The sequence below is a fragment of the Pseudophryne corroboree genome, chromosome 8, assembly GCF_028390025.1.
Source record: "Pseudophryne corroboree isolate aPseCor3 chromosome 8, aPseCor3.hap2, whole genome shotgun sequence".
NCBI lineage: Eukaryota > Metazoa > Chordata > Amphibia > Anura > Myobatrachidae > Pseudophryne > Pseudophryne corroboree.
The window spans coordinates 179,052,907-179,124,995 of record NC_086451.1 but is presented as its reverse complement, the minus strand read 5'-3'; the positions used below and the strand labels follow the sequence as shown (position 1 = coordinate 179,124,995).

The 72,089-nt window shown below is 46.9% G+C and overlaps 9 non-coding genes and 2 pseudogenes across 9 annotated transcripts; all 11 read right to left on the bottom strand.

Moving 5' to 3' along the window:
• Positions 1 to 41,054: 41,054 nt before the first annotated feature.
• LOC134950910 (U1 spliceosomal RNA) lies at positions 41,055 to 41,218 on the bottom strand. Its single transcript, XR_010183745.1, has one exon. It is a non-coding gene; the product is annotated as a U1 spliceosomal RNA (small nuclear RNA).
• A 673-nt stretch (positions 41,219 to 41,891) lies between these two features.
• LOC134952123 (U1 spliceosomal RNA) lies at positions 41,892 to 42,052 on the bottom strand. Its single transcript, XR_010184727.1, has one exon. It is a non-coding gene; the product is annotated as a U1 spliceosomal RNA (small nuclear RNA).
• A 152-nt stretch (positions 42,053 to 42,204) lies between these two features.
• On the bottom strand, positions 42,205 to 42,368 carry LOC134951417 (U1 spliceosomal RNA). The gene has a single exon (XR_010184162.1). It is a non-coding gene; the product is annotated as a U1 spliceosomal RNA (small nuclear RNA).
• Positions 42,369 to 43,063: 695 nt separating this feature from the next.
• On the bottom strand, positions 43,064 to 43,205 carry LOC134953351 (U1 spliceosomal RNA; annotated as a pseudogene).
• Positions 43,206 to 43,350: 145 nt separating this feature from the next.
• On the bottom strand, positions 43,351 to 43,505 carry LOC134953155 (U1 spliceosomal RNA; annotated as a pseudogene).
• Positions 43,506 to 44,176: 671 nt separating this feature from the next.
• On the bottom strand, positions 44,177 to 44,339 carry LOC134952625 (U1 spliceosomal RNA). The gene has a single exon (XR_010185110.1). It is a non-coding gene; the product is annotated as a U1 spliceosomal RNA (small nuclear RNA).
• A 152-nt stretch (positions 44,340 to 44,491) lies between these two features.
• LOC134951111 (U1 spliceosomal RNA) lies at positions 44,492 to 44,655 on the bottom strand. The gene has a single exon (XR_010183910.1). It is a non-coding gene; the product is annotated as a U1 spliceosomal RNA (small nuclear RNA).
• Positions 44,656 to 45,326: 671 nt separating this feature from the next.
• LOC134952302 (U1 spliceosomal RNA) lies at positions 45,327 to 45,489 on the bottom strand. The gene has a single exon (XR_010184858.1). It is a non-coding gene; the product is annotated as a U1 spliceosomal RNA (small nuclear RNA).
• Positions 45,490 to 45,641: 152 nt separating this feature from the next.
• Positions 45,642 to 45,805, bottom strand: LOC134951905 (U1 spliceosomal RNA). Its single transcript, XR_010184558.1, has one exon. It is a non-coding gene; the product is annotated as a U1 spliceosomal RNA (small nuclear RNA).
• Positions 45,806 to 46,479: 674 nt separating this feature from the next.
• On the bottom strand, positions 46,480 to 46,642 carry LOC134952251 (U1 spliceosomal RNA). The gene has a single exon (XR_010184816.1). It is a non-coding gene; the product is annotated as a U1 spliceosomal RNA (small nuclear RNA).
• A 152-nt stretch (positions 46,643 to 46,794) lies between these two features.
• Positions 46,795 to 46,958, bottom strand: LOC134950583 (U1 spliceosomal RNA). Its single transcript, XR_010183478.1, has one exon. It is a non-coding gene; the product is annotated as a U1 spliceosomal RNA (small nuclear RNA).
• Between the last annotated feature and the right edge of the window lie 25,131 nt (positions 46,959 to 72,089).

The window sequence follows — 72,089 nt, the reverse complement described above, 5'->3', positions numbered from 1 at the left end:
GCTGTAATTCAATATAGTCTCAATGTATGCTCGGTATGCGTAAAGATTGTTGGATTGTGATATGAGTCTATCACCCAAAGTTACATCCACTTGGTTGAATAAAGTCGCTATGGGGTAATTAATAAGTGCGACCCGCGCACCTTGCGGTATCGGTGTGTTATCAGTTCGTACAATCTTGCACGTCACGTACAGCATTGTGTTGTTCAGATCATAGTAGTGCTCACCGCTGGCCGCTATATAAAACTCTAGCGGTGCTGTGTCTGATAAAGCCGCTAAAGGTTGAACTTCAACGTATAGACTTTTCTCTATGCTAGTTTGTGTTGGGGGTACGTCAAAAAGATCCAGCTCAGTTTTTGCACATTCAACGGACTCGTGGTGTATGAAAGACATGTTTAAAAAATATCACCAACGGTGCACTTCGGCTTTCTCTTCTTCTTTGAGTTGCGTCGTCTCTGGTTTTTATTTAAAAAGGGTATGTCCCAAGGCGGAAGTGATGTTACATGTTTCCGTTTTCTTTTAGACACACCTTTTCTTGTATATATTAGGCCAGCTCCATCTTGTTTTGCTTGGTTCGACTCGTGTATTTTACTAATTACAGCCGATGTGGCTTGTCCGATAACATCTTTCGCTATATTACGTGCCGCGGTCTTCATATGCGGTTTAGCTAACTCTAAACCTCTCCGGAAAAGAGGAACAGCTTTTCTGAAAAGACTTCGAAAAATACCGCCTAAACCGCAGCCGTACATGTACGCACTGCCGTGAAAACCAGGTAATCCATTACCAGCTTGTGTATTATAATATTGTGCGTAGAGTTCCGGATCACCATAATTTTTAACAGCGACCATTCTGTTTAGTTAATAAATATCGTTTTTGCGACGTCTGAAATGTAGTTTCACGATCACTTTACCAAACTTAAATGATATGTTCTTGTTCTGGTCATCCTTTATCTCTATGGCGACTGTGTCAAAATGCGCTTTGCACAAAGGTACGTAATCGGGCTTCTCATAACGTATTGTGATCACTTCATTGTTATATCCCTTAATTTCAACTGTGCGTAGTAGCGGTACGTAGCTATCACCTACCCTCTGATGTTCGATAATGTCAGTATACACATACAGCGTATATTGGCCCCCCTTGATATCTGCGCACGGTTTAGAAATCTTAGTTTTAGGCTGTAAACCAAGTATACTCGTCAGTTTATCACCCGCTGAAAGATGATACAACCGCTTACTGTCGCATGTTACAATACGTTCAAGCGGATTGTACACTAGCCTTAAACCGCCATCCAGTTTATGATGTTCAATTTCTGCATTGATTACAATCAGCAACTCATCAATTGTTTTATAAAATCCGGGTTTAACGCACACTGTTGTGAATTCCACAACTGAATTGGTTAGCATAACGTCCTGTGTTATTTGTAACCTACAATCCTGTATATCCAGAGTATTCCATGTGTGCGGGTATTGTATCTCTGTAAGAGCGACTTCCCACTCACCGCTTAAGTGTATCGACTTTGCAAGCTTTGTTGTATAGTTAGATATCTTATTCTGCGGGAAAGTGTAGGCCGAAGCATTGCTGGGTAAAGTTATGTAAAACGATTTGTCATCCATAGCTCGTCTTGTTTAGAGGGTAATGCGCTTTATATATCTTTTAACTCAGCTGTCGCTACCCAACTGTTAAATTTTGCAGGGTATCCGCGCCACTTGACTAACGCGTATTTTCGACCTCTAACTGTCTTATTTTTTAAAATCTTTTCCACTTTGTAAATTCTATTATGGTTTTTGGGAATGCATTGTAGTTCTTCAGAGTAAAAACTGCCTGTAATGGTTTCGCCGTAGAGATCCGCCAACTTATAAAGCGGCTTAACACCTTTAGTGTTCACATCCTGTATGACAAATATTTCCTCAGAAAAATTCTGTTCATACCCTTTCTGAAATATATCCTTATATTTGGATATGCGCACGTGTTCACCGATGTTAAAACGTGGCGCTTGTTTACCGTATTTAAAGTAATCGCCGTACACAGTCTTGAAAATCCTCAAAGCGTTAGAGGGCTTCACTTCAAACGGTGCGCACTTAATCGTTCTGTGGTACGTGTTATTGTAGCTGCATATAAAGGCCTGTAAAACATCTATATACCTGTAAGTGTTATGCGCTGTGAAATAACGCCACATCCGTGTTTTTAAAGTTCTATTAAAGCGTTCTATGACAGCCGCCTTTACATCGTTATTAGTCGTAAAATGGTGTATATCGTATTTTTCTAACACTTTTTTTAAGGTTTTGTTTAGAAACTCTTTACCGCGGTCGGTTTGTAGATTCTTTGGTACGTAACTCTGTTGAAATATTTTTTCAAAAGCAATAGCGACAGATGTAGCATTCTTAGTCATTAAGCTTTCAGCCCACGCCCTCTTACTGAAAATATCGATGATTGTTAGTATGTACTTAAATCCATCATTGTACTTTGCAAGGTCTATGAGCGAAACCAAGTCGCATTGCCATTGTTGATTTATACCCGATACGCAGATCATATTCCTTTTATAGTTTTTCCTGACCGGCTTATGTAATGTATAAGTATCTTGTTTTTGCAGCCATTCTTTAATATCGCTCCTTTTAAACACTTCTTTATTCGATGCATAAAACTTATCAATGCCGCTATAACTCCCCGGTTTTAATACAGTGTAATACGCATTCTTCATATGATTTTTTCGGTTAGCAGTCTGTTGTAACACACCGGATATTTTGTTCACAGACATAGCAGTATACACTTTTATAGATATCACGCTAGAGACCAATAAACAGCATTCCTAGCTCGCCCGTTTGTTTTATAAATCATCTGGAAATAATATACAACATTGCATCATCGGTGTTAATACACAAAGCACTTATAACTGATTTGTAGGATTATTTCATATAAAATACCAGCAGAAGGGAATGAAAAGTGGGCGTATCAGGAGGATTGGTTAGGGGAGTGGTTAAGGGTGGATCTGGGCGGGGTTAGGGGAGGATCTGGGCGGGGTTAGGGGAGGATCTGGGCGTGGTTTGCATAATTAGAGGCGTTCCCACCTGTCAAAAATGAGTTTGACGGAAAGTGGTTCCCTTTACTACTTATACGCCTTCCTCCCGCATATGAAATATGCATCATCGGGGAGAACATATGGGACGGAGTAGGACATAACCATATTACACATCTTCCATGTGAAATCTCCTAACCCTAATTCTCCCATCTGTCTAGTACACGTATCAGCTTGTACGATATGTGCACAGTATCCTGGTGATACCTCTCCAACTCTCGTAATCCTATTTCCTAGGGTATACCTATATCGGAAAGATTTTCCTCTACTGGCTATGTGGCGTATAAGCTCTGTATCTGTCGGCATTCTATCTGCTCTATATGAAAAGGTCATGGTTTGGTTACTCCATGACACTTCCCAATTTCCCGGCTTTCGGGGATTGGAAATGTTAAAACATATTAGGGATCTATCCACATGATATTGGTGGAGCTTCAAACTAGGAGGACTGGAGATATTAAACCTCCTGTCCACCGGCCTCCCACCACTTTGCTCAAGTACCTCCCCTATCGTTAAAGGAAATGGTACTAGTCCTGATTTGCTATGACCTTGAGGTACTTGAGAGCATACCCAACAATCTGTTTGATTTAACACACTACCCACTAAGGAGTGATAGTCACTCAAGGGATGCCGGTCCATGTGGATATTAAAACTGGATTGGCATTTCTTGATGCACCCATCCTCAACTACATTGTCACAGAGCCTACAGATACAGTTTTCTTCAGCTAACAATCCTTCACAATTCCTTCTATGGTCAATGCTATCGGATCGTTTTCTGATACTCGCCTTTGCTTGTTGATTATGTTGTTCTTGGGAAACTACGCCTCCATCTCTGCCATCAGAACCCATTCCAGAACCTCTCTCGACCTCCATGGTACTCTCGCCGGAACAGACTGCTCTGGTCAACATCATGGTTAACAGGAAAATCCGGATCACAGTCTCTTGGGGCAAGTCCATCTTATAGGAGGAAACGAAGAAGAATGAGAAGGGGGAAAAATAATTTGAGGGAGAGGGGATGGGAAGTGGAGGAAAACAATAAAAGGGAACAGGGAATCGACAACTGCTTTTGATCTTGTGATTCTCGATGCTCAGGTGCCGCCTCAGTCCTCCTGGAACAGACACTCCAGTGATACAACTTCCTCTACCGTCTGTTCCTTATCACGGGACCTCTCTGGATCAGCAACCTTCTTACAATGGGACGAATGAACCCAAGTCTCTCTCTCGGCAACTTTCAATGCTGTAGTGCTAGTCAATAAGACTTGGTATGGTCCTTCCCATCTGTCAATAAGGCAACCTGAGCGTAGAAAATTCCGTATCATTACATAATCCCCAGGTCCAATGTCATGACAATTACTATCTGGTAAATCAGGAATCACTAGCTTCAGATTGTCATTTTGATTCCTTAGCTGTTTACTCATATTAACCAGGTACTTTACAGTCACTTCATTGTTACACTTCAAATCATCCTGAGGGTTAATCATAACATGCGGTTGTCGGCCAAACAAGATTTCAAAGGGAGACAGATTAAGAGGGGACCTGGGAGTGGTTCTGATGCTGTATAGTACAATGGGTAAAGCTTCTGGCCATGTCAATCCTGTTTCTGCCATGACTTTGCTCAGTTTATTTTTAATAGTGCTGTTCACTCTTTCCACCTTCGCACTCGCCTGTGGACGGTATGGAGTGTGCAGCTTGCTATCAATTCCCATCAACTTACACATTCCTTGAAAGACATCACCTGTAAAATGGGTACCCCTATCACTTTCAATTATTCTAGGGATACCATATCTACATACAAATTCCTGCACAATTTTCTTAGCAGTGAACATAGCGGTATTTGTGGCCGCAGGAAATGCTTCGACCCAATTTGAGAACACATCTATACAAACAAGTACATATTTCAAATTTCGACAAGGGGGTAATTGAATAAAGTCAATCTGTATTACCTGAAAAGGACCGCCTGTAGGTGGGATATGAGATGGTTCTGTTGGTATTGCCTTTCCGATATTCTTTCTCAAGCATGTAAGGCATGACATTGCTCTCTTACTTGCATGAGATGAAAATCCTGGGGCGCACCAATATGCTCTTACCAACTTGCACATTCCTTCCTTGCCCAGATGAGTCAGCCCGTGAGCGGCCTCAGCTAAACATGGGAGATATGCTCTGGGGGCCACTGGTTTACCTTGTCCATCCGTCCAGAGTCCTGAGGACTCCTGGCCATATCCCTTTGCCTTCCAGACTGCCTTTTCCTGTGTGGAACACAAATTTTGCATTTCACACAGCTTCTGTGTGTTGATGGTATTAAATACCATCAGTTGTGTGGTGTCTGTCTGTCTGGGGGTACCAGCTGCTAACTTAGCAGCTTCGTCTGCTCGGCTGTTACCAAGTGATACTGGGTCCTGGCTATATGTGTGTGCTTTACACTTGATAACAGCCACTCTGTCGGGTTCCTGTATCGCTGTTAGAAGCCTTTTGATGTGAGCTGCATGCGCTACCGGTGTACCAGCTGCCGTCATGAAATTTCTGAGGCGCCATAGGGCTCCGAAATCATGGACTACCCCGAATGCGTATCTAGAGTCGGTGCAGATATTGGCTGATTTGCCCTTAGCCAATTCACATGCTCTGGTTAGGGCGACCAGTTCAGCAACCTGGGCTGAGTGAGGTGGGCCTAGCGGTTCCGCTTCTATGGTGCCTTGGTCATCTACGACTGCGTATCCAGTACACAAGTCTCCCGAGTCTGACTGTCTGTGACAACTACCGTCCGTGTAGAAAGTTAGATCTACATCTTCCAGTGGGTTGTCACTGATGTCAGGCCTTGCGGTAAAATTTTGGGTCAAATATTCCATACAATCATGTGTGTCATCCTTTGTATTAAATCCTCCTTCCCCACCACTCTCATCCTCCACCCTTTGTGCCTGTCCAGGCACACCTGGGAGATATGTTGCAGGATTTAATGCACTGCATCTCCTTATGGTGATGTTTACGGGGGCCATTAGTGCCAATTCCCATCTTGTAAACCGCGCTGATGAGACGTGTCTGGTTTGGGCAGAATTTAGCAAGGCTGACACTGCATGTGGTGTATGAATTGTGAGGTTGTGACCTAGCACTACATCTTCGCTTTTCGTTACTAGCAATGCTATCGCAGCAACGCTTCGCAAGCATGTGGGGAGGGATCGCGCTACCGTATCTAGTTGAGCGCTATAGTATGCTACTGGCCTGCTGGCATCACCGTGTTTTTGGGTTAGGACGCCTGCCGCGCAACCAGCACTTTCTGTTCCGTACAGCTCAAAGGGTTTCCCATAGTCTGGCATACCTAATGCTGGTGCCTGCGTTAGGCACTGTTTAAGTCTCTCAAATGCCATCTCGGACTCGTCTGTGTGCGAAATCCGATCAGGCTTGTTTGAGGAAACCATCTCCTGCAAAGGTAATGCTAGAATGGAAAATCCTGGGATCCAGTTACGGCAATACCCACACATTTCTAAAAACGTTCTGATCTGTTGCTGGGTTTGTGGCAGAGTCATGTCTCTAATTGCTTGAATTCTATCAGCGGTCAGGTGTCTCAGTCCTTGTGTTAGACAGTGTCCCAAATATTTTACCTTAGTTTGGCATAATTGCAACTTGTCTTTGGAAACCTTGTGTCCAGTGTCTGAAAGATGAAACAGGAGCTGTTTCGTATCCTTCAGGGATGCTTCCAATGAATCAGAACACAGTAGTAGATCATCCACGTACTGTATTAATACTGATCCACTCTCTGGTTGGAAAGACTGTAAACAATCATGCAAAGCCTGGGAAAATATACTTGGACTGTCTATATAACCTGGTGGTAATCGAGTCCATGTGTATTGGACTCCTCTGTATGTAAATGCAAACAAATATTGGCTGTCAGGGTGCAGAGGTACCGAAAAGAAAGCGGAGCAGAGGTCAATAACAGTGAAAAATTTCGCAGTGGGAGGGATTTGCATAAGGATGACAGCTGGATTTGGCACTACGGGGAACTGACTCTCAACTATTTTGTTAATCCCCCTTAGATCCTGCACTAGCCTGTAACCCCTCCCCCCACTCTTTTTAACAGGGAAGATGGGACTATTGGCAGTGCTGGATGTTCTTACCAGTATGCCCTGTTGTAGCAAGCGCTCTATTACTGGGTAAACTCCTAACTCCACCTCTGGCTTCAGAGGGTACTGTGGGATTTTTGGAGCTATCCTACCATCTTTTACTTGCACAACTACTGGAGCTACGTTTGCCATCAATCCAGTGTCTTGTCCATCTTTAGTCCACAGTGACTCTGGTATCTGGGATGTCATTTCTTCTACTTGGGATGGAGTCCTATTTGTCATAATGGTATGTGACATTAATTTTGATGGGGAGTCTAACATGTCTTGCACTTCCTGAGCGTGATTCTCAGGTATGTCCAAGAATACACCTTCAGGAGTACAATAAATGACGCACCCCATTTTACACAATAAGTCTCTTCCCAGGAGATTAGTCGGTGCCGATGCAGCCAGCAAAAAGGAATGCTTGGTATGTAAAGGCCCTACTGTAATCTCGGCTGGTTTGCTAACAGGGTAGTGCTGGACTACTCCCGTTACTCCCATGGCTGGAATTGTCTTACCAGTGGTTCTCATGCCCACTGTCGAATTTATCACTGATTTGGCCGCCCCCGTATCTACAAGAAAGTTTAATGATTTACCAGCTACATTTATTGCAATTTCGGGTTCACTCCCAAGACTTGCAATCAATTTTACTGGCTGCAGATTACAGGTATGGCCACACCCCTATTGGGTATGGTGACCTCCCTGAATCCCGCTGGCAGCAACTACTTGTGAAGGGGTTAAATGGGAACTGCCAGAGGCTTGCCAGTCTCTGTTCGGGGGGTATCTTTTTGTTTCCCCTGCATGTGGCTCATAACTCCGTTTCTGCGGACCCTGCTCCCAATGTCGTGTGTCGTGTCGTTGTCTAGGGGGTTGATATGAGTTTTGTGAATTTTCACTCTACAGTCTCGTGCCATGTGTCCCTGTCTATGACAAGAAAAACAAGTTACCACATTTGACTTACCCACAGGGTTTGGTGATTTATACAAAGGCTGCCTTGTGGTCAGGGCCTGTATAATTACGGCCATTAACTTATCACCTTGTGACTCCCTGTGTCGGGTGATATTCCGGTCGTGATCAATAGCAGCCTCTCTCAAAGTAGCCACCGACAGACCTCGCCAACATGGTTGCGTGGTCTGTACCCTTGTCTTTAATGTCTCTTGTAAACCATCCATTAGTACAGATACTGCTACTTCTCGATGGTTTATGTTTGTTTTAATGTCCTCTATACCTGTGTATTTTGCCATTTCTAGTAATGCCCTGTGAAAATATTCTGCAGCAGTTTCTGACTCTTTCTGTTTAATGGAGAAAATCTTGTTCCATTTAACTACCGCTGGAAAATACTCCTTTAACTGTAAACTTATTCTTTTTACGTTATCTTTGTTGTACACATCTGTAAGAGGTACATCCTGATCCAATCCACAGTCAGCTAAAAATTGAGCTGCGTCGACATTGGAGGGTAAACATGCCCTCAGCAATATCTGCCAGTTTTTGTTATTGGGCTCTAAAGTGTTTCCTAGGTCTCTGATGTATTTCTGGCTAGCAACTAAGTCTTTCCTAGGGTCAGGGAATTCTGACACTATGGTTCTTAATTCCATTCGGGAAAATGGGCTGTACATGGCAATGTTCCTAACAGGTGTGATTCCTGTCGTGTCAGTTTTCCCATTTGGCACTGCTATTACCCTAACAGGATTAAGTCTACTAACATCATTCTGTGTAGGTTCTACAGCCTGTGGTGAAATGGTTTCAGCATAGTGTATGGTGCCGTACTTACCTGTAGATACGACCTCACCTATCCCTCCGCTAGGGGCTTTTGTTACTAATCTCGTGGGTGGAGCCGTGCCTACTGTTGTCTCTGCTATGGTGGCTGCTAGAGAGAGCGCCGATATTGTTGCCGATTCGTCCTCTTGATCACACTCCTGGGGAAAGTTCAAAACAGGGTACAACTTGCACGGGTTAATACTTGCATTTGTTAACTTATTAACATTTACACAGTTGCTAAGTGTTTGTTTGTTACACCCTAATGCGTCATTCTCCGCAACCAATTTCTCTCCTGATATGTATGGTGGCGGCGGGGCCGTGGCTACCAATTTCTTGATAGGATTAGATCCCGCCGCCAGAGCCAATCCTCTCTGTATTTCACCCTCCTGTTGCCATAACTGCAAATAATCATAATGTTGGATTCGTCTCTTTGTTGATTTAATGAGACATATCCTCCTCCTTAAATTTTGCAACACTTCTGGGCTAAAGCTACCTACTCTTGGGAATTTCTCCCCGTCATGCACTGTCATTCCCTCCCATTCATCACATAAAACCTCTGTGTGTGAACCATATTTTTCACACATTACGTACCTTGCCGACCCGACTGGTCGGTTTACTGAATCAACCCGAACCGAGGTTGATCGCCCCTTTCCTGAACAATTGGCCCCCATAACTTGCAGGCGTTGCTTTCACCACCTCTGACCTTCAATCAGGGTCTTCAGCGAACCCTTACAAAAACCAAAATGTTCACGATAGGCTGACGGTGGCGGTTTACCGAGTACCCCACTCACTCGCCCACGCCGACCAATACGACCTACACACTGCCTTAGCGCTGGCGTACTCGACCCAGGGCCCCTATGAACCTCTATTTACTGGAACATGCGAGGGATATCCGCAGAACACTTACTCTTTCCAGTAACTATTGGTTGTTGGACAATTCCTGAGTGACCAGCGAACTTCCCTTCAGAAAATAAAAAATTACACAAATCACGTCAGAATGTACAAATAGTTTTATGACCGGGTTCGTACACAAATGGTACTGGTCAGACTAACTAATGCACACAATTACGTGCGGTACAATCGTTCAGCACATAAGCAACTAATCTTATGTACTGAGCGACCAGTGGAATCGAAAATTTCGGCTGCGAATTCCTTCAGCCAGAGCTTTATTGGCCTATATGGGTTTTGCACCAACCCCCTGGGTTGTGCCCTTTTCTCTTATTTATGGCAGACTTCTTAGTCTGCTGTACCTGGACCTCCTGGTCTGTAGTATGACCTCCTGGTCTACTATACTCTACTGCTCAAATTTTATATTTAACAAAGGATGCCTCCCTCGCCACCATGTACGACACTTACATGCATGTACCTCTGCGAGAACTCGACTTCTTGTGGTTCAACCTGGAAATTGTATAAACTTATATATACAAAACACTCACTCACCACATATATACTTTTGTTTCTATTTCTATTTCTGCGCAGAAATTTTCTTTAAACCAGATGTGTTGTGAATTTGGAGAAGGATCTGTTAGTCTAAATTTCGGACACTAAAATAAACTTGCGCTATTTATCGCGTTGCCACCTTTTCGCCTGTTACGATAATACTACCGTGTGATTTGAGTTACGTGGGCGTACCCGGACGCTCCGTTGCGTAATTTACGCTGCGTGCGTCGGCCTTTGAGTTGCGTACGCGAGTCTCACCCTTTGTTAGAGACACGTGTACGCAAAGCAAATATCCACCGTAACACAACTAACACATTTATCAATGTAGATGATCCTCGATCGTCTACCGCGCAACACACCAATCTCTCCTTATACCTTAGGTAGAGTTGCGTGTGGGCTTTACACTTTATCCCTTTATATATTACTTTTACACTTTAACTATGAAATAGCGACAAATCTCTCTTAGCACGTTTTATCAATTATAAAATGGCAAACAGGAGAGTGATATGAAAATACACGAATGAAAAAGAAATGCAGATATGTGCGTGCGTGCGTACGCAAGACAGAAATAAACAGTTTTAAAAGACACTAGCGTTTTGTTCTTACCTCCGGTTCCGGATTCCTTCAGCACCCTTTACTAAGCTAAGCAGACGCTTATCCAAACAGCACTACGAGGAATATGACCTCCCGCCCTTTGCTGCTGGATAATGTCTGCTGAAATTACCTAGCAGAGATATGTGAAGGACGGACGAGCCGCCAATTGATAAAGCTAAATATTTATCTTATTTAAAACCATTTAAGAGGCCTAAGAACACTGTACGCTATTGACGTATGGAGTACCGTAAGGGTACGCACGTTGCGTAGCAATCGCTTAGCCGAGGTCGAGACGCTCAAGCGTCACGTTCGCTCACGGCCAAGAGATCACAGGCAGGCACGCTATTGGCTGCTGACTAACGTAATGGTTCGCTATAGCGTAGCGGACGCTCGGGACCACGAGGAGATCACCAGCGGCGCAGACGCTCACAATGTTAAACCTTTATCTCTAAACCATAAACAATGTAATATGCAGTAAAACCTTAGTGTAGAGATAGGGTGTAGATGCAACACAGTGTAACCTTATTAACTTAAAAGCTGTTTGAGCGTCACCGACGCTCTGTGAATACTTAACACTATAATAAATACACAACTACCGGGCTTAGGGTCTAACGCCTTATATGAATGTTTATACTTGCAAAAAGAATAATACAGTACAAGTCATACACTACAATATAACACAGACTAACTAACCAGGTAACTACACAGGAAATACAATACAATACTATTACGTTTAAGAGAATACGAGAGAAAGAGGAGAAGAGAGAGAGAGATATGGCTCACAATAACAAGAAAGACAATATGATTGCAGAGAAAACTTACGCACAAAGGGGAACGATCGCATGCGCCTCTGGACATCCAGCTCCCGATTATCAGCAATGAGAACCGTTGAAGAGTGAGCTGGATGTGATCGGCTTGTCTATTTATGCCCCAAACACAATACAATTCAATGGTCCCTACAATCTCATTGTTCATTGGACACAGGAATTCCTCTTCGCATTATAACAAAAGGTCATAGGTTGATTCATACAGGTGGGCTGTGACGATTTCCAACTGCTCAGGTGGGTGGGAAACTAGGTTTCCCGCCGCATGGATAAGTAAGTGCAAATAATAGTAAATGGACATAAACTTCTTATGTCCATAACTATTCGCACGAGCGATTAATCTGTTTCAAACCAACACCGGAATATTGCTAATTAAATACTCTTCCGATGGATACTAAACACCACTGTATTACTCCTGTCTGACCCTTCGTATCAAACAAAGAGGGATTTCTCTGTCCATGAACATGCTACATTAACCAAACTTTCAGAATCTATCAAAGGGACCATAATCTACAAAATACATTATATAGTTAAAATATGTTATGAACGAGTCGCCCGCTAGACGCATACAATCTCTACCGTAAATGCGCACACCGTGCGCCTGCGGGTGCCCGCAACAGCGAGTATGCGCACGCACGGGAGAGCGCACGCATGCGCAGCAGGGACACATATGAGGTGCAAATATGGCAGTGTGCATCGTGATATTTTTCTGACTTTGACAACCTATTTACCTACTTAACACTATGTCAAGGTTTTCTTATACTCCCCACATCACTCAGTGTCTACCTAATAATGTATCTTTAGCCTTCCCCCCTAGTCTCCTCCACCTCCTCCTCTCTCCCCTCCTCTGTCTCCCCTCCATCCCACTGTTTCCTTCCCCCACCTTTCCTGTTACCCCACTTTCATTCACCTCTGCCCCATGGTCCTGCTACCCCACAACTCAGCCCTGCTCCCTCTCTCCCTTCCCTGTCACCTCCCCACACCCCCATCCACATCACACTGACCTCCCTCCCTGCCCACCTCCTGCAGTTTCCCCTCCTAGCTCAGGCACCCGTACCATCACTACTCTCTCATCATCCCTGCCCTCAAACTTAATCCCACCTCATCGCTACAGCAACCCTGAAAATCTAATTCACATCTCTCCCACAAACTCATACCCCCTATCCTGTGCCCTCTGGAATGCCAGATCTGTTTATAACAAACTGGTCCCCACTCATGACCTTTTCATTTCCAACTCCCTACACCTACTAGCCATTACTGAAACTTGGATTACGCCCTCTGACACTACTTCTGCTGCTGCTCTCTCTGCTGGAGGCCTTACATTCACACACACACCCCGACCTGGGGGTCGCCATGGGGGTGGTGTTGGGGTCCTTTTACCTTCTAGTTACTCCTACCAACTCATACCACCAGAACCATCCCTTATATTCTCTACATTTGAGGTCCACGCCATATGCCTCTTCCAACCAGTCCATCTTAGAGTAGCTGTCATTTACCGCCCCCCTGGCACTGCTTCCAAATTCAACGACAACTTTGCTTCCTTGCTTCCTCACTTCCTCTCTTCTGACATTCCCACCATTATCCTAGGCGATTTCAACATCCCTATTGACATCCCCACACAATCCCCTGCCTCTAAACTCCTTAACCTCACCTCTTCACTTGGTCTCTCCCAGTGGACCTCCTCACCCTCCCATGTGAATGGGAGCTCACTGGATCTGGTCTTCACTCACCGCTGTGATATTTCTGATTTTCCAACTCCCCATTTCCCCTCTCTGACCACCACCTGCTCTCCTTCAACCTATCTCTCTCGACTTCCCCATCTCTACCTCCTAAGGCTACCATCACTAAGCGTAACATTGAAGCTATTGACACCACATTCCTTTCCTCCCTGTTTGACTCACTTCTCTCTCCTATTCTCTCTCTCTCATGCCCTGAACAAGCCACTTCCACATACAATGCTTCCCTTACTTCTGCTCTTGACTCTGTTGCTCCACCAACCACTATTCACCCTCACAAATTAACACCTCAACCCTGGCACACCAAATGCACCAGATATCTGCAAAAATGCTTACGTACGGCTAAGCGACACTGGAGGAAATCACGCTCTAAGGCAGACTTCCTCCATTTCAAACTTATGCTCTCATCCTTCAGTGCTGCCCTTTCTCTTGCTAAACAGTCATACTTCAAGAACCTCATCTCCTCCCAGTCTTCCAACCCCCGGCGCCTCTTTGCCACTCTCAACTCACTCCTCTGCCCACCTCCACCTCGTCTCCCTTCCTCACTCTCTGCTCTTGACTTTGCCACTTACTTCACATCCAAAATTGACTCCATACGTCAGGACATCACATCACACCAGACTATCAGTAACCAGCCTTCTCCCAACCCTTACGAACCCTCCCCATCCCTCGCACCAACTCTGTCATCTTTCTCCCATGCATCTGGAGAGGAAGTCATGGCCCTCATTCGTTCCTGTCCCCTCACCACCTCCCCACTTGACCCAATCCCCTCCCGCCTCCTTTGCCACCTCTCTTCTTCTGCTTTTTCCCATCTTTCCCACCTTCTCAATCTCTCCCTCTCATCAGGCACTGTCCCCTCTGCCTTCAAGCACGCTCTCATCTCTCCTATTCTTAAAAAACCTACCCTTGATCCAAACACTCTCTCCAACTACCGACCCATCTCTCTCCTCCCTTTTGCCTCTAAACTCCTTGAGCGTATTGTCTACAACCGCCTTACTTCCTTTCTTTCCTCACACTCACTGCTTGACCCATTCCAGTCTGGCTTCCGTCCTCTCCACTCCACTGAAACTGCCCTTACAAAAGTATGCAATGACCTCCATGCTGCTAAATCTAAGGGACACTACTCTCTACTTATTCTACTTGATCTCTCTGCTGCTTTTGACACTGTGGACCATCCTCTCCTACTGCAAATCCTTCACTCCATTGGTCTGCGTAACACAGCCCTCTCTTGGTTGTCGTCCTACCTTTCTGACCGTTCATTCTCTGTCTCCTCTCATGACTCCACCTCCCCCTCACTTCCACTAACTGTAGGGGTACCCCAAGGTTCTGTCCTTGGTCCTCTTCTCTTCTCTCTCTATACGTCCTCACTAAGTAAGCTCATTAGTTCTTTTGGTTTCCAATATCATCTCTATGCTGATGACACTCAAATCTATCTTTCCTCTCCAGACCTCTCCCCTACTCTCCTCACTCGTATCTCCAACTGTCTCTCTGCTATCTCTTCCTGGATGTCCCAGCTCTTTCTTAAACTTAACATGTCTAAGACCGAGCTGATCATCTTCCCTCCCTCCCGCATAACCTCACCTCCTACAATCTCATTATCTATTGATGGCACTACTATCTCCTCTACCCCCCAAGTGCGCTGTCTTGGAGTAATCCTTGACTCCTCCCTCTCCTTCAAACCACACATTCAGCACCTCTCACAAACCTGCCGTTTTCATCTAAAAAATATTTCCAGGATCAGACCCTTTCTGACCCAGGATGCTACTAAGACTCTTATCCACTCACTGGTCATCTCCAGACTGGACTGCTGTAATCTCTTCCTGACTGGCATTCCTGACAAATACCTCTCTCCACTCCAATCTATCTTCAATGCTGCTTCCCGGCTCATTTTCCTCACCAAACGCACTACGTCCACCTCTCCTCTCTTACTAGTCCTTCACTGGCTCCCCTTCCCTTTCAGAATCCATTTCAAGCTTCTCACACTTGCTTACAAAGCCCTCACCCACTCCTCTCCCATCTACATCTCTGATCTTATCTCGCTTTACACTCCCACCCGTCCTCTTCGCTCTGCTAATGCACACCGACTCCTGCCTACGAATTACTTCCTCCCACTCCTACCTCCAAGATTTTTCACGTGCTGCACCACTTCTCTGGAATTCCCTACCTCTCCCCCGCAGACTCTCCACCTCTCTACAAAACTTCAAACGGGCTCTCAAGACCCACTTCTTCACCAAACCCAGCCAAATCTCATCCTAAACCTCTGTTCCACGCTCTCTATGTACCCCATCTGTCTCACCCCTGTCTGTCTACCCCTCCCTTTTAGAATGTAAAGCTCTCACGAGCAGGGCCCTCTTCCCTCATGTGCTTACTCTTTTCTTACTTTAATAATCTTCAGCTGCACCAAATCCAGCAGTCTTCTGCCACCTTATACTTATTCCAGTGTCATCTGCTGATGTAGCTATGTTTATTTACCCTGTACTTGTCCTATATTGTCGTCAACTGTAAGTTGCTGTTTTCCTGTTTGATTATTTGTTTATGTACTCTGTAATTGGGCACTGCGGAACCCTTGTGGCGCCATATAAATAAAGGATAATAATAATAATAAATAATATAATATATAGCAGTACGGTACAGTAGGCCACTGCTCTACCTACCTCTGTGTCGTCAAGTATACTATCCATCCATACCTGTGGTGCATTTTAGAAAAAAACATGTCTCGGCAGAGCAATCTATAAATCCATAATTTTTCAGACAGCAACAGTGGGTATTGTAATAGTCACCCAATCCATCACTTTTATAGGGTTACATGCACCCACATGCTACAGCCTGTCTCAATAATTTTACTGTCACGCTGTGTGTGTTTGTGTTTTTATTTGGGTATTTTTTGTTGTTGTAGAACTACAGGTACCAGCAAGCCCGTTATTTCCCCCCGCCTGCTGGTACTTGAGGTTCTCCAAGTACCATCAAGCGGGGGAGGCTTGCTGGGCCTTGTAGTTCCACAACAAAAAAAACAATATTCTTTTTTTACACACATGGCTATCAGCCCGGCACCCACCACCCAGGGGTGCTGGGGACAGCCTCGGGCTTCACCTCTGGCCCTTGGGTGCCTCGAGGGGAGGAACCTCTTGATTTAAGGGGTCCCCACTCCTCCAGGGAACCCCGGCCAGGGGTGACTAGTTGGAGGGGTAATGCCAGGGCCGCAGAGACCTACATAAAAGTGTCCCCCGGCTGTGGCATTATCTCTCTGGCTAGTGGAGCCCGGTGCTGGTTTTAAAAATATGGGGGACCCCTACATCTTTTGTCCCACGTATTTTTGGAACCTGGACCGTTCTAAGAGCCCGGTGCTGGTTGTCTAAATACGGGGAACCCCTGTCCAATTTTCCCCCCAGTATTTAAATAACCAGGACCGGCTCAAAGAGCCCGAGGCTGGTTATACTAAGGAGGGGGGACCTCACGCATTTTTTTTTAACCCATCCAGACCCTTCTCCTTTAAGTTAATGGAAGCCCTGGACAACAAAATTGCATTCATGTCCTCCTCCCTCACCCTTCCCAGTCCCAAACACTCATTTTTTTTTTCTTTAAAAATGTATAATACATAACAAGAACAATGAGCAGGCAGGCAGCGGGCATTGGCGGCATCGGACTGAGATAGAAATTAGTGGTGGAGGGCTGGGTCAGTTGATTGTGGGAGAGTTTGTAAGCCATTGGCGGTGGCAGCGGGTATCGGCTCAGAAGAGAAAAAACCGAAGACTGCTTCTACAGCGCCTCAATTGCAGGAGGCTAATAATCAAATTACCCTGATACATGCGCGGCTGAAAAACACTATGTGGGTGTTTGGTTGGAGAATATAGAAACAGACAAAATCAGCTGCGCAAAGTATCAGGGAAAGGACAGTACAATTTTAGGAGAACGGATGTATGTATATAAATTCAGGGCCGGATTAAGGCTCCACGGGGCCCGGGGTACTTAATACCATGGGGCCCCCTAAGTGCTATATATAGTGTATATAGGGGTGGGGGTTTATATATATATATATATATATATATATATATCTCACACATATAAACAGGGAGCTGTTAGAGGCAGTACAGTAAATATTACTGAACAATAATATAGAAATCACATTTATCCAATGTAGAAAAACAAAAATAATATTACACTGTCACATGGTAGGTGGTATAGTATGATGCTGGGGAATGCTTCTTCTAGCATCTAAGGACATGCAAGCTGCTGGTTACAATAGTACAGGTCTGTATAACCTACCTCAAGACGAAAACCTAATACACGCACAGCATACCTACAAACACACACATAGCATACATACACTCAACATACATACACCATACATACTGTACATACACACCACACACACAGCATGGCTACAAATACATTCACACACACACACACACACCATACATACTGTACATATACACAACACATACACATAGCATACATACACATATTACAAACAGCATACTGTACATACATACATACATACATACATACAAACACACATATATACTGTAGCATACTTAAATACAACACACACAGCATGCATACATACATACAAAGTAAACAAACACACACACCATTAAGCACTAACCATACCAAGAGAGAAGAGGAGCTGGAGGAGATTGTCACTGCACGAGTCCATGTGAGCGGTGCTCCTGCTGCAAATACTCAATAGCTCCCTCTGCTGCCTGCAATGTATCCAGCGCTGCAGAGAGCTCTGCTGATCAGAGCTCTCTGTGAGGAGCAGCCGTGCGTGTTTGCCCGGCGGCTCTGATTATGACTGCAGGTGTGACCGGCCAGTGCAGAGATGGAGACAGGACTGTCTCCATCTCTGGAAAACAAGTTTGATCTGTGCGGGTAAGGGTTGGGGGGGGAGAGGTTCTGCACCACTGCCACCAACGGCAGACCTTTATAAAACAAAAATAAAAAAAATCATGTAAACGTCCAGTGCTTGATGGCACGCAGGGGGCCCCCAATATAAGGGGGGCCTGGGGTACTGTGTCCCCTTGGCACCCCCCTTAATCCGGCTCTGTATAAATTGATTTATTAATGAAAAAGCATAAAATAGCAGTAAAAGATGACATTAAATTGTTGGATATAAAAGGCACACCTTGACTCAGTTTATCCGTTTAAACAGACACCAAATTGTGTCAGTTCTCTATATAGAAGTCCACAAAAGGAAATAAAGTCCAGCTGTTTGTTGGAAAGCAATAGATGGTAGTAGCCGTAAGGTTAATATTGGAAGTGAATGATCAGTGCAGTAGACATCCCATAATAAATTGAGGGAGTGATCCAGTGTTATTTCTTGTTCAATTACCTCTCCTTAGGTGGGCTGGTCCAAAGCCGAGCGTCCTCGGCGATGTGTCCTGCAATGCCCACTGTGCGAATGCCGCAGGGGAGAGGGAGCCGTGGATTCACTGTAAAGTATAAGCCGTGTCCTGGTTTATCCGGCTGACGGGGAGCCGTATGTTGATACGGGCGGCTCAAGAATTCAGATCCGCGGCTATTCTGGGATCTCTGTGGAGATGAAGGACGGCTTGCGGGGAGAACAAACCCGCTGATGCTTTCAAATCGGATACCTCGGCAGGTGTGCAGACACGGCTTATACTTTACAGTGAATCCACGGCTCCCTCTCCCCTGCGGCATTCGCACAGTGGGCATTGCAGGACACATCGCCGAGGACGCTCGGCTTTGGACCAGCCCACCTAAGGAGAGGTAATTGAACAATAAATAACACTGGATCACTCCCTCAATTTATTATGGGATGTCTACTGCACTGATCATTCACTTCCAATATTAACCTTACGGCTACTACCATCTATTGCTTTCCAACAAACAGCTGGACTTTATTTCCTTTTGTGGACTTCTATATAGAGAACTGACACAATTTGGTGTCTGTTTAAACGGATAAACTGAGTCAAGGTGTGCCTTTTATATCCAACAATTTAATGTCATCTTTTACTGCTATTTTATGCTTTTTCATTAATAAATCAATTTATATACATACATCGGTTCTCCTAAAATTGTACTGTCCTTTCCCTGATACTTTGCGCAGCTGATTTTGTCTGTTTCGGTATCGGCTCAGAGGCAGTAGCGGGCATTGGCTAAGGGTCATCGGCAGGATTCGGCGGAAATTATGGCTGTAGTGCCTCACTAGCCACTGACCTCACCGCACGCCACTGTGGGACAGATGTAACATGCAGAGAGAGGTAGATTTTGGGAGAAGGAATGTCCTAGCATAACTGTTAATTGCAGTGTAATACTGTAATTCAGCTGTGCAGCATTTGTGGCTAAATGTCAAAGAAGCCAGTATTTACCCTGCATGCAAAACAATAAATGTATTTGAACATACCTCCCAACTATACCAATTTTTGCAGGACACTTTTTTTGGGAATGTCCAGCTAACCCAAACAACCCCCCCCCCCCTATGGGGGCCGCAGTGTCCCATAGTCATGGGGAAGGGGGGGGGGGGGGGGTGGAAGGCTCCCTGTAGCTTGTTGCTCTGCAAATATGCACATTGCGGGTAATTCAGACCTGATCGCTAGGGTGTGTTTTTTGCATCCCTGTAATCAGGTAGTTGCCGCCTACAGCGGAAGGGAAAATTTGCTGTGCAGGTGTGTGATCACATGTGCACAAGAGCTGCACAGCTCAGCACTTACTCAGCCATTGAGGTGACGTCACAAATCCTCCCACAAAACGCCGGGTCCCTCCAGTGTTTTTCCGGACACTCCCTAGAAACATTCAGTTGCCACCCACACAAACACCCTCTTCTTGTCAATCTTCTTGTGATCTCCGGACCGTCGCACTTACGCATTGTGGCGCATACGCATGTGCAGTGCAGACCTGATTGCCCGCTGGGTGAAAATAAATTGAAGCGATCTGGTCTGAATAAGCCTCAATGTCTATTCACGGGAGACAGAGGGGCTGGGGCATGGCCAGCAGCTCACAGAGCACCTATAATGACAAAAATGGGAGACATGGCTCATGATCGCGATATACCTGCGAAGGTACGCCCTCTACTGATTGACAGGCAGAGGCATTCGCATTTTCTGCGGGGCACCCGGAGAAAATGTAGGCACACGCACAGGATGGACCCTGCGTATATGCCCCCATCCTCTTCATAGTTTTTGCGGTTGGAACGCGTGTTACGATCCAAACTATGTCTTATATACACGAGCAGTGTGAAAATGGGGGTAATTCAATGGGGGTAATTCCAAGTTGATCGCAGCAGGAATTTTGTTAGCAGTTGGGCAAAACCATGTGTACTGCAGGGGAGGCAGATATAACATGTGCAGAAAGAGTTAGATTTGGGTGAGTTATTTTGTTTCTGTGCAGGGTAAATACTGACTGCTTTATTTTTACACTGCAAATTAGATTGCAGATTGAACACACCACACCCAAATCTAACTCTCTCTGCACATGTTAAATCTGCCTTCCCTGCAGTGCACATAGGTGGTCATTCCGAGTTGTTCGCTCGGTAATTTTCTTCGCATCGCATCGATTTTCCGCTTAATGCGCATGCGCAATGTTCGCACTGCGACTGCGCCAAGTAAATTTGCTATGCAGTTAGGAATATTACTCACGGTTTTTTCATCGTTCTGGTGATCGTATTGTGATTGACAGGAAGTGGGTGTTTCTGGGCGGAAACAGACCGTTTTAGGGGCGTGTGGGAAAAAATGCTACCGTTTCTGGGAAAAACGCGGTAATGGCTGGAGAAACGGAGGAGTGTCTGGGCGAACGCTGGGTGTGTTTGTGACGTCAAACCAGGAACGACAAGCACTGAACTGATCGCACTGGCAGAGTAAGTCTCGAGCTACTCAGAAACTGCACAGAGATGTCTTATCGCAATATTGCAAATCTTTCGTTCGCAATTTTAAGATGCTAAGATTCACTCCCAGTAGGCGGCGGCTTAGCGTGTGCAATGCTGCTAAAAGCAGCTTGCGAGCGAACAACTCGGAATGAGGGCCATGGGGGGTAATTCTGAGTTGATCGCAGCAGGATTTTTGTTAGCAGTTGGGCAAAACCATGTGCACTGCATTTACGAACAGATGATTTTTTATACAAATTTTAAAATGTTAGTAAATGTGTGTTTTTTTTTCAACCTGGAAGCCCAACATCGATTAAGGCGCCCATAATTTTATTGCGATTGACATAAACCAGGCTTTTTCAACCAGTGTGCCGTGGCACACTAGTGTGCCGCGACCAGTTGCAAGGTGTGCCGCAGAGCCAGAGCAGCTTCCTGCACCTTCAGAGTGAACTGTTGGCCCGGGCTCTTCTTAGAGGATCAGTCATGCTCTGGCCGTGACCAGTGCCTTGATGACGCGGCTGTGTGATATCATAGGTCACGGCCGCAGCGTCTCACCACCCAGCCAGCCCACCCGCCTGTATACACATCTTACAGTTCCCGCTTGCATCCACAGCTTTTCTTGCCCACCCACATCCACACCTGCCCGACCACACGCTGCTCAGTATTCGCAGCACTCCACTATGAATAATCCCCGCCACTGAGGGACAGGGAGGATTACAGCTAATCGGTAGGGGCTAATATTTGTTATGTTATTTCTCCTGTGGGGAGCAATAGGATTTATGGGGGGAACAATGTGAATAATTCATGTGGGGAGCAATAGGATTTATGTGGGGAGAAATGTTATTGATTTATGTGTAAGCAACATGATTTATGTGGGGAGCAATGTGATTGATTTATGTGGGGAGCAATGCGATTTATGTAGGGAGTAACATGATTTATGTGGGGAATAATGTGATTGTTTTTCCTGTGTAGGCCAATGTATGTGTGGATTCTTTGTTTACTGTGATGGCAATGTGTGTTTTTAGTTTTTTTCTGTGGGGAACTGATGGTGTGCCTTGGCAAATTGAAAATATTGTTCGGTGTGCCGCAAGTAAAAAAAGGTTGAAAATCACTGACATAAACACTTCTTTAAGCTAGCTTATCACTAAAATAACGACACACTAAAATAACGACACGGACACGGTTAGCTGTAGTTAAAGGCCAGACGATATTTATTGATCGCTGACCTGTTCTTTAAACTATAATTGTAATTGAATTGATTTTATATTGGAGGATGGCAAAAGGACCAGTCGCTACCAGACACCAGCTCCGGTCCGTTGGATGAAATCCAACCACCAAGGAGGGGAGTACACCAAACCCCGCCTCCTACCTGCATAACCCGCATTGTGCAGGCCTCACCCCTCTTTTCTCTGGCAAACGTTCGGTTCCCGCAGGGGAACGTCTAAATGTCCAACCGCAAGAGAAGGACACACCTGCCGTCCTTCTAAAGAGGGTGCCCCACAATGACCACTTATGCCCATCTGACCGCTGGTTGGTAGCGACTTCCCGCCACAGAGGTTTAACAAACCGCCCCGCCATCCAAACCAATAGAAACCAGGAAAGGAGAAAGCTAACTAAAAGGACCAGAACCCCAGGTAAGACAAAACCTGCAAAATTTCAGCCGGAGAAGACGAAACGCCTTCCCCCCTTGCCAAAACTGCGGCTGACGCAGTACCAGCAGAGGATGCCTGACCACCTAAAAGCCGTAACCCAAAACATCAGCTGTCCTATGCGCCAAGTAATGCCCTGCCGCCCAAAATGTAAGAGTGGCCAAACCAGCCATTCCCATTCAACCTTTGACGGCTGCAAAAGAAAAACACCCTGAAATCATCAATGACCGACATCACATAGAAAACCAAGTGACAGATAGCAGAACTAACCCAAGTGAAGGAGAAAACTCAAAAAACCTCCCGTGGACCTGTGTTGAGCCAATTGTAATTAGGCCCCCTCGGAGGAAAATTAAAAAATTCACTTCACACCCTCGATTCCTGAACGCTACTTGTTCAAAAACCGACGGGTAAACAAGTTTTTGGGTTAGCACAACAGGCACAACTAAACATTATCCACATGCAGAAGGCTTATAGTAAGCCTCCCTCCACGGAGCACCTCCTGAATAGCTGCCGTGGAGGACCCTGTGGCTGCCGCACGGTAGCCACCCCCATCCGCAAGGAATAGGACCCAAAAGTATACCTCCAACGGACCACGTCCTGCATCGCTGCCATGGAGGAACCTGTGGCTTCCGCATGGTAGCCACCCCCATCCCTATGGAATAGGACCTAAGAAGTATATCCCCAATGAAACACCCCTTGAATAGCTCCCGAGGGGGACCCTATGTCTGCCGCACGGCAGTCACCCCCCCTCCACAAGGAATGGATCTAAAAAACAAATATACCTCCAGCAGACCCCTGAATAGCTGCCGCGGTGGACCCCATGGCTGCCGCATGGTCGCCACCCCCATCCGCAAGGAATAGGCCTAAGAAGTACACCCCCAACGCCCCAGATCCTGGACCGCTGCCGCGGGAGACCCTGTGACTGCCGCCCAGCAGCCACCCCAATCCAACGGAACAGGACCTATAAGGAGTAAACCTCCAACTCCCTAGTTCCTGAACAACCGCCGGGGAGGACCCTGTGGTTGCCGCCTGGCAGACTCCTTCCTCTGCAAGGAACAGGACCTAAAAAGTATACCTCCAAACATCCCAACACTGGAACCGCTGCCGAGGGGGACCCCGCGGCCGCTGCATAGCAGCCACCCCAATCGGCCAGGAAATAGGACCTGCGACAAGCATCCCCCCAGCGACCCTGCTCCTGAAACCACTGTCGTGGAGAACCCTGTGGCTGCGCGTGGTCCGCCTCCCCAGCTCGCCGGGGATAGGACCTAATATAAGCACACCCCCAAAAGCTCTGCTCCTCAACAGTTGCCGAGGATGACCCTGAGGCTGCCGCAAGGTAGCCACCCCAAACCGCAAGGAATAGGATCTAAGAAGTATACCCCCAATGGCTCAGCTCCTGAATAGCTGCTGTGGAGGCCCCTGTGGCTGCCAAACTGCAGCCTCCCCCATCCGTAAGGAATAGGACCCAAGCAGTATACCGCCAACGGGCCAGCACCTGAACAGCAGCCCAAAACACCGCAGCAACCCTGTACCTTAGTGAGATAACCAGCGAGCGCCTGTATCAGCAACTGGTCGCCCCTTCGGAGGCCCATCCATACTCCTGCGCCAGGCGCAGCGGGCCGACACTCACAACCTCCTGGGCCTCCAAGGACACCCAGCGACCCCCAGCTGCTTGATCCGATGTGGATCACACCATCCTGCCGCGCAACCGACCACCCTGCAACCCGCGTTACAGATAAAGGTCCCGGCATTCCGAAACTGCCTGCTGCTCGCCACCCTTCGCTCACCCGCAAAACCAGAATGAAGCCAAAGCAAAGGCTAATCTAAACCGGGGCCGCCTCCCACACCAACTTGGCGACAGGAGGCAGCACACCCAGCACTCTGCCAAAATTTGCCACGTAACAGGCCTACGTGTGTCCGCAGGCGCGGGGCGCACCCTAGCCCCCACCCCAAAGTGCTAACGACAGACCAGGAGGGGTCCACCAGCCTGCGCAGTCTAGAACGGAAGGAAATGCCCGCAAAGGCAGGATACCTGGCCGCCTAGGCCCTCCCTCCCAAATAACGCTCGAACAGGAAAACCAGCAAACCGTCTACCAGGGACACACCCGCTGTATTCAACCTACTGAAAAAACACCGGGACGTAGCAGACGCCCCAAACTAGGAAAGAGCCAACGCATGACCAGTCCGAGTAGCCAACCCACCCGGACAATCCACCCGCCAGAAGACGGGCATGAGGAAACCTTATGACGCTACCCCGGAACACACTCGCGGCACTCATCAAACTGCAAAGAGACAAAGCATCCGCCAAACCAATCCGACTCCGGAGCGGGATGGCAAAAAATGCACCGCCAGCAGCCACGCAGCTGTCGCAACAGCCGCAAAGCCTAGGGGGACCATAGGGGACCAGGAGGAGGAGACCACAACCACCTCCCCGTAAAAAAAAACTATAGGAATGAAGACCAATTCCACCCAAACATCTCTGATCCCACGGGAAGGGAAACCGCGGTATGCTACCTGGTCGACCCCGCAGGGGCCCGTAGTATCCTTGAAACCTATGCCACCCATGAGGATAAACCTGCTCGCCAACGGGGAGGAGCTAACAACCGCACCCGCTTAAACCGACTTCACGTCGACCCCAGCCGTCGTTAATAAAAACCCCAACAGAGTCGGTACCTTGTCAGCGGGGAGGCGACAGCAACCCGCATTTGTGCCCAGCGCAAACCCCTGAAACCTCAGGCAACCGGTAAGGCCCTAGCCGTATACAGGGGCAACGGGATATTCCAGGATCCTGACAAAAACCTGGCAACCTACTGCAGGATACCTGCAAACCAAAATGCCTCCCAGACCCATGAAGAGAAAATAGTCCCTGTAGCGAGAAACCCCGAAAGGGCCGGATCCGGACCGTGTGCCTCAACGCAAGAAAGTGCAGAATTCCTCCAAAAAAGGCACATGAGCCAGAAAAAATTCGGGGGCACCAACCTGTCAGCATAACAGGCCCCTATCCGAGGCCCGAAAAATTAGAGGTGATAGGGACGCAGGGGAAGCAGCGCAAACACTACCCAACGTATAAGTTACCAAAATTGAGGTACCCGGCCCATATTCCTGGAACAAAAACGCAGAGTCGCTGAAAGACTAATCTCACCCCGCGCGAGGTATCGGAAATAGACCTGTCAGCATAGCGTGCAAAGAAAAAACCCCTCGAGGATACGACAAATGTAGGCTAAGGCGGCCCCCGCCCGGGGTCCCTGGCCATAACCCCCCAGGGAAGAAGCACAAGCCGGGAAGAGATGAAAAAACAAAAACGTCATAGGGCTCGCACGAGCCCTAAGCCGGGTCGGCGACCACCCTCCGCCGGACCTGATGCAGGAAAGCGTGCGCGGACCTCCAAACACCCGTTCCCGGCTGGGGCACCGTCATTATACGGGAGACAGGCCTAGCAAATTCGCAGGAGTGACGAACACGGGAGTGGACCTATGGTGTACTAGCCCCTGCCATAAGCGACACCCCCCTTTTCTACCAAGGAGCGCAAAAAACAGCAACGCCAAACTGCAAGGCACCTGCGGTCTGGGACCCCACTGTGCGGTCCGGCCCGCCGCGCGACCCCCAAACATAAACCCAAGAAATTGACGTCACACCCCCGAACCCGATGGACTTCACGTCGTAATCACCCCGAGAAAATCGTAACCACAACTGAAAATTATGGAAAGCCGTCTACCCAATCTCCCCCCACCGTCCGCTTTCTCCGCGAACCGAAGGGGCGGGGAAAACGGTAACCGCCGACGCCTTGCCTTTCCGAGAAGCCTAACGCCACGTGCAGCGCCATGAGCCTAGCCAACTAACGCGGGCGCCCAGGATAACCAGAGTAAAACGCTACAAGAAAGTACAAGAACTGCAAAGTAATAATAAACAACAGCATGCTCACCGTGTCTGGATGACGTGGCATATCATCAGCCGGCTCCAACGCCACCGACCCTGTCGTTGCATCATCCACTGTCGTTGCAGCCGCATCCCTACTTTGTCAACGATCCCTCCACGATGAATCCACAGGCTCCCTGGACTCGCAGGCACCTGTGCGGACAAAACAGAGGGGACAACAAGCGCCGGCAGGGCCCGCGCATAAAGACAGCAAACAGGAGGCATAAGCAGGGGCAAAGTAACGCTGCGACCCATGGACAGTGGGCTGAGGAGGGGGGAAAACACCTAGATGGGAGGAAGGAACACCCGGCAGGAGGGGAAGCCCGGCTAACGGGATGACCAATGGTGTAGCCCGGTAGCCAGGAGGCCAAAAACCGTGCACGTGGGTACGCGGCCGCTGAGGATTAACGAACTATGATCCGTAAAGGCCGGGGGGAGGAGGGGTGGCTGACCCGAGGCCCCTTGAAGCAACCCCCGGGTAAATGCTCCGGACCCGGAACCGCCGCACATGGCGCAAATTGTGAAAGGGGCAACAGGCAGGCCCGTGAACCGTGTCACATGGTGGGAGGGGGAAACGAACCACGCAGCCCCAGGGAGCAGGGGCCCCCAGGTGGGACCGCGGCAGGTGACCCCGACACGAAGTCGCCAACACCCCGCGGGCCCGGGAGGAAAAAACGTGGACACCCGTCCACCAAACCCAGAGCGTCTGGCCCCCCTTACCCGCCCTCGGCCATCATAGCATGCCCCCCCCCCCCCGCATAGGGGAGCTGTAAACCCCAACCCATGCACCGTCCACCATGAGGGCAGGGAGCGGCTGCTTCCCACGCGCCGCTCCAGCCCGCACAAGCCAATGCCCGTCACCCCCCCGCATACAACCCAGAGCCGCCAGGCCCACGTGGGCGCCGGAGCCGCCGGCGGTGAGGGGAAAGCGACGCGCCCGGAAAGGGGACCCCGCAGCATCGCGGGCGCTGGGAAAACCACCCCCGCCCGTACCACACCCGCAGCCGCAGGGGCGCCCGTCCTCCACTAGACCGGCACGACTGAGGAGAGGCGCGGACCGCAGCATAGCAAACCCCCAGGGACCCGCCGTCCAGAGCGGGATCCAGGGGCAGGGGAGACCCCAGCCAGGAGCGCGGCCAAACCAAACATCCTCGACCGCTGCAGTAGGGGTACCGTGTCCCTCGCACGGACGAGCAGCAGGGGGAGAAGCGTGGCCGCAGCGGTCCGATACAGCCGCGCTCCGTGAGGCGCAGCAGGCCATGGACGCTTTCAGGCTGAAGCTAAGGGATGCCGGACGCTGCAGCCGTGACGGAGGAATCGGCCACCATCAGCGATAAAAGGCAGCAGTCCGGCGGGCGGCGCAGGCAGGGCGCCAGCAGCAGGGACCAACCGAACCCGAGGCCAGCGATAATCCGCTGAGGTAAGCGGGCCCGCGGCCTCGGCTAGGTGGCGGGGGGGAGCAGATCTACGTGGGCGGGATGTAACCTAACGCTGGGAATAATCTAAAGCACAGCCCGGGATGGGGGGAGAGCAGGAAAAAAGGGGAGGGGGGGAATAGCAAGTGCAATACAACTACAGTGGGAATAAACAAGTACCAATAAAATACCAACAGTGTGCAGAAAGTAATACATACAGCAACCCAGACTTAACACACACCTGCACCTCAGTACATTCCAAAATGGCAAGAGGAAGCTGAGTCATATGACCATGGCTTATATATTATTCCAAGACCAACCCCTACCCTCTTGATGGACAGCCCTATAATCCTATAGGAAAAATACCCAAGAACACACTGATCTGCCTAGCAACTGCTTAGTCACCAACAACCAATCACAAAAAATAGGACTCTTATATTGCTTCAGGCTTATGCAGCCTTCAGCTTATTTAAGATCGATCTTAAATAGACCCCTGGGTTTTAAGGATAACCATGGCTGAGTCCAATGGTTAATTCACATTGACCGAAGTTCTAATTAAGTCACCTGTGCTCAAGCATGATATCCTTAAAATCTGGATTGCAATGACAGCATTTGGGAACTATGCCTAAGGGTTTAATTTTTACATTTATCCACTGACAATAAATCTACCTACAATTAGAGATGAGCGCCTGAAATTTTTCGGGTTTTGTGTTTTGGTTTTGGGTTCGGTTCCGCGGCCGTGTTTTGGGTTCGAACGCGTTTTGGCAAAACCTCACCGAATTTTTTTGGTCGGATTCGGGTGTGTTTTGGATTCGGGTGTTTTTTTCAAAAAACACTAAAAAACAGCTTAAATCATAGAATTTGGGGGTCATTTTGATCCCAAAGTATTATTAACCTCAAAAACCATAATTTACACTCATTTTCAGTCTATTCTGAATACCTCACACCTCACAATATTATTTTTAGTCCTAAAATTTGCACCGAGGTCGCTGTGTTAGTAAGATAAGCGACCCTAGTGGCCGACACAAACACCGGGCCCATCTAGGAGTGGCACTGCAGTGTCACGCAGGATGTCCCTTCCAAAAAACCCTCCCCAAACAGCACATGACGCAAAGAAAAAAAGAGGCGCAATGAGGTAGCTGTGTGAGTAAGATTAGCGACCCTAGTGGCCGACACAAACACCGGGCCCATCTAGGAGTGGCACTGCAGTGTCACGCAGGATGGCCCTTCCAAAAAACCCTCCCCAAACAGCACATGACGCAAAGAAAAAAAGAGGCGCAATGAGGTAGCTGTGTGAGTAAGATTAGCGACCCTAGTGGCCGACACAAACACCGGGCCCATCTAGGAGTGGCACTGCAGTGTCACGCAGGATGTCCCTTCCAAAAAACCCTCCCCAAACAGCACATGACGCAAAGAAAAAAAGAGGCGCAATGAGGTAGCTGTGTGAGTAAGATTAGCGACCCTAGTGGCCGACACAAACACCGGGCCCATCTAGGAGTGGCACTGCAGTGTCACGCAGGATGTCCCTTCCAAAAAACCCTCCCCAAACAGCACATGACGCAAAGAAAAAAAGAGGCGCAATGAGGTAGCTGACTGTGTGAGTAAGATTAGCGACCCTAGTGGCCGACACAAACACCGGGCCCATCTAGGAGTGGCACTGCAGTGTCACGCAGGATGTCCCTTCCAAAAAACCCTCCCCAATCAGCACATGATGCAAAGAAAAAGAAAAGAAAAAAGAGGTGCAAGATGGAATTGTCCTTGGGCCCTCCCACCCACCCTTATGTTGTATAAACAAAACAGGACATGCACACTTTAACCAACCCATCATTTCAGTGACAGGGTCTGCCACACGACTGTGACTGATATGACGGGTTGGTTTGGACCCCCCCCAAAAAAGAAGCAATTAATCTCTCCTTGCACAAACTGGCTCTACAGAGGCAAGATGTCCACCTCATCTTCACCCTCCGATATATCACCGTGTACATCCCCCTCCTCACAGATTATCAATTCGTCCCCACTGGAATCCACCATCTCAGCTCCCTGTGTACTTTGTGGAGGCAATTGCTGCTGGTCAATGTCTCCGCGGAGGAATTGATTATAATTCATTTTAATGAACATCATCTTCTCCACATTTTCTGGATGTAACCTCGTACGCCGATTGCTGACAAGGTGAGCGGCGGCACTAAACACTCTTTCGGAGTACACACTTGTGGGAGGGCAACTTAGGTAGAATAAAGCCAGTTTGTGCAAGGGCCTCCAAATTGCCTCTTTTTCCTGCCAGTATAAGTACGGACTGTGTGACGTGCCTACTTGGATGCGGTCACTCATATAATCCTCCACCATTCTATCAATGTTGAGAGAATCATATGCAGTGACAGTAGACGACATGTCCGTAATCGTTGTCAGGTCCTTCAGTCCGGACCAGATGTCAGCATCAGCAGTCGCTCCAGACTGCCCTGCATCACCGCCAGCGGGTGGGCTCGGAATTCTGAGCCTTTTCCTCGCACCCCCAGTTGCGGGAGAATGTGAAGGAGGAGATGTTGACAGGTCGCGTTCCGCTTGACTTGACAATTTTGTCACCAGCAGGTCTTTGCACCCCAGCAGACTTGTGTCTGCCGGAAAGAGAGATCCAAGGTAGGCTTTAAATCTAGGATCGAGCACGGTGGCCAAAATGTAGTGCTCTGATTTCAACAGATTGACCACCCGTGAATCCTTGTTAAGCGAATTAAGGGCTGCATCCACAAGTCCCACATGCCTAGCGGAATCGCTCCCTTTTAGCTCCTTCTTCAATGCCTCCAGCTTCTTCTGCAAAAGCCTGATGAGGGGAATGACCTGACTCAGGCTGGCAGTGTCTGAACTGACTTCACGTGTGGCAAGTTCAAAGGGCATCAGAACCTTGCACAACGTTGAAATCATTCTCCACTGCACTTGAGACAGGTGCATTCCACCTCCTATATCGTGCTCAATTGTATAGGCTTGAATGGCCTTTTGCTGCTCCTCCAACCTCTGAAGCATATAGAGGGTTGAATTCCACCTCGTTACCACTTCTTGCTTCAGATGATGGCAGGGCAGGTTCAGTAGTTTTTGGTGGTGCTCCAGTCTTCTGTACGTGGTGCCTGTACGCCGAAAGTGTCCCGCAATTTTTCTGGCCACCGACAGCATCTCTTGCACGCCCCTGTCGTTTTTTTAAAAATTCTGCACCACCAAATTCAAGGTATGTGCAAAACATGGGACGTGCTGGAATTTGCCCATATTTAATGCACACACAATATTGCTGGCGTTGTCCGATGCCACAAATCCACAGGAGAGTCCAATTGGGGTAAGCCATTCCGCGATGATCTTCCTCAGTTGCCGTAAGAGGTTTTCAGCTGTGTGCGTATTCTGGAAAGCGGTGATACAAAGCGTAGCCTGCCTAGGAAAGAGTTGGCGTTTGCGAGATGCTGCTACTGGTGCCGCCGCTGCTGTTCTTGCGGCGGGAGTCCATACATCTACCCAGTGGGCTGTCACAGTCATATAGTCCTGACCCTGCCCTGCTCCACTTGTCCACATGTCCGTGGTTAAGTGGACATTGGGTACAACTGCATTTTTTAGGACACTGGTGAGTCTTTTTCTGACGTCCGTGTACATTCTCGGTATCGCCTGCCTAGAGAAGTGGAACCTAGATGGTATTTGGTAACGGGGGCACACTGCCTCAATAAATTGTCTAGTTCCCTGTGAACTAACGGTGGATACCGGACGCACGTCTAACACCAACATAGTTGTCAAGGCCTCAGTTATCCGCTTTGCAGTAGGATGACTGCTGTGATATTTCATCTTCCTCGCAAAGGACTGTTGAACAGTCAATTGCTTACTGGAAGTAGTACAAGTGGGCTTACGACTTCCCCTCTGGGATGACCATCGACTCCCAGTGGCAACAACAGCAGCGCCAGCAGCAGTAGGCGTTACACGCAAGGATGCATCGGAGGAATCCCAGGCAGGAGAGGACTCGTCAGAATTGCCAGTGACATGGCCTGCAGGACTATTGGCATTCCTGGGGAAGGAGGAAATTGACACTGAGGGAGTTGGTGGGGTGGTTTGCGTGAGCTTGGTTACAAGAGGAAGGGATTTACTGGTCAGTGGACTGCTTCCGCTGTCACCCAAAGTTTTTGAACTTGTCACTGACTTATTATGAATGCGCTGCAGGTGACGTATAAGGGAGGATGTTCCGACGTGGTTAACGTCCTTACCCCTACTTATTACAGCTTGACAAAGGGAACACACGGCTTGACACCTGTTGTCCGCATTTCTGGTGAAATACCTCCACACCGAAGAGCTGATTTTTTTGGTATTTTCACCTGGCATGTCAACGGCCATATTCCTCCCACGGACAACAGGTGTCTCCCCGGGTGCCTGACTTAAACAAACCACCTCACCATCAGAATCCTCCTGGTCAATTTCCTCCCCAGCGCCAGCAACACCCATATCCTCCTCATCCTGGTGTACTTCAACACTGACATCTTCAATCTGACTATCAGGAACTGGACTGCGGGTGCTCCTTCCAGCACTTGCAGGGGGCGTGCAAATGGTGGAAGGCGCATGCTCTTCACGTCCAGTGTTGGGAAGGTCAGGCATCGCAACCGACACAATTGGACTCTCCTTGTGGATTTGGGATTTCGAAGAATGCACAGTTCTTTGCTGTGCTGCTTTTGCCAGCTTGAGTCTTTTCATTTTTCTAGCGAGAGGCTGAGTGCTTCCATCCTCATGTGAAGCTGAACCACTAGCCATGAACATAGGCCAGGGCCTCAGCCGTTCCTTGCCACTCCGTGTGGTAAATGGCATATTGGCAAGTTTACGCTTCTCCTCCGACAATTTTATTTTAGGTTTTGGAGTCCTTTTTTTACTGATATTTGGTGTTTTGGATTTGACATGCTCTGTACTATGACATTGGGCATCGGCCTTGGCAGACGACGTTGCTGGCATTTCATCGTCTCGGCCATGACTAGTGGCAGCAGCTTCAGCACGAGGTGGAAGTGGATCTTGATCTTTCCCTAATTTTGGAACCTCAACATTTTTGTTCTCCATATTTTAATAGGCACAACTAAAAGGCACCTCAGGTAAACAATGGAGATGGATGGATTGGATACTAGTCGGGCGGCCGAGTGCCGACACAGAGGTAGCCACAGCCGTGAACTACCGCACTGTACTGTGTCTGCTGCTAATATATAGACTGGTTGATAAAGAGATAGTATACTCGTAACTAGTATGTATGTATAAAGAAAGAAAAAAAAACCACGGTTAGGTGGTATATACAATTATGGACGGGCTGCCGAGTGCCGACACAGAGGTAGCCACAGCCGTGAACTACCGCACTGTACTGTGTCTGCTGCTAATATATAGACTGGTTGATAAAGAGATAGTATACTCGTAACTAGTATGTATGTATAAAGAAAGAAAAAAAAACCACGGTTAGGTGGTATATACAATTATGGACGGGCTGCCGAGTGCCGACACAGAGGTAGCCACAGCCGTGAACTACCGCACTGTACTGTGTCTGCTGCTAATATATAGACTGGTTGATAAAGAGATAGTATACTCATAACTAGTATGTATGTATAAAGAAAGAAAAAAAAACCACGGTTAGGTGGTATATACAATTATGGACGGGCTGCCGAGTGCCGACACAGAGGTAGCCACAGCCGTGAACTACCGCACTGTACTGTGTCTGCTGCTAATATATAGACTGGTTGATAAAGAGATAGTATACTCGTAACTAGTATGTATGTATAAAGAAAGAAAAAAAAACCACGGTTAGGTGGTATATACAATTATGGACGGGCTGCCGAGTGCCGACACAGAGGTAGCCACAGCCGTGAACTACCGCACTGTACTGTGTCTGCTGCTAATATATAGACTGGTTGATAAAGAGATAGTATACTCGTAACTAGTATGTATGTATAAAGAAAGAAAAAAAAACCACGGTTAGGTGGTATATACAATTATGGACGGGCTGCCGAGTGCCGACACAGAGGTAGCCACAGCCGTGAACTACCGCACTGTACTGTGTCTGCTGCTAATATATAGACTGGTTGATAAAGAGATAGTATACTCGTAACTAGTATGTATGTATAAAGAAAGAAAAAAAAAACACGGTTAGGTGGTATATACAATTATGGACGGGCTGCCGAGTGCCGACACAGAGGTAGCCACAGCCGTGAACTACCGCACTGTACTGTGTCTGCTGCTAATATATAGACTGGTTGATAAAGAGATAGTATACTCGTAACTAGTATGTATGTATAAAGAAAGAAAAAAAAACCACGGTTAGGTGGTATATACAATTATGGACGGGCTGCCGAGTGCCGACACAGAGGTAGCCACAGCCGTGAACTACCGCACTGTACTGTGTCTGCTGCTAATATAGACTGGTTGATAAAGAGATAGTATACTCGTAACTAGTATGTATGTATAAAGAAAGAAAAAAAAACCACGGTTAGGTGGTATATACAATTATGGACGGGCTGCCGAGTGCCGACACAGAGGTAGCCACAGCCGTGAACTACCGCACTGTACTGTGTCTGCTGCTAATATATAGACTGGTTGATAAAGAGATAGTATACTCGTAACTAGTATGTATGTATAAAGAAAGAAAAAAAACCCACGGTTAGGTGGTATATACAATTATGGACGGGCTGCCGAGTGCCGACACAGAGGTAGCCACAGCCGTGAACTACCGCACTGTACTGTGTCTGCTGCTAATATAGACTGGTTGATAAAGAGATAGTATACTCGTAACTAGTATGTGTGTATAAAGAAAGAAAAAAAAACCACGGTTAGGTGGTATATACAATTATGGACGGGCTGCCGAGTGCCGACACAGAGGTAGCCACAGCCGTGAACTACCGCACTGTACTGTGTCTGCTGCTAATATATAGACTGGTTGATAAAGAGATAGTATACTCGTAACTAGTATGTATGTATAAAGAAAGAAAAAAAAACCACGGTTAGGTGGTATATACAATTATGGACGGGCTGCCGAGTGCCGACACAGAGGTAGCCACAGCCGTGAACTACCGCACTGTACTGTGTCTGCTGCTAATATAGACTGGTTGATAAAGAGATAGTATACTCGTAACTAGTATGTATGTATAAAGAAAGAAAAAAAAAACACGGTTAGGTGGTATATACAATTATGGACGGGCTGCCGAGTGCCGACACAGAGGTAGCCACAGCCGTGAACTACCGCACTGTACTGTGTCTGCTGCTAATATATAGACTGGTTGATAAAGAGATAGTATACTCGTAACTAGTATGTATGTATAAAGAAAGAAAAAAAAAACACGGTTAGGTGGTATATACAATTATGGACGGGCTGCCGAGTGCCGACACAGAGGTAGCCACAGCCGTGAACTACCGCACTGTACTGTGTCTGCTGCTAATATAGACTGGTTGATAAAGAGATAGTATACTCGTAACTAGTATGTATGTATAAAGAAAGAAAAAAAAAACACGGTTAGGTGGTATATACAATTATGGACGGGCTGCCGAGTGCCGACACAGAGGTAGCCACAGCCGTGAACTACCGCACTGTACTGTGTCTGCTGCTAATATATAGACTGGTTGATAAAGAGATAGTATACTCGTAACTAGTATGTATGTATAAAGAAAGAAAAAAAAACCACGGTTAGGTGGTATATACAATTCTTGACGGGCTGCCGAGTGCCGACACAGAGGTAGCCACAGCCGTGAACTACCGCACTGTACTGTGTCTGCTGCTAATATAGACTGGTTGATAAAGAGATAGTATACTACTAATATTATATATACTGGTGGTCAGGTCACTGGTCACTAGTCACACTGGCAGTGGCACTCCTGCAGCAAAAGTGTGCACTGTTTAATTTTAATATAATATTATGTACTCCTGGCTCCTGCTATAACCTATAACTGGCACTGCAGTAGTGCTCCCCAGTCTCCCCCACAATTATAAGCTGTGTGAGCTGAGCAGTCAGACAGATATATAATATATATAGATGATGCAGCACACTGGCCTGAGCCTGAGCAGTGCACACAGATATGGTATGTGACTGACTGAGTCACTGTGTGTATCGCTTTTTTCAGGCAGAGAACGGATATATTAAATAAACTGCACTGTGTGTCTGGTGGTCACTCACTATATAATATATTATGTACTCCTGGCTCCTGCTATAACCTATAACTGGCACTGCAGTAGTGCTCCCCAGTCTCCCCCACAATTATAAGCTGTGTGAGCTGAGCAGTCAGACAGATATATATAATATTATATATAGATAATAGATGATGCAGCACACTGGCCTGAGCCTGAGCAGTGCACACAGATATGGTATGTGACTGAGTCACTGTGTGCTGTGTATCGCTTTTTTCAGGCAGAGAACGGATTATAAAGTAAACTGCACTGTCCTCACTAGTAAACTCTCTCCACTCAGTCTCTACACTTCTACAGTAACAGTACTCCTCCTAGTCAGCTCCAGTAAATCTCTCTCAGTCTCTTATAATCTAAATGGAGAGGACGCCAGCCACGTCCTCTCCCTATCAATCTCAATGCACGTGTGAAAATGGCGGCGACGCGCGGCTCCTTATATAGAATCCGGGTCTCGCGATAGAATCCGAGCCTCGCGAGAATCCGACAGCGTCATGATGACGTTCGGGCGCGCTCGGGTTAACCGAGCAAGGCGGGAAGATCCGAGTCGCTCGGACCCGTGAAAAAAAACATGAAGTTCTGGCGGGTTCGGATTCAGAGAAACCGAACCCGCTCATCTCTACCTACAATATCCCTGTAACTGTTATGATTACAGTATTTCACTAAATAATTTAATTTGCTGAACCTTCTGTAAAAAGAAATATTAAGATGCTGTAATTCCCAGATGCAGCAAATTTGTTAGCTAGTGGGCAAAACCATGTGCACTGCAGGGATGGGGGGGGGGGGGCAGATATAACATTTGCAGAGAGATTTAGGTGGGTTATATTGTTTGTGTGCAGGGTAAATACTGGCTGTTTTGTTTTTACACTGCAATTTAGATTTCAGTTTGAACACACCGCACCAAAATCTAACTCTCTCTGCACATATTATACACCCCCCCCCCCCCCTGCAGTGTACATGGTTTTAGCTAATAAATTTGCTGCTGTGATCAGATCTGAGTTAAGCCCTATGTATTTGGCACTGGCAAAGGGTTAGAGGCCTTGCTGTAGAGCTCACACCTTTCTTATCATGCATTGTAATATTTCCTATGTCCTGATGTTGTGCTCTCTGCTCCATCCAAGTAAACAGCAATGTAGCGTGGCTATCAAAGAGCGTGAAGATTGCAGATTTCCTGGGATTAATGCTAAAGAATGCTATTATAGAGGCTGCTGCTTTAATTCAAGTGTCACTGGGGTTAAATGGTGTTTTTACCTTAAAAACACAGGTAGAGTATACAGTACAGTGGTAGAGTGGGAGCATGTAGTGCTATTGATTACAGATTTGATGGAGCTTAAACATGGATAAGGTCCATATCTATAAGAGTTTATCTTGTGTATCCTTTATTCTTAGTCATGGTCAGATAAGATTAGAAAATACAATTTAAGTGGAAATTTCCTGTTAGCTGTTTTAGCTAAATTGCACCAGTTAAAAAAAAAAAAAAAAACTAAGCTGCTGTAATTCCTGGATGTTTCCTTACTGCATCAACAGGAAGTGACAAGAAACAATGTAATGTGGAACCGTACAGCAGAAGGGATTGCGGCTACCCCACAATAAGTGCAGCGGAATGTAAGAAGAGGAATTGTTGCTTTGACTGCAGCATTCCCAGGGTTAACTGGTGTTTCTTCAAGTCACAAGGTATGGAGCTGCTGTATAGTTACTCGCAAGTCAGTAGTTGTATGATGCTCACACCTGTTAAGCTGGATACACACAGAATGCCCTACACAGGGGGTGAAATGAGCGCCCCCCACCCCCCGTACGCTCAGTACACATCACTCCCCAAAATTGGGCCGTGAATACGGACCTTTAAACTGGATCTACACTTAGATTATCTGTCCAATTTTTTTTTTCTAGTTGAAACAAAATTATGCTAATATGTGGCAGCAAATGACAATTGACCATTTGCTCACAAACACTGGAAAACATCCAAAAATGGTCAATTAGATAAATTGGTTAAATCCATTTCATTTAGCTAATTTATCCAAACTACCTTTATTGTATCTTTGTGGGTGAATGATGTTTGGGTCAGTGTTGAGGGTGGTGGAGGAGATGGGTAATAGGCACAGCAGGGTGTGGACAGTCAAATAGTGTGCTTAGAGGTTCAGAGTCATTGTATGAGACTCTGGCAACAGTGACTTGATGAGTCTGGTGTTCATAGGGTGGGACGCACTAACCTTTTTATGCTATTGAAATAGTTCTCCTCCTGACCGACGCAGTTCCTTGCTCCGAGGTTGGTGTATTGTCCTGTTGCAGCGCCTCTCCACTGTGGTCACAGTGAGCTGTGTGGTGTTGCTGGCGCATGCCAATCTCCCCCCAACCTCCCTCTGGCATTTCAGACCTACGTACGCATGATGGGATCTTGTATGATATGCGCGTGTGCTGTAGAGATGAAAGTGGCGGTGAGGAGGCAGATCGTGAGATGGGGAAACTTTGTGGACTGTTAGCGAAGGGGAGCACTGGGCAATCTGAGTTGCAAAGAGGGCAGCAGAAGAGGTTATTGCATGTGCACTGGTGACAGGTCCATCCTTGGTGGCTAGCCTCAGTGGTAAAGGGGTACATGAGCTAGTGTCCCTTGGTCAGCCATGTACCATGGCCACCTCCCTACCTCCTATATATTCTCCCTAATCTGTCACTTTGTTACGGTCTGCTTCTGGCACTGGTGTATCGTCCTGCAGATGCCGTCTCCGCCCATTGCTGTGACTTCCCCCAGAGTTAGCCACACAGAGTGACAGATCTAGGAAAATATATAGGAGATCATTACTTTCACTTGCAGCCTACCTTATTTTTTGCAGCCTAGCATGCTCCTGACCCCTTCTCTCACTAATACTTATACAACATTCATGAACTCATCTTAAGGTTTCTTTATTATTCAGTCACACTGTCTTGGATCCAAACCATTTCCTGTGGCATTGCAGTCAAACAATTGAGCTATTTACCCTTGCATAGAAAGGTATAATCTAAGCTAGAGAATTCTATTTGGAGCTCACCTTGTACTTTGTGAAGAAATAATCAGCATTGTGGCTGAGCAGATATATGGAGTGTGTGGCTGCACACTGCATTGATCTGCTGAGTTGCAATGCTAATAGATAACCGGATTTCTATTCCAATCAGCCAGTGTTGGAGAGAAGGTCTGCCAGATTACATAATGCATACCAGAGCCATAACTAGACTTTTTAGTGCCCTGTGACAGAGAATTATATGCCCCCCCCCCCCCACTATTTTTGCAATATGGACAAAAGGCGCATGCCTCGTGGGGAAGGGGCATAACAAGATTGGTCTCAGAGAAAGCACATGAAATATGAAGATATATCTAGTATACTTGACACTCAATGGTTTGTGGTATTGCCGGGGGGCCCTCCTTAAATGCATATACAGTCACACATGGCTTGCTTGTGCAAATGGCATATCACCAGTTCCAAGGTAATACTTTATACAGCTGGTTGAGATCCTGGTCGGTGGATATGGATTCCAAGAAAACCCTGGAGGTGCTTCCTTTCAAGGGAGACACTCTCTTTGGAGAAGACCTCAATAAGATTGTAGCTGATCTGGCTACTGCTAAAACAACTTGCCTACCTAGTATGACTCCTACCACGCAGAAGGCTAAAAGTACTTTCCCTTGGCCCTTTTTTGTCAATTACCATTTTAATAATAGGGTAAAGAAAATTAAGTGGATTTTTGAAAGAAAACAATACTGTCAATATACTATTAAAACAAATTAAAATGGTAAAAGTTATTGTACTGTAAGTAAAAATAAAAGAGCCAACATATCAATCCCAGTTTTGGATTACTTTAATTAACAAAAAATCTTGCCCTGGATTAACAAAATCCTTTCCTCATACTGTCAGTCTCCTCTGGGCACAGTTTCTCTAACTGTGGCATAGAGGCGCATAGAGGGAGGAGCCAGTGCACACCCAGAACTAAAGTCTTTCTTAAAGTGCCCATGTCTCCTGCGGAGCCCGTCTATCCCCATGGTCCTTTCGGAGTCCCCAACACCCTCTACGGACTACGAGAAAAAGATTTACCGGTAGGTTTAAAATCTTATTTTCTACTTTATTCTTTTCTATCCTAGTTTATTACGACCAACTCTCATCCAAGGAGTTTGATATTCTACTACCTGCATGCAATTTAAATTGCTTAAATTGTTTATATGGTTGATTTGTCCTTCACAACCCATAATCTGCAACTTGGATGTACTTGTGTCATTGAAAATCTTATAATAAAAATGTTTATATATTGAAAAAAAAAGTTATAAGACATATGCATTCAATATTTGAAGAAACAAAATAAAATAAAGCTATGTATTGGGTTTCACTAACAAGCACATTGGAAGACTTGACTACTGTTAAAAGACATGCATTACATGGTATAGAGCCACAAACCACAATGTAGTAAAATAAAAACAAACTTACATGTGCTAGAGCTAGGGAGGGTCGCTGCTCGGGCAGCCCCCTGTCAAGTGAAGGAGATCCAACTGAGGCAGCACAAGGGAACTCTCGAAAGAAGAACAAGGCTAGAGGAAGATCTGAGACAAAGAAATCTGACTTTTACCAGAGCTGTCCAGAGGAAAGCACAAACACAGCCCCCCACTACCACAAATAATGCAGTCGAGTTTCCCACATTTGTGGAAATCACAGGGGTCAGCATACCCAGAATGCAATGAATGAACCTCACCCTGGGAGAACAATCTTCATGACCATGGTATCTCCTATGCAAAATAAGTATGATTTGGGATAGGGCTGGGGAGGGCCGCTGCTCATGCACATCTCTGTCAAGTAAAGGAGATTCAACTGAGGCAGCACAAGGGAACTCTCATCTGGGGACAACAACTGCAGGGAGAACACATATTTTCAGATGAACATGGGAGGGCAGAAGGCTACCTAATACTGAAGCACCCCCCAAACAACAAACAAAATGCAACAACTAGTGCAAGCATTCCTGGGGGAAGGCCTGCAGCAGATGGATTTGCATATGGTGATGTCATCCAAGCAGTGGGTCAAAGTTGGCTTCAACCCTCGTCTGCATATGAAAAGAGAAAAGGGGCGTGCAGGGCATGGCAGCCTTTTGCGGCGCTTGGATGACCCCTAGCTCGCATTAAACACCTCCACCCTCCTTCGGTGTGGGGCTCATGTTGGCTATGCCCCAGCCCCTGAAGCATTCAAGCTGATTTCTTGCAGCAGCTGGGCACTGTAACAGCTCCAGAGCTGCTCTGTAAGGCAAATAAAAGGGTGTGGGACCTGCAGCACTACCTGTAGTTCGCATTGTGCGTTGGAAGGCAAAAAGTAAGCAGACGGGAGAAGTCAGGATAGTGCGCAAGGGCATAGAAGGGAGGGGCTCAAGAAAAGAGAAGTGGAAACAGACAGCAAACTAGGCTGGAGAGAGACCTGAGACAAAGAGATCTGAATTATACGAGAGCCGACCAGGGGAACACAAATTATGCAGTCAAGTTTCCCACATTTGGGGAAATCGCAGGAGCAGCACACCCAGAGTGCAATGGGTGAGCCTTGCCCTGGGAGAAGCACCTTCATGATCATAGTATCTCACCTGGCAGGTAAGTAGGAGTTGGGCTAGAGCTGGGGAGGGTCGCTGCTCGGGCACCCCCTTCTCAAGTGAAGGAGATCCAACTGAGGCAGCACAAGGAAACTCTCGAAAGAAGAACAAGGCTAGAGGAAGATCTGAGACAAAGAAATCTGACTTTTACCAGAGCTGACCAGAGGAAAGCACAAACACAGTCACTCACTACCACAAATAATGCAGTCAAGTTTCCCACATTTGGGGAAATCACAGGGGTCAGCATACCCAGAATGCAATGAATGAACCTCACCCTGGGAGAACAATCTTCATGACCATGGTATCTCCTATGCAAAATAAGTATGATTTGGGATAGGGCTGGGGAGGGCCGCTGCTCAGGCACATCTCTGTCAAGTAAAGGAGATTCAACTGAGGCAGCACAAGGGAACTCTCATCTGGGGACAACAACTGCAGGGAGAACACATATTTTCAGATGAACATGGGAGGGCAGAAGGCTGCCTAATACTGAAGCACCCCCAAACAACAAACCAAATGCAACAACTAGTACAAGCATTCCTGGGGGAAGGTCTGCAGAAGACGGATTTGCATACGGTGATGTCATCCAAGCAGTGGGCCAAAGTTGGCTGGAACCCTCATCTGCATATGAAAAGAAAAAAGGGATGTGCAGGGCATGGCGGCCTTTTGCGGCGCTTGGATGACCCCTAGTTCGCATTAAATACCCCCACCCTCCTTCTGTGTGGGGCTCATGTTGGCCATGCCCCAGCCCCTGAAGCATTCAAGCTGATTTCTTGCAGCAGCTGGGCACTGTAACAGCTCCAGAGCTGCTCTGTAAGGCAAGTAAAAGGGTGTGGGCCCTGCTGCACTACCTGTAGTTTGCATTGTGCATTGTAAGGCACAAAGTAAGCAGACGGGAGGAGAAGTCAGGATAGTGCACAAGGGTATAGAAGGGAGGGGCTCAAGAAAAAAGAAGTGGAAACAGACAGTAAACTAGGCTGGAGAGAGACCTGAGACAAAGAGATCTGAATTATATGAGAGCCGACCAGGGGAAACACAAATTACGCAGTCAAGTTTCCCACATTTGGGGAAATCACAGGGGCAGCACACCCAGAGTGCAATGGGTGATCCTTGCCCAGGGAGAAGCAACTTCATGATCATAGTATCTCACCTGGCAGGTAAGTAGGAGTTGGGCTAGAGCTGGGGAGGGTCGCTGCTCGGGCACCCCCCTGTCAAGTGAAGGAGATCCAACTGAGGCAGCACAAGGGAACTCTCGAAAGAAGAACAAGGCTAGAGGAAAATTTGAGACAAAGAAATCTGACTTTTACAAGAGCTGACCAGAGGAAAGCACTACCACAAATAATGCAGTCGAGTTTCCCACATTTAGGGAAATCACAGGGGTCAGCATACCCAGAATGCAATGAATGAACCTCACCCTGAGAGAACAATCTTCATGACCATGGTATCGCCTATGCACAATAAGTATGATTTGGGATAGGGCTGGGGAGGGCCGCTGCTCAGGCACATCTCTGTCAAGTAAAGGAGATTCAACTGAGGCAGCACAAGGGAACTCTCATCTGGGGACAACAACTGCAGGGAGAACACATATTTTCAGATGAACATGGGAGGGCAGAAGGCTGCTTAATACTGAAGCACCCCCAAACAACAAACCAAATGCAAAAACTAGTGCAAGCATTCCTGGGGGAAGGCCTGCAGCAGATGGATTTGCATATGGTGATGTCATCCAAGCAGTGGGTCAAAGTTGGCTTCAACCCTCGTCTGCATATGAAAAGATAAAATTGGCATGCAGGGCATGGCGGCCTTTTGCAGTGCTTGGATGACCCCTAGTTCGCATTAAACACCTCCACCCTCCTTCGGTGTGGGGCTCATGATGGCTATGCCCCAGCCCCTGAAGCATTCAAGCTGATTTCTTGCAGCAGCTGGGCACTGTAACAGCTCCAGAGCTGCTCTGTAAAGCATGTAAAAGGGTGTGGGCCCTGCAGCACTACCTGTAGTTTGCATTGTGCGTTGGAAGGCACAAAGTAAGCAGACAGGAGAGGTCAGAATAGTGCGCAAGGGCATAGAAGTGAGCGGCTCAAGAAAAGAGAAGTGGAAACAGACAGCAAACTAGGCTGGAGAGAGACCTGAGACAAAGAGACCTGAATTATACGAGAGCCGACCAGGGGAAACACAAAATATGCAGTCAAGTTTCCCACATTTGGGGAAATCACAGGGGCAGCACACCCAGAGTGCAATGGGTGAGCCTTGCCCTGGGAGAAGCACCTACATGATCATAGTATCTCACCTGGCAGGTAAGTAGGAGTTGGGCTAGAGCTGGGGAGGGTCGCAGCTCGGGCACCCCCCTGTCAAGTGAAGGAGATCCAACTGAGGCAGCACAAGGGAACTCTCGAAAGAAGAACAAGGCTAGAGGAAGATCTGAGACAAAGAAATCTGACTTTTACCAGAGCTGACCAGAGGAAAGCACAAACACAGTCCCCCACTACCACAAATAATGCAGTCAAGTTTCCCACATTTGGGGAAATCACAGGGGTCAGCATACCCAGAATGCAATGAATGAACCTCAACCTGGGAGAACAATCTTCATGACCATGGTATCTCCTATGCAAAATAAGTATGATTTGGGATAGAGCTGGGGAGGGCCGCTGCTCAGGCACATCTCTGTCAAGTAAAGGAGATTCAACTGAGGCAGCACAAGGGAACTCTCATCTGGGGACAACAACTGCAGGGAGAACACATATTTTCAGATGAACATGGGAGGGCAGAAGGCTGCCTAATACTGAAGCACCCCCAAACAACAAACCAAATGCAACAACTAGTGCAAGCATTCCTGGGGGAAGGCCTGCAGCAGATGGATTTGCATATGGTGATGTCATCCAAGCAGTGGGTCAAAGTTGGCTTCAACCCTCGTCTGCATATGAAAAGAAAAAAGGGATGTGCAGGGCATGGCGGCCTTTTGCGGCGCTTGGATGACCCCTAATTCACATTAAACACCTCCACCCTCCTTCGGTGTGGGGCTCATGTTGGCTATGCCCCAGCCCCTGAAGCATTCAAGCTGATTTCTTGCAGCAGCTGGGCACTGTAACAGCTCCAGAGCTGCTCTGTAAAGCATGTAAAAGGGCGTGGGCCCTGCAGCACTACCTGTAGTTTGCATTGTGCGGTGGAAGGCACAAAGTAAGCAGACGGGAGAAGTCAGGATAGTGCGCAAGGGCATAGAAGGGAGCGGCTCAAGAAAAGAGAAGTGGAAACAGACAGCAAACTAGGCTGGAGAGAGACCTGAGACAAAGAGATCTGAATTATACGAGAGCCGACCAGGGGAAACACAAATTATGCAGTCAAGTTTCCCACATTTGGGGAAATCGCAAGAGCAGCACACCCAGAGTGCAATGGGTGAGCCTTGCCCTGGGAGAAGCACCTTCATGATCATAGTATCTCACCTGGCAGGTAAGTAGGAGTTGGGCTAGAGCTGGGTAGGGTCGCTGCTCGGGCACTTCCCTGTCAAGTGAAGGAGATCCAACTGAGTCAGCACAAGAGAACTCTCGAAAGAAGAACAAAGCTAGAGGAAGATCTGAGACAAATAAATCTGACTTTTACCAGAGCTGACCAGAGGAAAGCACAAACACAGTCCCCCACTACCACAAATAATGAAGTCGAGTTTCCCACATTTGGGGAAATCACAGGGGTCAGCATACCCAGAATGCAATGAATGAACCTCACCCTGGGATAACAGTCTTCATTACCATGATATCTCCTATGCAAAATAAGTATGATTTGGGATAGGGCTGGGGAGGGCCGCTGCTCAGGCACATCTCTGTCAAGTTAAGGAGATTCAACTGAGGCAGCACAAGGGAACTCTCATCTGGGGACAACAACTGCAGGGAGAACACATATTTTCAGATGAACATGGGAGGGCAGAAGGCTGCCTAATACTGAAGCACCCCCAAACAACAAACCAAATGCAACAACTAGTACAAGCATTCCTGGGGGAAGGTCTGCAGAAGACGGATTTGCATACAGTGATGTCATCCAAGCAGTGGGCCAAAGTTGGCTGGAACCCTCATCTGCATATGAAAAGAGAAAAGGGGTATGCAGGGAATGGCGGCCTTTTGCGGCGCTTGGATGACCCTTAGTTCGCATTAAACACCCCCACCCTCCTTCGGTGTGGGGCTCATGTTGGCAATGCCCCAGCCCCTGAAGCATTCAAGCTGATTTCTTGCAGCAGCTTGGCACTGTAACAGCTCCAGAGCTGCTCTGTAATGCAAGTAAAAGTTTGTGGGCCCTGCAGCACTACCTGTAGTTTGCATTGTGCATTGGAAGGCACAAAGTAAGCAGACAGGAGGATAAATCAGGATAGTGCACAAGGGTATAGAAGGGAGGGGCTCAAAAAAAAAGAAGTGGAAACAGACTGCAAACTAGGCTGGAGAGAGACCTGAGACAAAGAGATCTGAATTATATGAAAGCCGACCAGTGGAAACACAAATTATGCAGTCAAGTTTCCCACATTTGGGGAAATCACAGGGGCAGCACACCCAGAGTGCAATGGGTGAGCCTTGCCCTGGGAGAAGCACCTTCATGATCATAGTATCTCACCTGGCAGGTAAGTAGGAGTTGGGCTAGAGCTGGGGAGGGTCGCTGCTTGGGCACCCCCCTGTCAAGTGAAGGAGATCCAACTGAGGCAGCACAAGGGAACTCTCGAAAGAAGAACAAGGCTAGAGGAAGATCTGAGACAAAGAAATCTGACTTTTACCAGAGCTGACCAGAGGAAAGCACAAACACAGTCCCCCACTACCACAAATAATGCAGTCAAGTTTCCCACATTTGGGGAAATCACAGGGGTCAGCATACCCAGAATGCAATGAATGAACCTCACCCTGGGAGAACAATCTTCATGACCATGGTATCTCCTATGCAAAATAAGTATGATTTGGGATAGGGCTGGGGAGGGCCGCTGCTCAGGCACATCTCTGTCAAGTTAAGAAGATTCAACTGAGGCAGCACAAGGGAACTCTCATCTGGGGACAACAACTGCAGGGAGAACACATATTTTCAGATGAACATGGGAGGGCAGAAGGCTGTCTAATACTGAAGCACCCCCAAACAACAAACCAAATGCAACAACTAGTGCAAGCATTCCTGGGGGAAGGCCTGCAGCAGATGGATTTGCATATGGTGATGTCATCCAAGCAGTGGGTCAAAGTTGGCTTCAACCCTCGTCTGCATATGAAAAGAGAAAAGGGGCGTGCAGGGCATGGCGGCCTTTTGCGGCGCTTGGATGACCCCTAGTTCGCATTAAACACCTCCACCCTCCTTCGGTGTGGGGCTCATGTTGGCTATGCCCCAGCCCCTGAAGCATTCAAGCTGATTTCTTGCAGAAGCTGGGCACTGTAACAGCTCCAGAGCTGCTCTGTATGGCAAGTAAAAGGGTGTGGGCCCTGCAGCACTACCTGTAGTTCGCATTGTGCGTTGGAAGGCACAAAGTAAGCAGATGGGAGAAGTCAGGATAGTGCGCAAGGGCATAGAAGGGAGCGGCTCAAGAAAAGAGAAGTGGAAACAGACAGCAAACTAGGCTGGAGAGCTCTTCTGTCTATATTTTGCAAACCTGCTCTTGTCCTCTCCAGCTGCTCCATGTAGATTTGACGTCTGGAAAGGTGCATAACCCACTGACAAGCAGGCACACTCCTGCATGAGTTTTCTCTCTCACTAGCTGGATGATACACAATCATTTGCATGTGCTCCACCTCTGACACACCACCCACCCAACCACCCAGTGACCAGAGCCACCCACAAGCCAACTGGCTCCGTGATTTAATTTGCACAGTGTAGTCATCCAGGCAGCATGTCCTTCTCAATGGAAGGATCTCTGGTTCCATGGAATCTTCCACATTGGAATGCTGCGGAATAAAAAGGATTTAAATATTCAGCTTGCTAGCATTCAATGTACCTGCGGCTTGGCTTTAGCACATGGGTCTTCATCCTGTGGCCCTCCAGCTGCTGTGAAACTACACATCCCAGCATGCCCTGCCACAGTTTTGCTATTAAGGTATGCTAAAACTGAGGCAGGGCATGCTGGGATGTGTAGTTCCACAGCAGCTGGAGGGTCGCAGGTTGAAGACCCATGTTCTAGCATGCCTGTTCTATGATGCATGTACCGTGATGTCACAATCAGCTTGGAATGGGGTGTCTAGCAGGCATTTGCTGACAGCCACTTGAGGGAGACACACATCAGGAGATGCAGCATATCGGAGGTCTTCGATGCCTTTCCAGCAAATGCACACAACCTGCTGCTGGTCTGGACACAAAACAATGCCCACAATCGAAGTCCCAAAATGCCCAACTACAGGATTCATGTAAGTAGTGAATTTAGGAATGAATTTAGAAGTAGGAAATTAAGTTAGTTCACAAGTACATTCAAATTCAGATCTAAAGTCTAGGTAGGCCTCACGTCCTGGCAGCCCCCAGCACTTAAAAATGCCTTGATTAGAGGTAGAGAATTAAATGTAGATAAAAAGTAGACACAAAATAAGACTCCACAGAGCAGTTATCAGGTGTCTTTATCAATTGTTGCATTTAAAAAATCAAGCAATTAGGGAACACAATGTTGCAACAATGTAACCCTATTTGCAAAATAGTACTAAATAAGTTTGTCGATGTAAGACATTTGCAAAGGCGCATCCAAAACACGCTGGAAAATGCAACTGAATCTGTTTTTGGAGGCTAGAATAGGAAATGTGCATCGGTCCTACAAGTACTGAAAGCTCTTCTACCATCTCCCTTTGTACATTCAAATTCAGATCTAAAGTCTAGGTAGGCCTCACGTCCTGGCAGCCCCCAGCATTTAAAAATGCCTTGATTAGAGGTAGAGAATTAAATGTAGATAAGAAGTAGACACAAAATAAGACTCCACAGAGCAGTTATCAGGTGTCTTTATCAATTGTTGCATTTAAAAATCAAGCAATTAGGGAACACAATGTTGCAACAATGTAACCCTATTTGCAAAATAGTACTAAATAAGTTTGTCGATGTAAGACATTTGCAAAGGCGCATCCAAAACACGCTGGAAAATGCAACTGAATCTGTTTTTGGAGGCTAGAATAGGAAATGAGCATTGGTCCTACAAGTACTGAAAGCTCTTCTCCCATCTCCCTTTTCTGAAAAGCCATTTAATATATGGTTCCCAGATAGGGGACATATCAGATATTGCCTTTCAAAAGCAGCAAATATCATACCACTTCTATTGCCATCAAAGATAAACATTGATTGTTTTCAGATATTGGATTGAAAAAGCAGTCTTTATTGACATAAAGAAGCAAAAAAACATACATAAACATTACACACATAAGTACCGTGTTGCAGCACAGCCAAAACACAATACAAATGCTGTCGGTATAGTACAGTTCAAGAACTACAGCACAGGCCAGCCTACACTATAAATCATGAACTGCACTATACATTTAAACAATACAATAATACAACAGTTAATAAGGCTATGGGTGTGGAGTGTAAGAGGGTGAAGGAATCACAAGCCCGAAGCTTTATTGAAAGACAGACACATATAAAGGGAGGATTAATAAATACAAAGATATCCTTTACTATAGAATGTAGTCCAATCCGGTCTTTCAACTCTTCCACAACTGAAAAACGGATAGTGTTCCCAAGCCTTCCATCCTGGAATATCTTCAGTCTCTCGCCAATGAAGAAAACAATCCCTCCAGAAGACTCTTCAACCACGATACAAGATCACAGCCAAAAGGGCGAGAAGCAACTACACTTGCGTTTAACCAAAATGGCTAAAACTTAGTGAAGGAAAGTGCAGTGCACCAAAACATAAGCTGACACAATCATGGAGAATGCGCCAGCATATATGCTCTTCTATCTATATTTTGCAAACCTGCTCTTGTCCCCTCCAGCTGCTCCATGTAGATTTGACGCCTGGCAAGGTGCATAACCCACTGACAAGCAGGCACACTCCTGCATGAGTTTTCACTCTCACTAGCTGGATGATACACATTCATTTGCATGTGCTCCACCTCCGACACACCGCCCACCCAACCACCCAGTCACCAGAGCCACCCACAAGCCAACTGCCTCCGTGATTTAATTTGCACAGTGCAGTCATCCAGGCAGCATGTCCTTCTCAATGGAATAATCTCTGGTTCCATGGAATCTTCCGCATTGGAATGCTGCGGAACAAAAATGATTTAAACATTCAGCTTGCTAGCATTCAATGTACCTGCGGCTTGGCTCTAGCACATGGGTCTTCATCCTGTGGCCCTCCAGCTGCTGTGAAACTACACATCCCAGCATGCCCTGCCACAGTTTTGCTATTAAGGTATGCTAAAACTGAGGCAGGGCATGCTGGTATATGTAGTTCCACAGCAGCTGGAGGGTCGCAGGTTGAAGACCCATATTCTAGCATGCCTGTTCTATGATGCATGTTCCGTGATGTCACAATCAGCTTGGAATGGGGTGTCTAGCATGCATTTGCTGACAGCCACTTGAGGGAGACACACATCAGGAGATGCAGCATATCGGAGGTCTTCGATGCCTTTCCAGCAAAATGCACACCACCAGCTGCTGGTCTGGACACAAAACAATGCCCACAATTGAAGGCTCAAAATGCCCAACTACAGGATTAATATAAGTAGTGAATTTAGGAATGAATTTAGAAGTAGGAAATTAAGTTAGTTCACAAGTACATTCAAATTCAGATCTAAAGTCTAAGTAGGCCTCACGTCCTGGCAGCCCCCAGCATTTAAAAATGCCTTGATTAGAGGTAGGGAATTAAATGTAGATAAGAAGTAGACACAAAATAAGACTCCACAGAGCAATTATCAGGTGTCTTTATCAATTGTTGCATTTAAAAAAATCAAGCAATTAGGGAACACAATGTTGCGACAATGTAACCCTATTTGCAAAATAGTACTAAATAAGTTTGTCGATGTAAGACATTTGCAAAGGCGCAAACAAAACACGCTGGAAAATGCAACTGAATCTGTTTTTGGAGGTTAGAATAGATGCAGGATCAAGTAGCTCAATGGGTAGGGTATTTGATTAGAATTCAACAGGTTATAGGTTTGAATCCTGGGTATGATAGTTTGAGGTGTTATTTAATAAAGTATGTTTATATATTAGTCACACATGGTTTACTTGTACAAATGGCATGTCACCAGTTAGTGCTGACTGCTGATATGCCATTTGCACAAACACGCCATGTGTGACTATATATGCATTTAAGGAGGGCACCCCGGCAATACCACAAACCATTGAGTGTCAAGTATACTAGATATATCTTCATATCTCATGTGCTTTCTCTGAGACCAATCTTGTTATGCCCCTTCCCCACAAGGCATGCGCCTTTTGTCCATATTGCAAAAATGGGGAGGAGGAGGGGGGGGGGGGGGGGGCATATAATTATCTGTCACAGGGCACCAAAAAGTCTAGTTATGGCTCTGGTATGCATTATGCATTCTGGCAGACCATATCTCCAACACTGGCTGGTTGGAATAGAAATCCGGTTATCTATGTGAGCAAATGACCATCAACGATTTACTCTCAAGCACTAGAAAATGGACAAAAATGGTCCCCTAAACAAATTGGTTAAATTTTGGGTTTAACCAATTTGTGTAATGACCATTTTTGACCACTTTTCTAGTGTTTGGGAGCAAATGGTTAATTGACATTTGCTCCTATACATTACCAGATTTTCATTCCATCCATCCAGACTGGATAGATAGCCTGACAGATAATTGTGTAGTGTACGCCCAGGATAACTGTCAGTTGTGCTTTCTTTTATGACGGCACATAAATGGGTGGGCAGATCCAGAGCAAGCACTGCCCACTCATGCATAGTTGTCAACTGATGTGAAGTTCCAGTGGGCAATCTCAGTTATAAAGAAAAGTATCTGGAAATTGTCCCTAGTTTAAAAAAAAAATTAAAAAAAATTGATCAACTCCATTTATTTAGTATGATATCCCAGGTGATAGGATGCCGGCAGTTAGAACAACATACTTTATTAAATAACACATCTCAAACTACCATACCCAGGATTCAAACCTATAACCTGTTGAATTCTAATCAAACACCCTACCTATTGAGCTATTTGATCCTGCATAAAAATTGTGAACATTATATGAAGCTATTGGTACTTTGAAAAAAAAAGTATCAGCATTACAACGCAGCAGATCCATGCAGTTTGCAGCCACACACTACATGTATCTGCTCAGCCACAATGCTGATTATTTCTTCACAAAGTACAAGGTGAGCTCCAAACAGAATTCTCTAGCTTAGAATTATGCCAAACCTAGAAGTCGGGCCCCCCACCCTGGGATCCCCCAGAGGGAGGCCTGCACCGTCATGCGGCAGGCTTGTCCGTTTTGGAAGCAGGCTGATGGGCAGCCCAGGCTTGCTTCAGTCTGGGCTTGGCAGGTCTGGAAGCATGAGCTTGCTTTGGGTATGCCTGACCTTGGGTACGCTTTACCTTGAGGATGAAAGGGCCAAGGGAAAGTACTTTTAGCCTTCTGCGTGGTAGGAGTCATACTAGGTAGGCAAGCTGTTTTAGCAGTAGCCAGATCAGCTACAATCTTATTGAGGTCTTCTCCAAAGAGAGTGTCTCCCTTGAAAGGAAGCACCTCCAGGGTTCTCTTGGAATCCATATCCACCGACCAGGATCTCAACCAGCTGTATAAAGTATTACCTTGGAACTGGCTCTCCACTCCCCATTATCTGGTTATCATGGCTTCCTCCGCCAGTGTCCAGACTCGCTTGCTGAAGCTCGGCCACTTCTTCCTAGCAGCAGGCTCCTGGATCACTGGGCAGCAGAGGTGCTTGGGAGCCAGAAGGGGGCGGAGCAATCAGGCAGGCAGTTGCAGTGCTGCCCAGCTATCTGTGGTGTGAGAAGAAGCAGGGGCACCCCACCGCTTGCAGTGCTGCAGCTAGCGGTGGTGGCAGCGGCGAGGCTGCTGGGCTGGGTCTTGAAAAAGGTGGAAAGAAGGGTGTTACGGCATGGAATGTACAAACTGCGAGACCCTGCTGGTAGCGCCTTTGTCTATTTAGTAGGAAGGGCATGTAACAGCCGGAGGGCAATGGAGGAAGCCCCTTTAGGGCTGGAGCCCGGCGGCAACTGACTCCGTTGTCTCTGGCAGTTCCGCCCCAGGACTAGAGGAATGGTCAAGAACATGGCAACATTTAATGCCAAAAAATGCAAAATCATACACGTCTCAAAAATACAAAGGCTAACTATAATATTAAGGGCATTATAATGGCAAGAGGAAAGCTATCTAAGTATTACTATTTCAGGTGAGCAATGTAACAAAGCAATAGGAAAGGCAAGTCAGATGCTTGTTTGCATAGGTAAAGAACCAGTAGCAGAAAAAAGTAATACAGGTTGAGTATCCCATATCCAAATATTCCGAAATACGGAATATTCCGAAATACGGACTTTTTTGAGTGAGACTGAGATAGTGAAACCTTTGTTTTTTGATGGCTCAGTGTACACAAACTTTGTTTAATACTCAAAGTTATTAAAAATATTGTATTAAATGAACTTCAGACTGTGTGTATAAGGTGTATATGACACATAAATGAATTCTGTGAATGTACACACACTTTGTTTAATGCACAAAGTTATAAAAAATATTGGCTAAAATGACCTTCAGGCTGTGTGTATATGGTATATATGAAACATAAATGCATTCTGTGCTTAGATTTAGGTCCCATCACCATAATATCTCGTTATGGTATGCAATTATTCCAAAATACAGAAAAATCCGATATCCAAAATTCCTCTGGTCCCAAGCATTTTGGATAAGGGATACTCAATCTGTAATGCCACTGCATAGGACCTTGGTACAGCCACATTTAGAATCCTGTGTTCAGTTCCAGAAGCCATATCTCAAGCGCCTTGAGTCCTGTTGGAGAAAGAGCACTATATAAATAAATAGTATCAAAATTTGTTTCACGGCACCCCTAGGCCAAAGTTTTTTTTATTGAGAAATTCAGAAAAAAATATAAAATTAAGTAAATTGTGTTTATAGCATGTCATCCTCAGGTTCAGTTATGTTGTGAGGGAATGGTTTTGCCAATTTAATAAAGTATAAATAATTTTAATTGGTCCTGGACCACCAAACTTTGCTACCAGTGCAAGAACCCCAGTTTGGAAACTACTGCCATAAAATAAACCTTTTTTGTTTTTTTTAAACTACATGTAATACACCTTAGATCTCAGTTCCTAAAAGGTTTTAAACCCTTGCATACAGTAAACTACACATATTTAAAAATCCTACACCGGGCACAAGTGCTCACGGGCCAATTTCATGGCAGTCTCGGATAGGAGGGCATTGTGGATTCACCAAGGGAATGCTGATGCTGACTCCAAGAAGCCTCTTCAAGATCGCAGGAGCAGAGTCCTCTGCTTCTGCCAAATCCACTGCATGACGCTGGGGCTCTCTTGCAGGAGCCCACACCAGTGGGGGGCACCAGGGGCGGAACTACTGGCAGGGCAGGCAGTGCATTGCACTGGGGCCCCGCCGCACTCAAGGGCCCACAGCCGCCGGCATTACAATGAGTCACAATGACTCATTGTATCATGCCGCAGCCGCACACCAGCGCTCCCGTCGGGCCTGCGTCCTGCGACTCCCGCCGCCCGTCGTAACGAACAGATCAGGCCAGGGCACTACGGGCAGCAGCCGCAGCACCAGACACGCTGCCGCCTCTGTAACACACGAAGAGGGAGGAGGGTCGCTTGGAGATGAGAGGAGCAGCGGCACGGGGGGGAGGAGGAGGAGGAGGGAGGTGAAGGAAGGAGCCGCAGCAGCGCTTTGTTACTGGTGGAGGCGCTGCTGCTGCTGCCCCTCTGCTTCACTATAGGCTGTCTTCCGAGAACAGCCTATGGTGAAGCAGAGGGGCAGCAGCAGCAGCGCCTCCACCAATAACACAGCGCTGCTGCGGCTCCCTCCTCCACCTCCCTCCTCCTCCTTCTCTACTGCCCGGGAATCGTCAAGCTGCACGAGGAGCCTGAGCCAGCGGAGAGGGTAAGTATAATTCTTCTTTCTTTCTTTCTTTCTTTCTTTCTTTCTTTCTTTCTTTCTTTCTTTCTTTCTTTCTTTCTTTCTTTCTTTCTTTCTTTCTTTCTTTCTTTCTTTCTTCTCTTTCTTTCTTTGTTGGGACTGCCTGCCGCTATGTGTAAAAAGGGGGAATCTGCCTGCCGCTATGTGTAAAAAGGGGGAATCTGCCTGCCGCTATGTGTATAAAGGGGGAATCTGCCTGCCGCTATGTGTAAAAAGGGGGAATCTGCCTGCAGCTATGTGTAAAAGGGGGAAATCTGCCTGCAGCTATGTGTTAAAAGGGGGAATCTGCCTGCAGCTATGTGTAAAAAGGGGGACTGCCTGCCGCAATGTGTAAAAAGGGGGAATCTGCCTGCCGCTATGTGTAAAAAGGGGGAATCTGCCTGCAGCTATGTGTAAAAAGGGGGACTGCCTGCCGCAATGTGTAAAAAGGGGGAATCTGCCTGCCGCAATGTGTAAAAAGGGGGAAGCTGCTTGCCGCAATGTGTAAAAAGGGGGAAGCTGCTTGCCGCAATGTGTAAAAAGGGGGAATCTGCTTGCCGTAATGTGTAACAAGGGGGAATCTGCCTGCCATAATGTGTAACAAGGGGGATGCTGTCTGCCGTAATGTGTAACAAGGGCACGCTGTCTGCCATAATGTGTAACAAGGGCAAGCTGTCTGCTGTAATGTGTAACAAGGGCAAGCTGTCTGCTGTAATGTGTAAAAAGTGTACGATGTCTTCCATTATGTGTAACAAGGGCAGGCTGACTGCTGTTATGTGAAAAAAGTGTACGCTGTCTGCCGCTATGTTTAACAAGGGCAGGCTGTCTGCCGTTATGTGTAAAAAGTGTACGCTGTCTGCCGCTATGTTTAACAAGGGCAGGCTGTCTGCCGTTATGTGAAAAAAATGTACGCTGTCTGCCGCTATGTGTAACAAGGGCACGCTGTCTGCCGTTGTGTAAAAAAGGGGGATGCTGTCTGCCGTAATGTGTAAAAAGGGGACGCTGTCTGCTGTAATGTGTAAAAAGAGGACGCTGTCTGCTGTAATGTGTAAAAAGAGGAATCTGTCCGCCGTAAGGTGTAAAAGGGTCTCTACCTGGTGTAGTGGTGCTACTGTGCGGCGTAATTTGAATAATGGAGACTACTGTGCACCGTTTTATGAATTGGTATTATTTTGTGGCCACACCCCTTAACCACGAAGCCACGCCACTATGTTTTTTTGCGCGCGCCTACGGCGCGCACTGCCCCTGTTTTGCATGCAGGGGTGGGGCTCCAATGCCGTTTCTTGCACACACTGCTAAAATGTCTAGTTACGGCACTGTTGCTAGGTATCCACTTCCCTGAGCAGGCCCCCCTCACCAGATCCTCTCCAGGGGTGAGGGGGTGGACTTGGATGGGAAGGGATGGGGGGGGGGCCCAAGCCATTTTGTCGCACATGGGCCCACTGCTCGCTAGTTCCGCCACTGGGGGGCACGTCTAAAACTCTTCAGTCAGTTCTGGATTCATTCGGACCTGGACTCGTGGGTTTTACAAATAGTGTCCCAAGGGTACAAACTGGGGTTTCAAGAAGTTCCCCCTCACCGATTGTTCAAATCAGCCTTAGTCAGCAGGGAGAAGGTTTTTATTCAAGCCTCTTAGTGGTCCCGAAGCCGGACGGCTCAGTCAGACCAATCTTAAATCTGAAATCCCTTAATTTCTACCTAAAGAAATTCAATTTCAAGATGGAATCTCTCAGGGTAGTGATCTGCAGTCCGAGGGATAAAGGAGATTTCCTGGTTTTGGTAGACATAAAGGATGCCTACTTACATGTTCCCATTTAGCCACTGCATCAAGCTACCTGAGGTTTGCAATTCAGGATTGTCATTACCAATTTCAGACGTTGCCGTTTGGTCTGTCCACGGCTCCGAGGATTTTCACCAGGGTGATGGCGGAAATGATGGTTCTCCTTCGCAAGCAAGGAGTCACAATTATCCCGTACTTGGATGATCTCCTGATAAAGACGAGACCCAGGTACCAGTTGGTGCAAAACATCTACTCTCCCTGACAGTTCTTTAACAACATGGTTGGCTCCTAAACTTGCCAAAATCGCAGTTGGTCCTAATGACGCGGTTGTTGTTTTTGGGAGTGATACTGGACACAGAAGAGGTTTTCTTCTAGTGGAATGGCTCTGGAGATCCAGAGTCTGGTCAAACAAATTCTGAAACCAGCAAGAGTGTTAATCCATCAATGCATTCGGTTGCTGGGGAAGATGGTTGCGGCCTACGAGGCCATTCAGTTTGGCAGGCTCCATGCCAGAGTGTTCCAGTGGGACCTGTTGGACAAGTGGTCCGGATCCCACCTACACATGCACCGGAGGATAATCCTGTCTTCCAAGACCAGAATCTCACTCCATTGGTGGCTGCACAGTTCTCACCACCTAGAGGGGCGATGGTTTGGGATCCAGGACGGGATCCTAGGGACCACGGATGCAACCCTCCGAGGCTGGGGAGCAGTCACACAGGGGGAAAACATCCAAGGAAGATGGTCAAGTCAGGAAAGTTGTCTCCACATAAATGTTCTGGAGTTAAGGGCCATTTAATAACTGCAGACACAGTACGCACTGGGACGGGTGCCCAGCATCCTCTACGGACTAAGAGAAAAGGATTTACCAGTAGGTATTAAAATCCTATTTTCTCTAAAGTCCTAGAGGATGCTGGGGACTCTGTAAGGACCATGGGGATAGACTGGCTCCACAGTAGACATGGGCACTTTAAGAAAGACTTTAGTTCTGGGGGTGCACTGGCTCCTCCCTCTATGCCCCTCCTCCAGACCTCAGTTTGATACTGTGCCCAGTGGAGACTGGGTGCTTTTCAGGAGCTCTCCTGAGCTTTCTGACAGAAAGTATTTTGTTAGGTTTTTAATTTTCAGGGAGCACTGCTGGCAACAGACTCCCTCATCGAGGGACTGAGGGGAGAGAAGCAGCCCTACTCTCTGAGTTGCAAGGTCCTGCTTCTTAGGCTACTGGACACCATTAGCTCCAGAGGGATTGGTACGCAGGATCTCACCCTCGCCGTCCGTCCCAGAGCCGCGCCTCCGTCCCCCTCGCAGAGCCGGAAGATAGAAGCCGGGTGAGTATGAGAAGAAAAGAAGACTTCAGAGGCGGCAGAAGACTTCATGATCTTCACTGAGGTAACGCACAGCACTGCAGCTGTGTGCCTTTGCTCCCATACACCTCACATACTCCGGTCACTGTAAGGGTGCAGGGCGCAGGGGGGGCGCCCTGGGCAGCAATATAAACCTCTTTCGCAAAAATATAACATATATACAGCTGGGCACTGTATATATGTATGAGCCCCCACCAATTTTACAGTTTAAGCGGGACAGAAGCCCGCCTCCAAGGGGGCGGGGCTTCTCCCTCAGCACTCACCAGCGCCATTTTTTCTCCACAGCACCGCTGAGAGGAAGCTCCCCGGACTCTACCCTGCTTATACCACGTTAGACAAGAGGGTTGAAAAGAGGGGGGGGGGCACATAATTTGCAAATTACATACAACAGCACTACTGGGCAATCATTAAGTTACTGTTTTATTCCTGGGTTATATAGCGCTGGGGTGTGTGCTGGCATACTCCCTCTCTGTCTCTCCAAAGGGCCTTGTGGGGAAACTGTCTTCAGAAAAAGCATTCCCTGTGTGTGTGGTGTGTCGGTACACGTGTGTCGACATGTCTGAGGAAGAAGGCTATATTAGAGAGGAGCGGGAGCAAATGAATATGGTGTCTCCGCCGACAGCTGATTGGATGGATATGTGGAATGTTTTAAATGCTAGTGTAAACTCATTGCACAAAAGATTAGACAAGGCAGAAGCTTTGGGACAGTCAGGGTCTCAACCCATGCCTGATCCTATGTTGCAGGGACTGTCAGAGTCTCATAAGCGCCCACTATCCCAGTTTGTTGACACAGATACCGACACGGATTCTGACTCCAGTGTCGATTACGATGATGCAAAGTTACAGCCAAAATTGGCAAAATCCATTCGATTTATGATTATGGCAATAAAAAATGTTTTGCACATAACAGAGTAACCCCCTGTCGCTGACAAGAGGGTACATATGTACAAGGGAAAGAAGCCTGAGGTAACCTTTCCCCCCTCACACGAGCTGAACGAGTTATGTGAAAAAGCTTGGAAATCTCCAGATAAAAGACTGCAGATTTCCAAAAGGATTCTTATGGCGTATCCTTTCCCATCAACGGATAGGTTACGATGGGAATCCTCCCCTAGGGTGGACAAAGCATTAACACGCTTATCCAAGAAGGTAGCCCTCCCGTCCCAGGATACGGCTACCCTCAAAGAGTGTGCTGACCGCAAACAGGAGATTACCCTGAAGTCCATTTATACACATTCAGGTACCTTACTCAGACCGGCAATTGCGTCGACCTGGGTGTGTAGTGCTGTAGCGGCATGGACAAATGCCTTATCTGAGGGGATGGATAGCCTAGACAAGGATACTATTTTATTGACCCTGGGGCATATAAGAGATGCTGTCCTATATATGTGTGTATGCAAACTACCGGTGGTGCTGCAGGGCCCACACCCTTTTACTTGTCTTGTAGAGCAGCTCTGAAGCTGTTACAGTGCCCAGCTGCTGCAAGAAATCAGCTTGAATGCTTCAGGGGCTTGGGCATGGCCAACATGAGCCCCACACCGAAGGAGGGTGGGGGTGTTTAATGCAAACTTGGGGTTATCCAAGCGCCGCAAAAGACCGCCATGCCCCGCATGCCCCTTTTCTCTTTTCATATACAGATGAGGGTTCCAGCCAACTTTGGCCCACTGCTTGGATGACATCACCGAATGCAAATCCGTCTGCTGCAGACCTTCCCCCAGGAATGCTTGCAATAGTTGTTGCATATGGTTTAATGTCTGAGGGTGCTTCAGTATTAGGCAGCCTTCCGCCCTCCCATGTTCATCTGAAAAGATGTGGTCTCCCTGCAGTTGTTGTCCCCAGACGAGAGTTCCCTTGTGCTTCCTCAGTTAAATCTCCTTAACTTGACGAGGGTGTGCCCGAGCAGCAGCCCTCCCCAGCCCTTTCCCAACACATACTTATCTTGCATATGAGATCTCTTGATCATGAAGATAGTTCTCACAGGTTGAGGTTCATCCTGGCCCCGCTCCCCGCTGGAGAGCGCTGATAGGGACAGCAGCGGGGCTTCAGCAGCAGGGTGAGTATGTGTGGCCAGAGACCTCCCTTCCCATGTGCAGGCCTGCAGAGTGTGCCGCGCAGGATGGGGCATGTGACACTCTCCCTCCCTGGGGCTCTTCCAGATGTAGCTCCTCAGCAGTATTTTTCCCGGGCTGCGCGGCGCTCTCCCCGACTGGCATCCGCCCTGGAACACTGCCTTCCTCAACGCAACATCAGCAGGGGGCCCGGGCCTCATCACCATCCCAGGTCTTTCTCATGTATGTATCATGTATGTGTGTGTGATATATGTATGAATCATATATGTTTGTGATAGATAGATAGATAGATAGATATCTATCTATCTATCTATCGTATGTGTGTGTATATATGTATCTATCATGTATGTATGTATGTATCTATCTTGTATGTATGTGTTCTATCTATCTATCGTATGTGTGTGTATATATGTATCTATCATGTATGTATGTATGTATCTATCTTGTATGTATGTGTTCTATCTATCTATCGTATGTGTGTGTATATATGTATCTATCATGTATGTATGTATGTATGTATCTATCTTGTATGTATGTGTTCTATCTATCTATCTATCTATCTATCGTGTGTGTGATATATGTATGTATCTATCATGTATGTGTTATATGTATGTATCACACCTTCCTCTATACATATACATACATACATACATACACACACCTATATCTGTACGTACACTGACATACACACACCAACATCTATACATAAACACGCTGACCCCTAAACGTACACCAACGTACCCACATGTGAATCTATACATACATGTGCTGACACCTGGACATACACTGATGTACCCACACCTAACATCTATACATACACATGCTAACAACTGGACGTATACAGACGTACCCACATTTGCATCCATGCATATATAGATGTAGGTGTGTGTACGTCAGTGTACGTCCAGGTGTCAACGCGTGTATGTATAGATGCAGGTGTGGGTACGTCTGTGTGTGTCCAGGTGTCAGAATGTGTATGTATAGATGCAGGTGTGGGAACGTCAGTGTAGGTTCAGGTGTCAGCGCGTGTATGTATAGATGCAGGTGCTTGTATGTCCAGATGTCAGTGCATGTATGTATAGATGCAAGTGTGGGTACGTCGGTGTATGTCCATTTGTCAGCGCGTGTATATATAGATGCAGGTGCTTGTATGTTGGTGTATGTCCAGGTGTCAGCATGTGTATGTATAGATGCAGGTGTGGGAATGTTGGTGTATGTCCAGGTGTCAGGGCGTGTATGTATGGATATTAGGTGTGGGTACATCAGTGTATGTCCAGGTGTTAGCGCATGTATGTATAGATGCAGGATAATAATCGCACAGCGTGCCCCCCGCCAACCACAAACCTCCCCCACCCCCCTGTATGACATAAACACCGCTAATTCCACTTACACACAATAATTTCAGTTTGCGTCCAGGAGCCGGCAATGTATGTGCACCCAAATGAAGCCACTGTACATGCCCTGCAGGCTGCTATGTACTGCACAGGTGCAACAAATTTAAATGCCCTATCTTTAAAATGGGGCATATTTTACTAAATTAAAAAAAACCTGTAACTTTCTGTAAAACCTTAACCCCAAAAGGCACTACACTAACATAGGGGTGTAGAGTTGGATGTTGATCCAAGGCACCAACAGGCTAAAGCTTTGACTGTTCCCAGGATGCCTTGCACCGCCTCCTCTATAACCCTGCCCAGTGGCGTAACTAGACCTTTGTGGGCCCCATAGCAAAATTCTGAATGGGCCCACCAGCACTCAACAAGAATGAGTGGCGTTTGGGGTCAGAAAAGTAGAGGGGAAGGGGTCTGACAGAGTAAGGGGCAGGACATGAATGAATAGAAACTGAGGTGTCCATTATATAAAGAAATACAGTATGTGTGTCTGTGTGTATATCACACACACACATATAAGGGAAATTCAAATGCCCTCAATTATTGCGCCCATTACACTCTGGTTTAGGTGCACAAAGCACCTAAACCTGAATAAAGTAATGGGCGCGATCGTGAAAAGACACCGTTTGGTTGCCCAAATGGGTCTCTTTGCACACATTTCAGCTTGTTTCCCCTGGGGGTAGCGAGCTGAAATAAACATGTCGCACCCGTTGGCAGCAACATTAGAATAGCTGCTGACGGGCACGATTGAGGGAGGAAAGGGACATTTGAATCCAGCCCATAGATGCAATGTGAATATGTAATTTGTACCTTCCTATCTTAAAATGTATATAGTAGTGTATACACTAGAGGTCTTTCCGAACCCCCTAATCCTAAAATTGTAATTTGCTTTAGGGCGCACCTCCAATTAGTCTAGTGTTTCGTATTTTCACATTAAATACTTTCTTGCATTGGTTGGTTAAAGATTAGATCGTATATTTTTCTAGATATAGCTGTGCATAGTCTACAAGGCTACATGCTTCTCCCCTAACTAGAGATGTGCAGCGGGCATTTTTCGTGTTTCATGTTTTGGTTTTGGTTTCGGATCCGCAGTTGTGTTTTGGATACGGACGCGTTTTGGCAAAACCACCCTTTCGGGTTTTGGATTCGGGTGATTTTTTTTTAAAACCTCAAACAGCTAAAATAATAGAATTTGGGGGTAATTTTGATCCTATAGTATTAAGCTCAATAACCATAATTTCTACTCCTTTCCAGTCTATTCTGAACACCTCACACCTCCCAATATTATTTTTAGTCCTAAAATTTGCACCAAGGTCCCTGGATGACTAAGCTAAGCGACCCAAGTGGGCAGCACAAACACCTGGCCCATCTAGGAGTGGCACTGCAGTGTCAGACAGGATGGCACTTAAAAAAATAGCCCCAAACAGCACATGATGCAAAGATAAATAAAAAAAGAGGCGCAAGATGAAATTGTAGTGTGTCTCTCCTGCTCAGTGTCAGTTCTCAGTAGTATCCTCATCAGTGCTCAGTATCACTGCTCATTGTCTTGTGCTGCATTGTGGTGCTCAGTATACTAGAGTACATTACTAATAGTCCAGTGCTGCATCTTGCTGCTCAGTGTCAGTTCTAGTATCCTCATCAGTGCTCAGTATCACTGCTCATTGTTTTGTGCTGCATTGTGGTGCTCAGTATACTACAGAACATTACTAATAGTCCAGTGCTGCATCTGGCTGCTCAGTGTCAGTTCTAGTAATCTCATCAGTGCTCCGTATCACTGCTCATTGTCTTGTGGTGCTCAGTATACTACAGTACATTACTAATACTCCAGTGTCTTGTGCCGCATATGGCTGCTGTAGGGTGCTGTGGTAGTGTCCTGTCACTGTGCATATGTCATCATTCCAGTCACAGTGACATACCCTCCAACTGTACCTTTTTAATAGGTACAGTACCTTTTTTTCATGGTCTGTACCTATTTTTGGCTCTCCAAACTTCCATTGAAAGTATAGGAAAAGGGGCGTGACCACGCCCCCTTTACCTGTGACCACGCCCCTTTTTCTAATTTGTACCGCTTTTTGTGTGTAAAATGTTGGAGGGTATGCAGTGATATCTGGTATCTATCTAGTGGTATCTAATTCCAGACATTACCACCGTCTAATTCCAGATATATTACTGGCATATAATTCCACACATTAAAAAATGGAGAACAAAAAGGTGGAGGGTAAAATAGGGAAAGATCAAGATCCACTTCCACCTAGTGCTGAAGCTGCTGCCACTAGTCAAGGCAGAGACAATTCAATGCCATCAACATTATGTAATGATTATACGATACATTATATATCATATCATTGTATGGTTGTAAAATACAACTTAAAAACTTTAATGAATAAATACATAAAGTAGCTTTTATGTAACCTTTTTAAACCTATTAGCATAGACCGAATCTCATCGTGTGTATAGGCCTTTAGTTCAACAACAGCATGGGACCAGTTAGTTTGTTTTGACCACTGCACAGCACCTGGTGTTATATAGTAAGCACCACTATGGCATAGTATACAGCAGGCCTGGCCAACCTGTGGCTCTCCAGATGTTGTGAAACTACACATCCCAGCATGCCCTACCACCGTTTTAGCATTCCCTAATAGCAAATCTGGGGCAAGGCATGATGGGACTTGTAGTATTACAACAGCTGGAGAGCCACAGGTTGGCCAGGCCTGGTATACAGCATTATGGGCCTGATATGAGTGTGACCAGCGGTGATGTGGAATGCAGTAGGAGGTGCTGTTTAGTAAGCACCACTTCTATATTCACCATGCAGTATATTGTGTGAATATAGAAGTGTTGGCTGTGTTATGTATTAGAGTAATTATTGCAGCTCCCAGCTAAAATTGCAACAATGTAATTTAGTGACAAGCTGCAGAGATTAACCCTTTCTGTGGCTGCTGCACAACCTCTATTCATATCGCTGAATTCAATTAGGAAGATGTTCTCACCCCGCGAGCAAGCGCAGGTATATGCCACACTTATGGTAACATTGGATTTGCAGATATTTTCTTGCAGGGGTGTTTCTAAACAATTTGGCTTCAAATGCGTGCCCCCCGCCACCATTGGCATTAAAAATTGTGCCCCTCCCCCATATATATATATATAAAAAAAACTATATTTGCGTGAGCGCTCCGGACGGGATGGGGGGGCGTGACCTCGCAAAAATGGGTATGGTCTCCATAAAATGGGCGTAGCCTTGCAGGCAAAGACTACCTTACACCCCAGTTCTTGACCCTGCACCAACAGACCTCGGCCACCACAGGGAAAAAAGTACAGTAATTTCCACCATGTTAAGCCCCACACATTAATGCCCTTTGGAACATATTATGTCACTCACCACAATATCTGTGATACACTATGCCCTACAGTAAAGCTTCTAATTACTTTTACAAAAACTGCTCAATGCCAAGAGTTTCACGTGCTGGGTGTCATGCTCATTGCCAGGGGTTTCACTCTCTGGGTGTCATGCTAATTGCCAGGGGGAACGCAGTAGGAGGTGTTATATAGTAAGCACCACTATGGCATAGTATATAGCATTATATATATTGTGAGCACTGGTGATGTTGAGTGCAGTAGAGCTGCTGCTGGGTAATTACAATTGACTACAACCACCAATATATTCTGCTGCACTATATATATGCAAAGCTAATTCTGCTGGGTAATTACAACTGACTACAACCACCAATATATTCTGCTGCACTATATCTATATTTGCAAAGCTAATTCTGCTGGGTAATTACAATTGACTACAACCACCAATATATTCTGCTGCACTATATCTATATATGCAAAGCTAATTCTGCTGAGTAATTACAATTGACTACAACCACCAATATATTCTGCTGCACTATATCTATATATGCAAAGCTAATTCTGCTGGGTAATGCAAATTGAAACATTATTGCATAGTATGTGATTTTGAAGTACTTTTTTAAAGTTTTGAATGATATAGACCCAGTTTAATCTTTGTGGAATGCCTGGTTGTTGTTTTTACGGTAATTTATTGCCTGGCATTTGAGGGGGTGGGGTGTGGTTACAGATTTCAATTATTGGTTTCACTTGTAATAGTCTTCTACTTAAGTCCAATGGTGTAGGCTGTGCAAAGCCATTCGGCTGTGCATTTATTGATCTAAGCGTGCATTTTTATCAAAGCGTGATAAAATTGACACATAACAGCAGTGTTTAATCAGCGTTCAATCGAAGTGAAAAAGAAGGAAAACAGAAGCACACCAATCTAACAAAACAAAGAAAACTGAAGAACTAATAACAAATGTGAGTCACTTACTCCTCAGATCACTCACCTCCTGATTGTTGCATCTGATTACATAGCACAGAACTACCTTACTTGGACATTTCATAAACCATCCATTTCACCTACAAATGCCTGTATCTGTATTATTGTAATTTTGTTTTTTAAGCACAGCTGCACCAATGCAATTTTACCTGCAAACACTTAAAACATCTAACATAATTACCATTGCTTCTTAAACCTCTCACAATCCTTTCATTTCTTACACTCCAAATACTTTTCTGCACCCACTTTATCTACGCTTTTGACTCATTTCATACTAAATCTACACCCCTTGAGCCTACACTGCTTTTCTCACCTGCATTTCTGCAATTCTTCTGCTCGGATTGCCTTACAGTCTCCTCTCCTACTTCCACTTTCCCTCAACCTATTTACCTACTTAACACTATGTCAAGGTTTTCTTATACTCCCCACATCACTCAGTGTCTACCTAATAATGTATCTTTAGCCTTCCCCCCTAGTCTCCTCCACCTTCTCCTCTCTCCCCTCCTCTGTCTCCCCTCCATCCCTCTGTTTCCTTCCCCCACCTTTCCTGTTACCCCACTTTCATTCACCTCTGCCCCATGGTCCTGCTACCCCACAACGCAGCCCTGCTCCCTCTCTCCCTTCCCTGTCACCTCCCCACACCCCCATCCACATCACACTGACCTCCCTCCCTGCCCACCTCCTGCAGTTTCCCCTCCTAGCTCAGGCACCCGTACCATCACTACTCTCTCATCATCCCTGCCCTCAAAGTTAATCCCACCTCATCGCTACAGCAACCCTGAAAATCTAATTCACATCTCTCCCACAAACTCATACCCCCTATCCTGTGCCCTCTGGAATGCCAGATCTGTTTATAACAAACTGGTCCCCACTCATGACCTTTTCATTTCCAACTCCCTACACCTACTAGCCATTACTGAAACTTGGATTACGCCCTCTCTGACACTACTTCTGCTGCTGCTCTCTCTGCTGGGGGCCTTACATTCACACACACACCCCGACCTGGGGGTCGCCATGGGGGTGGTGTTGGGGTCCTTTTACCTTCTAGTTACTCCTACCAACTCATACCACCAGAACCATCCCTTATATTCTCTACATTTGAGGTCCACGCCATATGCCTCTTCCAACCAGTCCATCTTAGAGTAGCTGTCATTTACCGCCCCCCTGGCACTGCTTCCAAATTCATCGACAACTTTGCTTCCTGGCTTCCTCACTTCCTCTCTTCTGACATTCCCACCATTATCCTAGGCGATTTCAACATCCCTATTGACATCCCCACACAATCCCCTGCCTCTAAACTCCTTAACCTCACCTCTTCACTTGGTCTCTCCCAGTGGACCTCCTCACCCTCCCATGTGAATGGGAGCTCACTGGATCTGGTCTTCACTCACCGCTGTGATATTTCTGATTTTTCCAACTCCCCATTTCCCCTCTCTGACCACCACCTGCTCTCCTTCAACCTATCTCTCTCGACTTCCCCATCTCTACCTCCTAAGGCTACCATCACTAAGCGTAACATTGAAGCTATTGACACCACATTCCTTTCCTCCCTGTTTGACTCACTTCTCTCTCCTAGTCTCTCTCTCTCATGCCCTGAACAAGCCACTTCCACATACAATGCTTCCCTTACTTCTGCTCTTGACTCTGTTGCTCCACCAACCACTATTCACCCTCACAAATTAACACCTCAACCCTGGCACACCAAATGCACCAGATATCTGCAAAAATGCTCACGTACGGCTGAGCGACACTGGAGGAAATCACGCTCTAATGCAGACTTCCTCCATTTCAAACTTATGCTCTCATCCTTCAGTGCTGCCCTTTCTCTTGCTAAACAGTCATACTTCAAGAACCTCATCTCCTCCCAGTCTTCCAACCCCCGGCGCCTCTTTGCCACTCTCAACTCACTCCTCTGCCCACCTCCACCTCGTCTCCCTTCCTCACTCTCTGCTCTTGACTTTGCCACTTACTTCACATCCAAAATTGACTCCATACGTCAGGACATCACATCACACCAGACTATCAGTAACCAGCCTTCTCCCAACCCTTACGAACCCTCCCCATCCCTCGCACCAACTCTGTCATCTTTCTCCCATGCATCTGGAGAGGAAGTCATGGCCCTCATTCGTTCCTGTCCCCTCACCACCTCCCCACTTGACCCAATCCCCTCCTGCCTCCTTTGCCACCTCTCTTCTTCTGCTTTTTCCCATCTTTCCCACCTTCTCAATCTCTCCCTCTCATCAGGCACTGTCCCCTCTGCCTTCAAGCACGCTCTCATCTCTCCTATTCTTAAAAAACCTACCCTTGATCCAAACACTCTCTCCAACTACCGACCCATCTCTCTCCTCCCTTTTGCCTCCAAACTCCTTGAGCGTATTGTCTACAACCGCCTTACTTCCTTTCTTTCCTCACACTCACTGCTTGACCCATTCCAGTCTGGCTTCCGTCCTCTCCACTCCACTGAAACTGCCCTTACAAAAGTATGCAATGACCTCCATGCTGCTAAATCTAAGGGACACTACTCTCTACTTATTCTACTTGATCTCTCTGCTGCTTTTGACACTGTGGACCATCCTCTCCTACTGCAAATCCTTCACTCCATTGGTCTGCGTAACACAGCCCTCTCTTGGTTGTCGTCCTACCTTTCTGACCGTTCATTCTCTGTCTCCTCTCATGACTCCACCTCCCCCTCACTTCCACTAACTGTAGGGGTACCCCAAGGTTCTGTCCTTGGTCCTCTTCTCTTCTCTCTCTAAACGTCCTCACTAAGTAAGCTCATTAGTTCTTTTGGTTTCCAATATCATCTCTATGCTGATGACACTCAAATCTATCTTTCCTCTCCAGACCTCTCCCCTACTCTCCTCACTCGTATCTCCAACTGTCTCTCTGCTATCTCTTCCTGGATGTCCCAGCTCTTTCATAAACTTAACATGTCTAAGACCGATCTGATCATCTTCCCTCCCTCCCGCATAACCTCACCTCCTACAATCTCATTATCTATTGATGGCACTACTATCTCCTCTACCCCCCAAGTGCGCTGTCTTGGAGTAATCCTTGACTCCTCCCTCTCCTTCAAACCACACATTCAGCACCTCTCACAAACCTGCCGTTTTCATCTAAAAAATATTTCCAGGATCAGACCCTTTCTGACCCAGGATGCTACTAAGACTCTTATCCACTCACTGGTCATCTCCAGACTGGACTGCTGTAATCTCTTCCTGACTGGCATTCCTGACAAATACCTCTCTCCACTCCAATCTATCCTCAATGCTGCTTCCCGGCTCATTTTCCTCACCAAACGCACTACGTCCACCTCTCCTCTCTTACTAGTCCTTCACTGGCTCCCCTTCCCTTTCAGAATCCATTTCAAGCTTCTCACACTTGCTTACAAAGCCCTCACCCACTCCTCTCCCATCTACATCTCTGATCTTATCTCGCTTTACACTCCCACCCGTCCTCTTCGCTCTGCTAATGCACACCGACTCCTGCCTACGGATTACTTCCTCCCACTCCTACCTCCAAGATTTTTCACGTGCTGCACCACTTCTCTGGAATTCCCTACCTCTCCCCCTCAGACTCTCCACCTCTCTACAAAACTTCAAACGGGCTCTCAAGACCCACTTCTTCACCAAACCCAGCCAAATCTCATCCTAAACCTCTGTTCCACGCTCTCTATGTACCCCATCTGTCTCACCCCTGTCTGTCTACCCCTCCCTTTTAGAATGTAAGCTCTCACGAGCAGGGCCCTCTTCCCTCATGTGCTTACTCTTTTCTTACTTTAATAATCTTCAGCTGCACCAAATCCAGCAGTCTTCTGCCACCTGATACTTATTCCTGTGTCATCTGCTGATGTAGCTATGTTTATTTACCCTGTACTTGTCCTATATTGTCGTCAACTGTAAGTTGCTGTTTTCCTGTTTGATTATTTGTTTATGTACTCTGTAATTGGGCACTGCGGAACCCTTGTGGCGCCATATAAATAAAGGATAATAATAATAATAAATAATATAATATATAGCAGTACGGTACAGTAGGCCACTGCTCTACCTACCTCTGTGTCGTCAAGTATACTATCCATCCATACCTGTGGTGCATTTTAGAAAAAAACATGTCTCGGCAGAGCAATCTATAAATCCATAATTTTTCAGACAGCAACAGTGGGTATTGTAATAGTCACCCAATCCATCACTTTTATAGGGTTACATGCACCCACATGCTACAGCCTGTCTCAATAATTTTACTGTCACGCTGTGTGTGTTTGCGTTTTTATTTGGGTATTTTTTGTTGTTGTAGAACTACAGGTACCAGCAAGCCCGTTATTTCCCCGCCTGCTGGTACTTGAGGTTCTCCAAGTACCAGCAAGCGGGGGAGGCTTGCTGGGCCTTGTAGTTCCACAACAAAAAAAACAATATTCTTTTTTTACACACATGGCTATCAGCCCGGCACCCACCACCCAGGGGTGCTGGGGACAGCCTCGGGCTTCACCTCTGGCCCTTGGGTGCCTCGAGGGGAGAACCTCTTGATTTAAGGGGTCCCCACTCCTCCAGGGAACCCCGGCCAGGGGTGACTAGTTGGAGGGGTAATGCCAGGGCCGCAGGGACCTACATAAAAGTGTCCCCCGGCTGTGGCATTATCTCTCTGGCTAGTGGAGCCCGGTGCTGGTTTTAAAAATATGGGGGACCCCTACATCTTTTGTCCCACGTATTTTTGGAACCTGGACCATTCTAAGAGCCCGGTGCTGGTTGTCTAAATACGGGGAACCCCTGTCCAATTTTTCCCCCAGTATTTAAATAACCAGGACCGGCTCAAAGAGCCCGAGGCTGGTTATACTAAGGAGGGGGGACCTCACGCATTTTTTTTTAACCCATTCAGACCCTTCTCCTTTAAGTTAATGGAAGCCCTGGACAACAAAATTGCATTCATGTCCTCCTCCCTCACCCTTCCCAGTCCCAAACACTCATTTTTTTTTTCTTTAAAAATGTATAATACATAACAAGAACAATGAGCAGGCAGGCAGCGGGCATTGGCGGCATCGGACTGAGATAGAAATTAGTGGTGGAGGGCTGGGTCAGTTGATTGTGGGAGAGTTTGTAAGCCATTGGCGGTGGCAGCGGGTATCGGCTCAGAGGCAGTAGCGGGCATTGGCTAAGGGTCATCGGCAGGATTCGGCGGAAATTATGGCTGTAGTGCCTCACTAGCCACTGACCTCACCGCACGCCACTGTGGGACAGATGTAACATGCAGAGAGAGGTAGATTTGGGAGGGGGAATGTCCTAGCATAACTGTTAATTGCAGTGTAATACTGTAATTCAGCTGTGCAGCATCTGTGGCTAAATGTCAAAGAAGCCAGTATTTACCCTGCATGCAAAACAATAAATGTATTTGAACATACCTCCCAACTATATCAATTTTTGCAGGACAGTCACTTTTTTTGGGAATATCCAGCTAACCCAAACAACCCCCCCCCGCTGTGGGAGCCGCAGTGTCCCATAGTCATGGGGAAGGGGGGGGGGGGGTGGAAGGCTCCCTGTAGCTTGTTGCTCTGCAAATATGCACATTGTGGGTAATTCAGACCTGATCGCTAGGGTGTGTTTTTTGCATCCCTGTAATCAGGTAGTTGCCGCCTACAGCGGAAGGGAAAATTTGCTGTGCAGGTGTGTGATCACATGTGCACAAGAGCAGCACAGCTCAGCACTTACTCAGCCATTGAGGTGACGTCACAAATCCTCCCACAAAACGCCGGGTCCCTCCAGTGTTTTTCCGGACACTCCCTAGAAACATTCAGTTGCCACCCACACAAACACCCTCTTCTTGTCAATCTTCTTGTGATCTCCGGACCGTCGCACTTACGCATTGTGGCGCATACGCATGTGCAGTGCAGACCTGATTGCCCGCTGGGTGAAAATAAATTGAAGCGATCTGGTCTGAATAAGCCTCAATGTCTATGCACGGGAGACAGAGGGGCTGGGGCATGGCCAGCAGCTCACAGAGCACCTATAATGACAAAAATGGGAGACATGGCTCATGATCGCGATATACCTGCGAAGGTACGCCCTCTACTGATTGACAGGCAGAGG